Source organism: Nicotiana tomentosiformis, chromosome 4 (genome assembly GCF_000390325.3).
Source record: "Nicotiana tomentosiformis chromosome 4, ASM39032v3, whole genome shotgun sequence".
Lineage (NCBI taxonomy): Eukaryota > Viridiplantae > Streptophyta > Magnoliopsida > Solanales > Solanaceae > Nicotiana > Nicotiana tomentosiformis.
In genome coordinates, this window is record NC_090815.1 from 135,412,325 (window position 1) to 135,484,413 (window position 72,089).

Consider the following 72,089-nt stretch of genomic DNA (forward strand, 5'->3'; position numbering starts at 1 on the left):
GTGTGACATGATACGGAAGACTGTTGGAATCTTAAGAGAGCAGTGGAAAACCTCATCGAGGTCAATGCAATAATGCTTAGGGATGAAGATGCCCTTAATATGGTGGACAATCCTTTGCATGTTCACACCAATGAGCCAGTAGATGGAATGATCCGTGAAGATGAGGAATATGATCCGGCATTGAAAGCCATTGCATCCATTGCCGAGACAGAAGAAAAGCAAAAAAGGTCGCCAAACCTGAAAGTCCCCCATTAGACGGGAGACTCGGTAGCCAGTCTTGTTATCCTTTCTACGTCCAGATTATTTCAGGGTATAATCCGGATGTTTTACATTATTGTCTTACTTTCAGATGAAAACCCTTCTATCTTTTAAATTCAAAATAAAAAAAAAAATCAAAAAAAAATCAATTAAATGAAATTAATATTTCATTGTCTAGGAATGTTCTCTTTTCTTAATCTTGTCACCTTTCTTATTCTCTTTTTGAAGTTCTGTTAGTGCAGATTTTAATAACATGACATGCTTGCGGACTTCATGCCCAGATCCTAAAATGCCGTTAGATCTCGAAATAATGAATCAAGAAGCAGAATGTGTTAAAGATAAGGCTTGTGAGAAAATAGACAAAGAATTAGAACACTAGGCCTAAGCCAAGTCCAAATGAAATCGGAAGAAGTTGAAATTCCCTCTCTTCGGATCATTGTTGAAACTGAGATTAAGGATAAAGATTGGGTCAAGAACCGGCTTGGAACAATTGACTATGATTGATGAAAAACGTATGGCCGCAGTTTTCCACGAGCAGTTGTACCAACAAAGAATGGCCCGTGCCTACAACAAGAAAGTGCGGCCCGAAAAGTTCGAAGTGGGGCAACTCGTTCTAAGACGTATCCTCTAGCATATTGAAGAAGCCAAAGAAAAATTGGCTCCAGATTGGAATGGTTCATACATTGTAACAAGATTACTGCCAAAAGGGAGTGTTGTATTTGGGAGATATCGAAGGAAATGTCTCCGAGACAACTGTCTATACAGACACTACCAAAAGGTATTATGTTTGACCCTTTTTACGCATCTTTAATGTTCTCTGATTGGGATGACGAAGGCTTTTATTCTTGCTACCCAAACTCCATCAAACCTTTGCAAACCCTCTTGAGCCAGTTACTTTTCTTTGATTACCCTCTTTGGATCCTAGAAGTTTTTATGAAAAAAAGAGAGAAAAGAAAATGAAAAAAAAAGAAAAAACAACAACAACAAAAGAAAATCAAAACAAAGTGAATTGAACTACGTTCGACTTGATTCCGAAAGGATACGTAGGCAGCCTCTCTCTGGGGTTCAGTCACACCAAAATAAAAATCAACATTTCCAAAAAAAAAAAAGAATAAAAAAGAAAATAAAACTAGGGCAGTTGTTACAGATGGTCGAAGATGGTTTCGCTTTAAAGGTTCCAAAGTTGTAATTCAATCCAAATCTTTTTTACCCAAATCCTTTTCAAGTCCTTCCGATCAATCAACGAGAATGTTCAAGAATTGGAGGATACAATTACTTGGATCTGATACAACCAAATGAGAGAAATAAAATAAGAGAGTCTTATTGGTGAAAATCCTCACAGCCATCGTAGGGCGTTGCAGAGCAGAGAAAATGATAATGAGAGAGTCTTGTTAGTGAAAACCCGCAAAGGGCACTATAAGGCGATGGTGAGAAGAGAAATGAGAGAGATTAGCTGGTGAAAACCCGCAAAGGGCACTACTGATCGAAAAGAGGATCTTCACAGCCATTGGTATTGACAGTCCTGGGCATTGTTTCTCGGTTTCGAGGCAAAAGTTTTGATGAATTTCTGAGAGTCAGACAGTTTACACAGATCATGCATCCAGTCCAAAAAGTATGTCATGTTCATTGAAATATGCATGTACTCCAGATAAGTCCTTCTTTCCTTTCCCCGAAAGGGATACCTCTTGTCTAAATTCATTCTACATTCTACTGTTTGTTTTTCCTTGAATCCCTTTTGGTCTAACTCTGTTTTGAAACTAAGGCAAAGAAGGGATAGCAAGACTGATTTACCTGACTCCAGTTTGATACAAGCTAATATGCAAAAAAGGCACCCAGACTCGGCATGGGCATCAAATTGACCCCGACTGGCCATGGCGGCCGATGCTTCAAAATCAAAAACTCTTGTAAGGATGAAATCAAATTGAAAGTGCCTACAAGGGCAAAATGAAGTTGAAAAGGTTAAGTCTCAAGTGGCTAACCGTTTTGGCAAAGTTTGAAAAGCCAAAGGTTCCCCCAATGCTCTGAAATTGAAAGTGTTGAGGAAAGAAGTCGAAAGTGAAATGTCATAAAGTAAAAATAAAGTTGAGAAGGTTAAGTCCCACGCGGCCAACCGTGGTATTCAGGAAGTCATCATAAAAAAGATGGGCACAAAGCCAAGCTGCCAAAGACATCAAGGCCACAAATCGACCACCACTTTTTAAAACTCACATTTTTTCTTTGTTTGCAGCAGGAACAAAGCAGTGCAGAATGTCGATTCCTAAAGGACGAATGTCACCAAAGGTAAGTTTTCGCAAAATCTCCATTTTCTTTTATTTTCAGCATGCATCACTATTGTTCATACAGATCATTTTGGTAGCTTAACCCAGACAGAACCTTTTCGCCTAGGGGGATCCAGCTCATAGTTCCTGGTAGAAGTACTCTTTGCCCAGGCTTGCTTTTCGTTGCTTAACCAGGTAGAACTTTTTCGCCTAGGGGGATCCAGCACATAGTTCCGGGTAGAAGTACTCTTCGCTCAGGATGTTTTATATAGCTTAACCCAGGTAGAACCTTTTCACCTAGGGGGATCCAGCTCATAGTTCCGGGTAGAAGTACTCTTCGCTCAGGCTGTTTTACGTAGCTTAACCCAGGTAGAACATTTTCACCTAGGGGGATCCAGCTCATGGTTCCGGGTAGAAGTACTTTTCGCTCAGGTTGTTTTACATAGATTAACGCAGGTAGACATGGTTCCGGATAGAAGTACTTTTCGCTCACGTTGTTTTACATAGATTAACCCAGGTAGAACTTTTTCGCCTAGGGGGATCCAGCTCATAGTTTCGGGTAGAAGTACTTTTCGCTCAGGATGTTTTATGTAGCTTAACCCAGGTAGAGCCTTTTCGCTTAGGGGGATCCAGCTCATATTTTCGGGTAGAAGTAATTTTTGCCTAAGCTTGCTTTACGTAGCTTAACCCAGACAGAACCTTTTCGCCTAGGGGGATCCAGCTCATAGTTCCTGCTAGAAGTACTCTTTTCCCAGGCTTGCTTTTCGTTGCTTAACCCAGGTAGAACTTTTTCACCCAGGGGGATCCAGCACATAGTTCCGGGTAGAAGTACTATTTGCTCAGGTTGTTTTTTTATAGCTTAACCCAGGTAGAACCTTTTCACCTAGAGGGATCCAGCTCATAGTTCCGGGTAGAAGTACTCTTCGCTCAGGCTGTTTTACGTAGCTTAACCCAGGTAGAACCTTTTCACCTAGGGGGATCCAGCTCATAGTTCCGGGTAGAAGTACTCTTCACTCAGGCTGTTTTACGTAGCTTAACCCAGGTAGACATGGTTCCGGGTAGAAGTACTTTTCGCTCAGGTTGTTTTACATAGATTAACCCAGGTAGAACTTTTTCGCCTATGGGGATCCAGCTCATAGTTCCGGGTAGAAGTATTTTTCGCTCAGGATGTTTTATGTAGCTTAACCCAGGTAGAGCCTTTTCGCTTAGGGGGATCCAGCTCATATTTTCGGGTAGAAGTACTTTTCGCCTAAGCTTGCTTTACGTAGCTTAACCCAGACAGAACCTTTTCGCCTAGGGGGATCCAACTCATAGTTCCTGGTAGAAGTACTCTTTACCCAGGCTTGCTTTTCGTTGCTTAACCCAGGTAGAACTTTTTCGCCTAGGGGGATACAACACATGGTTCCGGGTAGAAGTACTCTTCGCTCAGGTTGTTTTTTATAGCTTAACCCAGGTAAAACCTTTTCACCTAGAGGGATCCAGCTCATAGTTCCGGGTAGAAGTACTCTTCGCTCAGGCTGTTTTACGTAGCTTAACCCAGGTAGAACCTTTTCACCTAGGGGGATCCAGCTCATAGTTCCGGGTAGAAGTACTCTTCACTCAGGCTGTTTTACGTAGCTTAACCCAGGTAGACATGGTTCCGGGTAGAAGTACTTTTCGCTCAGGTTGTTTTAGGTAGAACCTTTTTGCCTAGGGGGATCCAGCACATAGTTCCGGGTAGAAGTACTATTCGCTCAGGTTGTTTTTTATAGCTTAACCCAGGTAGAACCTTTTCACCTAGGGGGATCCAGCTCATAGTTCCGGGTAGAAGTACTCTTCGCCGAGATTATTTTTCGTAGCTTGACCCAGGTAAAGCCTTTTCGCCTAGGGGGATCCAACTCATAGTTCCGGGTAAAAGTACTATTCGCTCAGAATGTTTTACGTAGCTTAACTCAGGTAGAATCGTTTCGCCTAGGGGGATCCAACTCATATTTTCGGGTGGAAGTACTCTTTGTCCAGTTTTATTTTTCATAGTTTAACCCAGGTAGAACTTTTTCACCAAGGGGATTCAACATTCTTTTTCCCAGTAGTACAGGGCACCAACCCCTGGTTACGTTTCCTTTTCAGTAATACATGACACCAACCCCTGGTTACATTTCCTTTTCAGTATAGGGTACACCAATCCCCGATCTCCTTACCAGTATAGGTTACACCAATCCCTAGTTGTGTTCTCCAATATAGGATACTCCATTCCCTAGTTGATTTGAGTTTAAATGCATGGTACACCACTCCCTGATATCATTACCAATATAGGGTATCCCATTCCCTTGCCACATTTTCCCGACATAAGGAACACCAATACTTAGTTGAGACATTCTTTTGGGATCATGACCTTTTTCAGGGTACACCATTCCTGTTCTTTTATTTCTTTCAATAAAGAAGTAGTTTAGAATTTTTATTACAATAACTCACGAAATTTTCCTAGTGAAAACTGGGGCAGAAAAATTTCGTTCGTTTGTTTGTTGTGATGTCTGAGCAGGTTTTACCGCGAGGCACATTGTTCGAGATGAACAAAAGAAAAAGTCTCAATCCATAATAAAGAAAAGAAAAGGAAAAGAAGTGAATCCAAATGCAGAAGCAGATGGAAAGGATATGGACTACTCAAGACATGACTGAAGTTACGAGCTTCACATTTCTCGTTTTGCTCAGAAGAAGCCGTAGAAGAATGAACTAGCACTTACAGCTAGCAAGCATCAAGGTTCAGATCAGAGCTTGCATGAACAACCAGTCAAGATTCAAGATCAAGCTTCAAAAGACTTATAGATAGGAATCTTGTAACTCATAGTTGATAGGCTTGTTTAGTTTCTTTCAATTTTAATGTAATAGCAAGACCTCGGACCGGAGCCTCGACGGAACCTCACTCGACTCTCCAACTCATCATTCCATCACTTTCCTTGAACTACACGCGACCTGATTTGCTTATAACCCGGGATATGTAGGCTGTCCAAAATCAGGACTCGGTTGCACCTTTTTCTTTTATTTTCTTCCTCTTTTGAATAACGATATGGTCAAAACTTAGTCACACGGCTCACTTTATCTTTGCCTGAAAACTTTTAATGTTTTCAAGAAGGGCATGCTGTGAGCACCTAATTTTTGACCGTGCTTGAATATTAACCGCTTCCCAGGCGTGTCCCCACTCAACTTTTTTTTGTCCCCATGCTTGTCCGCCCATACTTGCCCTCCATGCTTTGTCCCCTATGCTTTGTCCCCCACTCATAAACCCTATACCCTATTTTCAGCCATTAAAACACATACATAACACAAAGAAAAAAAAAATAAAACGAACGGACCCCCTCCCCTTAACCTAAAAATAAACAGCCGCACCCCCAAAAGAAGACTCTTTCTTCTTCCTCAAACAAATAATCACAGCATCCATAGATAAAAACTCCTTCAAAAATGAAGGATGAAAACACAATACACAGCTGCCGATAATCCCCAAACAGTCATTAAAACTAGTCACGAAAATAGTCATCGTCCAGGTCGGTAGTGGTGGTATTCCGTTCCAATCGAGTAGAGTTCGTCGCCGTCGTTCGAGCTACGATCTTGGTTTGAGATCCCCGTATATTTAGCTCAAGTTTTCTGGCCAGTTGTTTTGATCGTTGATTCAAAAATCTGACCTTCAATGGAGTTTCTTCATGTTTAAAATAAAGAAAGTTGCTACTAAAAGGTCATACTATAACTTTACTTATCTTCTAATTTTCAGATCTTGTGTCGTGGGTGTTTGAATTGTTTTGTTTGATTTTGCTTGTTTCTGTTTTACTGCTTACGTGATACTAATATTTTGAGCCTTCCATTTGTGATATTTTCTTGTTTAACTGTAGAATCAATATGAAATTTTAAGTGGTTGTTTGCTCTCATTAATTGTCATATTATCTTGTTTCATGTTAGATATGGTTTATACAGATTCATTATTGATGTAAGTTGTCCGTTTGGTTAAGTTGAATTAACAGATGTTATAAATCGGTTTGGTTGATTTCTTTTCATTGGAGTTAAAACTGGGAATAAAGATAATATTGTTTGGTCATGAAAGCATTTGGGTTAAAGGGATTATTATTATGGCATAGAGTAGTAACAAATCATATTAGTTAGCCCATTCCTTATAAATTAATAAATCGTCCGAATCTTCCTAGCTTTAGTAAGATAATTGAACTTGTTAATGTATCAAGAGCTGATCATACGCGTCTTATCCACAGTCATTGCTCCATAATTCTCATGCCTCACAATAATCTCAAAATTAGTTTAGGAAAAATAATTCATAATAATCGCTAGTATTAATAAATCTATCATCGTGATTATGCATACGTTCGTATGACATAATTGAGATTTTCAAAATTAAAACAGAATTATGCGTTCGCGCAACTTTGGGCAAAAATAATCTTATATAATAAAATGTTATTAATTGTGTACATGTACGCGTAACATGATTTTGGCACAATAAACAAAACGGATTCACACACGTGATTTGTTTCAAAGATAATTTTATATTTTAATAATTAAAAGCGGATAGATAAAACATGAAAATAAATAAATCACAGTTTATTCAAAATTAACTTAAGCCACGTTGTAGTCAATAAAGCGACCGTGCTAGAACCACGAGACTCGGGGAATGCCTTACACCTTCTCCTCGGTCAACAGAATTCCTTATCCGGACTTTATTTTTGCAGACCAATAATAAAAGAGTCAAATCTTCCTTTGACTAGGGATTCAAACAAAAGGTGACTTGGAACACCCAAAAATCAATTCCACGTGGCGACTCTGTAAATAAAATAATCTCTATTCAAGTTTGTCACTTTAATTGGAGAAACTTTTTAACCCACCATCCATAATACACATTATCATTTTGGGGGCATAAAAGGGGTGTGACAATCTATGTGAAGATAACACAAATATAGAAATAGATGAGATAAAAGAATATCAATCTGCTAGATGGGTATCACCGCCCGACGCTATGTGGTGCCTATTTGCCTTTCCTATCACTGAAATGACTCCAAGTATTTATCACCTCCAATTACATCTTGATTGACTGCAATTTGTTTCTTTTAAAAAAACTGACACAATAGACAGTACTGTGAAAAATCCTATGATTAAGAAGACGATGTTGACGGAATTCTTCTTGATGAATGAAACAAATAAAGATGCTAAACAGTTTATTAGAAGTTAGATCTTTCACTACTGTGTTTAATTTGTTGATTCAATTCTACTCTTTGTGAATTTATTCTTCTCTGCTAAAATAAAGTTGCTTAGTTGCTAAACAAATTTTCATGGCTAACTGCATTATTTTTTTTGTATCTTGCAGTTAGGTTATGCTATCTAGTGGCATTGAAGAGTATAACAGTGATAGCATATATGACACATTTAAAGGTTGCTTTTATTAGCAGAGTAGCCTGAGGAATTGGACTTGGAACAAGTTTGTTGCTGCTGTTGTTTTACACTCTCCGCCGTGGTCTTCTGTTCCATTTTTTTCCTGAAATCATGGGAAGAAGTAGGATTTTAATACTTCCACTAAATGCTTCACCTTCAGATTGCAGTTACATTAAGCTGTCTTTGTTTAATATGCCTACTCAGGTATTAGATGTTGCTGCACACTCTACGCGATATACTTTTAAGGGTCATGAGACAACTTAACTACCCAAAATCATAGTCCATTTTGAACAGCCATTGCATTGCTTGCTAGACGAGCTTGTGAGCTCTAAGGTTTTTTTATATTCGGTGGAAGGCAGGCTGAATCTCTGCCCCAACCAAATGAAAGTTGGATAACATAGGCTAAAGTGTCCATGTACTGATATTTGAAAAAAAGGAGCCAGTCGTAACTACCTGATTACCTGGTAGTCAAGGAGACAAAGTATCACTGTTCTTCTCTTAGGGCTCACAACATCTATGTCAATAGTCGCAAGATAAAGATCCATCACTCAGGTCCGACGCTTAACCTTCTTTGCCTGTCTAATAGAAACTTATATTCTTTCATTAATTTTACTCTATCTATATTTTGGTCTCTATCTATTAATTTTACGATAAGAGTGGGTTGCTCTAGTGGTAAGCACTCTCCACTTCCAACCAAGAGAGTCACCCCAAGAGCAAGGTGGGGAGTTCTTGGAGGGAGGCAGCCGAAGGTCTATCGGAAACAGCCTCTCTACCCCAGGGTAGGGGTAAGATCTGCGTACGCACTACGTACCCTCCCTAAACCCCACTAATGGGATTATACTGGGTTGTTGTTGTTGTATTTTTTGGTCTCTTTAAGGATTATTCTTGATTTTTAGCTTTGGTGTCCGATGTTGTCATCTTAAGTTGCTATGACTTTCATCGAACTGCTGCAACTAAGTTACTTTTACTGCGATGGTTTTCCTGATTTAATAGGTAAACCAATAACTCATAGCCAACTTCTAATAGGAGTTAGAAAAATGTACAGTGCACGTCTTTGATATTTATTTTAACTCTGCATGGTCATATGTCAAAGAAGAAACTTAAACTTACAATTGCATTTCTCTAATTAGTTATGGAGGTGTATGTAAAATGGTGATTCCGCGTAGTTTTTCAACGGCCACGTGTACGCATCTGATTTTTCTTTCTCTTACGCTGTTCGATGTGTTTGTTACTTAGCTTATTAACAAAAAATTCATATGATTTCAGTTCGTTTTGATCGTGTTTGCCTCTTCCACCGATCTTCAACAATAAAAAAATCCCAATGACAGAACTTCTTTTGGTTGAAATCTTTCGGCATGTGCTTAAATTTGTTCAGGTATTTTCTTTAGCTCATTTTGTCACTGTTTTGCGAGAATTTAGGTTTAAAAAGAATAGATGTAGCAATTATTGAATTTACTTTTCCCATGTCTGTTTAATATGATAGTCGTTATCTTTCTTTTACGTTGCTATGAATGCGTACATCTGCTAGAAGAAACAAAAGATTTCTTGAATGCCTTTACATAACAATTAGTATTTTTATGGTATATCTTTAATACCCATTCAAAGATTGATGTCCTTAAAGTTTTCAAACTATGTATTCCAACTTGGCATTTTTATAAAGAAGCATTTTATGCACTTCCATCACTTGCTGCATTTGAGCTGCCTTTCCATTTATTATTTTAAGTCGAAGTTGTTCAAACTGCTCATTTCAAGTTTGTTGCTATATGAACTGATAATTGGCTGGATGGAAAGTAATAAATCATCTGTTTTGATTCTTTTGCTGATCCCCGTTTCCTCATCATTCACTTCCTGTTGTTGTTGCTCAATATGTTGTCTACAGGTCTCTTTTGATATAATTGGTCCGTTTTGAGTCTTATCACACCATGTACAATATTTATACAGATCTACTAGTTTTTAATGTTGGCTTAGATGATTAGTTCACCTAGAAAATGATGGTGTGACCAACATCTTTCAGTTGCTACGGACAAACTTATTCCCTGGCATACTAACTCTCCCCTTTGCTACAATAACATTGTTGTTCTATGAATTAGGATTAGAGGGAATGCTATTTCAATTCTTTGAATTTTAATTGCCTTTCTGTAAAAAAGAATTCGTAGTCTTCCAATTTTTGATCCAAAAGGTGTAAGCTTTTTTAATGTCTAACTGCTGCTCTTGTATATTTTTTCCGGGTCTGTATTGTGAAACCAATGTGCAATGCTTGGATTTATATCTACAAACAAAATGGTGGCGGTCTTGAGAAAGGCTTTTGAAACGCAAATTTCAATTGGTTTTCCGGTAGAAACTATAGCAATGGTACGTACTCTTGTCTTAAATACACACATCAACTTTATATGTAACAACTTTTTCTTTCTAACTGAATCATTGTTGCGAATTAATGTGCATTATTTGTATGAATTGACTTGCACCCTTATTCTTCTCTAATATGTTTCTTATTCAGATGAATACTGTTACCATATTATAGGAGGTGCAAATCTTAGTCTGAAACAAGCTGACGATGAACCTGAACTCGTCACAAAATCCCTGGTATGGAATCAACTGTATTACATGTGTGCTCTTGTACTAATAAGACTCAAAGTGAAACAGCTGACTCTAAGCTAGAGGTCAGCAATGAAGTGGTGGGACTTTCCACTTTGATTGCATAGCCACCCAATTAAATTTTATATTCTTTGTTAAGGAACTCTGTGCTACTGTTAATGTCCCTGTTCTTGCTGATGAAGCAACAAAGTTTTGTTATATATTTGATTTGACTCCTCCTGTAGAAACTTTTCACGGCACTTTGAATGCAGCTTTCCTTTTGTGGGAGGTTGAAGGTAGCTACATTAATTGCAGTTGTATGAGAGCTTCAGTCAACTTTGTCAACTATTGAACTTTGTATTGCTGCTTCTGAATTTAAGTTTTCTTACACATATTTTTGTTTTAGCTTAATTTTTAACTATCTCTCGAAATGAAATATACTATAATCCAAAATGTTGGAGCACGGGCCAATCCCATCTAGTTATATATAGATAGATCCGCCCATCTTCACATTCACAAGATAATGACCTGTTATGACAAAACCAAAGCAAGAAATTACTAAATGCCATGTGAAAAGCGGGGTGGTAGATAATGAAAAATTCCATGTGAAAAGGAAAGTACGTAAGAAGCAGATCTACTTATTTAAACTATTCAATAGAAGAAAATCCGTTCTACAGCAACATTCAAGCAGCAATATTTTCCATTTATCAACTAATAGTACAAATGAGGTCCTAAGCAGTTGAAAGGCTTAAATATAAAAGAAATAATCAATAGCTTTTTTTAACCCTCAAATTTCTACCATACCTTCCTGTACATATCATAAAAAGCTTAGCTTTTTAAAACTTTAGCTTCATGGTTTAGAGATAGGAATTATTTTTTCTTCTTTTTGATAAGGTTGGTTTCAGAGGTTGGAATGCTATTGATTGCCTGAATTTGCCTCTAATAAAAAGGCCAGTACATCCAAAATCATATAGAGTCGCGGAGAAGGAATCAAGGGAGTTTTCTTACTGAATTTACCTGATTTGACTTGGAATATATCTTTGAGAGGCTTTGTTGGAGTGATGTGTATATACAACTAGTTAGTATAGGGGCCAATTTGTACATGTTAGAAGTTAGTGGTAGTTATTTGTTATTTAGCATGGTGTTAACTAATCAGTGGATAGTTACTTGATAAATATATGTAAAGAGGATCTTTTCAATTAATGAAGTACGGACATTTTCCTCTTCTCACAATTAGAGCTTCAATGGCAGAAATCTAACATGGTATCAGAGCGGAGAAGATCGATCTTCTATGTTCTCGTTCAAGCTCGTTAGGAAAAGCTGAATCTAACGCAGAGATTTCAATTTTCCCTATTATTAGCTGTTAGCTTGATTATTACATCGAATTGGTCGTCAATGGCGACGGAGAAGATAGACCACACACATCCACTGTTTCTTCAGCCTTCGGACACACCAGGCTTGGTACTAATTCCAATTCAGCTCATAGGTTCCGAAAATTATGGGCTATGGAGTAGATCGATGAAGCTAGCTCTAAAAGGCCAAGCGAAAATTAGGGTTCATCATAGGGGATTGCAAAAATGAGTCGTTTGAGGATGCTCTCCATGAGGAATGGGAGACCTGCAACGCAATAGTGCATTCCTGGATTATGAACTCAGTTTCGAAGGACCTTGTTAGCGGAATCATTTATGCGTCTGATGCACATCCTGTATGGGAGGACCATAAGGAACGATTTGATAAAGTGAATCGAGTAAGGATCTTTCAGATACACAGAGCAATTTCAAGGCTGTCATAGGGAACTGATACTGTTGCCATCTATTTTACTAAGCTGAAAGAGCTTTGGGCAGAGTAAGATGTGTTGGTACCTTCACAAAATTGTGGTTGTGCAAGGGCAAAGGAACACTGTGTTCAAATGCATCAACAACGCTTAATGCAGTTCTTAAATGGGCTAAATGACACATATGATCAAGCACGCTTGCAAAATTTGATGAAAACCAATAAACCAACTCTTAACCAGGCATATGCATTGATTTCTTAGGATGAGAGTCAGCAAGCTATGGAAAATCTATCAGTGACAGAAAAATTGGATCCTTTCGCTATGCATGCAGGTCGAGGGCAAGGGTATTGTGGAAGAAAGCAGTTCTTACAATGTGAGCATTGCAAGATGAAAGGACACACTACGGAAAATTGCTTCAAAATCATTAGGTATCCAGATGATTTCAAGGCAAAGAGAGGATATCGACCGAGAGGAGGACCTATGACAGTCAATAATGTGGAAGGACCACCAGCAGCTGGGAATTTGCAAAGTAAGGGTGGTGACTACTTCTTCACTGAAGCCCAATACCAGCAGATTCTAAACCTACTTAACAAGGAAGGACCTAGTGATACCACAATGCAGACACAAGCTAACATGGCAGGTACAATTTGCTCACTTGCTTCGGGTATGCATCCTGCTGAATGGATTGTTGATTCAGGAGCTACACATCACATAGCTTCTACTTTGAATCTCTTACATAACATTCAAAGCATTGACAAACATAAAAGGGAATCAGTAAAGCTGCCTAATGGAACTAGTACAGATATAACTCATATTGGTAATTCACAGTCATCAGAAGACAGCATCCTGAAAAATGTTCTATATGTGCCAAATTTTAAGTTTAACTTGTTGTCAGTGTCAAAGTTGACAAGAGATCTGTTATGTGCTGTCATTTTCTTGCCTGAATTGTTTGTGTTCCAGGACCTCTACAATGGCAAGATGAGGGGGATTGGTAAGGAAAGTGAAGGGTTGTACTTGCTGAAAGGAGGAGTTGAAAGATTAGTAGCAGCTGTTAGAAGTGAAGGGAAAGCAGGAGATTCAAGCTGGATATGGCACATGAGGCTAGGACATGCTTCAACACCAGTATTGCAGCATATTCCATTTCTGAAGAATAAAGTAGATAGTAGTTTACATAATAAGTGTTCTGTATGCCCTATGGCCAAACAATCTAGGCTTGCTTTTCCTGATAGTGAACATAGAAGCACTAAGGCATTTGAGCTAGTACATATGGATGTTTGGGGGCATATAGAGTGCTTACTCATAATAGGAAACACTATTTTCTTACTGTTGTAGATGACTACTCAAGGGCTACTTGGATATTTCTAATGCAATTGAAAAGTGAGACCATTGTATTCTTGAAGCAGTTTCTATGCATGGTTAAGAATCAATTTGATACCTCTGTTAAGGTAATTAGAACATATAATGGAACTGAGTTCTTTAACAGTCAATGGAACACCATTCTACAAGATCAGGGGGCGATTCATCAGAGTAGTTGTGCTTACACTCCACAACAAAATGAAGTTGTGGAGAGAAAGCACAAACACATATTAGATACTGCAAGGGCTTTAAAATTTCAAGCAAATTTACCAAAAAGATTTTGGGGTGAGTGTGTGCAGACTGCTGTTTACATCATAAACAGACTGCCTTCTAAAGTGTTGGGTGGCAGGAGTCCATATGAATTACTGCACAAAAGAAAATCATCACTTGCTCATTTAAGAGTTTTTGGTTGCTTATGCTATGCTACAAACTTAGTGAAGGAGGACAAGTTTGCACCTAGGGCAAAAAAGGCAGTCTTGTTGGGATACTCTTCTACACAAAAAGGATATAGGCTGCTGGATTTAGAAACTAACTGTTTTTTTGTTAGCAGAGATGTCACATTCAGAGAATCAATGTTCCCATTCAGAGAATCACAGTTGCAGATTGATCCACACATAGTGCAACAGAACCAAGATGATTTCCTGTGTCTACAACAGAGTAACAGACCTGTTGTAGTAGCATCTAATCCTGAAGAGCATGATCAAGTAACTGAAGTGCATGACCTGATTGCTTCCTTGGATCAAACAACAGAGCCCACAAGTGAGAATTCAGCAGACCAACATGTTTCTGATGAAGGAGGACACCTGAAAGCTGACATTATTTCCGCACCTGAAAACCTAGCTGAGGGACCAACCAATGTTACTGAAGAAAGCCTGATTGCTCCCATTCCACAAGGACTGCCAATATCTGAGGAACCTTCTGCTGCAGATATTAGACAATCCACTAGAGTCAAACAGCCGCCTATATGGATGCAGGATTATGTTACAATGATGCCAAAGTCCTCACAATGTGCCTATTCTCTATCTCACTACTTATCCTATGACAATGTTACTCGAAAGTATAAGGACTATCTATATGCATTCTCAGTGATGAAGGAGCCTAATTCTTTCAAAGAAGCAGTAAAAGATAAGAGGTGGATAGAAGCAATGCAACAAGAAGTGAAGGCTTTGGAGGAAAACAAGACTTGGGAGATAGTTGCTTTACCCGCTGGGAAATCCACAATTGGTTCCAAATGGGTGTACAAAATCAAGTATAAGTCAAATGGTGAAGTAGAAAGATTCAAAGCAAGGCTTGTGGCAAAGGGATACAATCAGCATGAAGGATTAGATTACCATGAGACATTCTCACCAGTTGCCAAAATGGTAACTGTGAGATCTGTCATAGCTATTGCAGCTTCTGGAGATTGGAAGCTTCATCAAACAAATGTGTTTAATGCATTCCTTCAAGGATATTTACATGAAGTATACATGGACTTGCCACAGGGATTTCAAAAGCAGGGGGAGACAAAGGTGTGCAGATTATTAAAATCCTTATATGGACTTAAATAAGCTTCAAGGCAGTGGAACCTGAAGCTTACAGAAGCTCTATTAAATGCAGCTTTTGATTACTCCCTGTTCACCAAGAGATCTGGAAATGACATTGTCATAATTCTCATATATGTTGATGATCTACTTATTACTGGGAGCAGCAGTATCATGATTGATGAAGCCAAAAAGGTTCTGCATCAACAATTTAAGGTTAAGGATCTAGGGGAATTAAGATACTTCTTAGGAATAAAAGTTTTAAGGTCATAACAGGGCATTCTATTGAATCAAAGAAAATACACCTTGGAGTTGATCTCAGAGTTAGGATTAAGTGGAGCAAAGCCTGCAGTTACACCATTGGAAATCAATCAAAAACTGACTTCAGTGGAGTATGATAAAGGAGTTAGAATGCAGGTTGAAGATCCTATGGTAGATATCACAGGATATCAAAAACTCATAGGCAAACTTCTGTGTCTGACAGTTACTAGACCAGACATAAGCTATGATGTGCAGACCCTTAGTCAGTTTATGCAAGCCCCAAAGAAGTCCCACATGGATGCAACATTTAGAGTGGTCAGATATCTAAAGTCAGCACCTGGCATGGGAGTCCTAATGCACAGGGAACCTAAAGACACATTGCTGGGATTCTGTGATTCAGACTGGGCAGCCTGCCATCTCAATAGAAGATCAGTCAGTGGGTATGTAGTGGAATTTGGTAACTCCTTGATTTCCTGGAAATTAAAGAAGCAGCATACAATGTCCAGAAGCAGTGCATAAGCAGAATACAGAAGCATGGCATCTGCAGTTGCAGAGATTGTGTGGCTAACTGGACTCTTTCATGACTTAGGAATCACATTAAAAACACCAGTTCCTCTCTATTCTGAGAGCAAAGCTGCAATGCAAATAGCAGCAAACCCCATCTTTCATGAGAGAACCAAGCATATTGAAATTGATTGCCATTTCATCCGGGAGAAGATCAAGCAAGGATTACTGGAGACTAAGTATGTGCACACTAAGGACCAACAAGCAGATTTGCTGACTAAAGGATTGAGCTCAGGGCAACATCACTATCTACTTGGCAAGCTGGGAGTGTTGAACATTGTACACCCTCCAGCTTGAGGGGGAGTGTTGGAGTGATGTGTATATACAACTAGTTAGTATAGGGGTCAATTTGTACATGTTAGAAGTTAGTGGTAGTTATTTGTTATTTAGCATGGTGTTAACTAATCAGTGGATTGCTAGTTGATAAATATTTGTAAAGAGGTTCTTTTCAATTAATGAAGTATGAACATTTTCCTCTTCTCTCAATTAGAGCTTCAATGGCAGAAATCTAACAGACTTCTTCTACCAACTGGTCTTTGCAGTTCGGCTGCAGCTTGCAGTTCTTTGAGAGAAATGGTGCTTCCCTGTTGGACAAATTCTAGAAAAAAGAGAGATTTATTTGGGAAGTTTTCAGAAATTAGGTGGCTCTTATGGAAAAGTTAAAAAGGAAATAAAGGTACATAATCTTGAACTATTTTTTGGAGGAAGTTTCTTTATAGTTATATTCAAGTCTTCTTCAGCCCTTTTTCCTGAATGTTATTGGACTAATTTGCGAAAACACATAATAGAATAGGCCAAGATCACCAATTGTTGATACTCCTTATGTTCTTCATGCATCAACTCGCTTAAATAACCTGACTAATGATCACACTGAGATTTAGTGAAGAATTTAATTAGCACTCTCTTGATTCAATGACTTATTTTCGTCGGATAGGACAGAAATATACTCTAAAAGTTTTGCTCATTGCAGATTATTCAAAAATATTAAAAAAGAAATCAATAAATATGGGTGAAAACATAAGGCACTCGCTTTTCCCTCCCCCATATGTTTCTGTCCTCGAGAACTTTTGTTGAATGTATTCCCAAAATATAACTCATACCAAGACTTGTTTTACCATATCTATATAGCTTGACCACAAATTGAGAATATTTTAATTTCCTCCTTTCAATGGAAGGTTCAAGAATGCATCACATGCATATGTTCCTTCACTAACATCGCTTCTCAGGCCTTTAACAGGTAATTAAGCCTTTTTTCCTTTTTTAGTTCTCTGTTGTAATTTTTAAACTTAGTAGTATATTAAGTCAATGGTCTAGAAAAGCATTAGGTGACTTTAATTACTTAAACGTTGATGCAAAGATATTGGATAGAAAATATAGCAACTTGAGGAGACATATTAAGGAATAATGGTTCAGAAAATAGAAACCAGTTAAACAAATCTATTGTGGAATATATTCAGCCATAAAGGCAGAAGTTTCTATTTTAAATCAGAAGGCAATGGGAATTTGTTAACAACTCTAACACAACTTTCTTTCAGAATGTCAGAAAGAATAGGAGCAGGAAACTAAACATCCATAAGATTAAGAGCGAGCAAGATGCTTGGTTAGAAGTAAAGGGAAAATTGAAGAACCATTTGTGACTCTCTACCAACTGCTATTTTCTCAAGAACATGAAGCTGGTGATTTGACTACCTTAAAGGTTATTACTAACTTTATAACTCGGGAATTGAAATAGTGATCAAGATGAAACTTCGATTGTTTGTATGGAATTAACCGGTGTTTGAAAAAAGCTTATTCTCATATCGTTCTTGAATCAGACTTATTAATATCTGAAAAGTGCTTTGGAAATTGTATGCTACTTTACAACTAATTAGAAGGAAGCTGGATTCGTCTCATTACTAAAGGTTATGCAAGACAAAGTCAAAAGCGCCAAAGTCAGATAGCATATATAATTGTTTTAAAGAAAAAAGGGTCACCAAAGCATCATTATATTTTCATGAATCATAAACTTCCAATAAAAACAAGACCTCCAGTCTTTGATGTACTCATAATACTGATTGCAAAAAAAACTGCACTATTGGACTAAAAGAAAGTCTATTTAAGTTGGTTTAAACAAAGTTTAATTGTATGCATAGAAGATAAATAAATTTACCTCTTCATCATGTAACATAAGATTCTGAAATTTTATCTTTTCTCTCACAACTTTCTCGTTCTCAACTTCTGTTTAGAACTTAAATTTTGCATGTCCAATCAGGTGTAGCTGGTCTTATTTGATTAATGTTGCTAGCTTGTGCCATGATGTTTTGATACCTGTAAATTTTTATTCAACAAAATATGCATATGCATTTTATACATCTTAAATTCATAAAGATATATAAGGCTAACAAAGCAGAAATTATTTATTATGAAAGGAAAAAAAATCCTAACCCAATATGTAGAAGTTCCTTCATACTGAATAATCATATATATTGGTAAAAATGTCCAACTAAGTTAATGCAGTATTTTCTGAATTGCAAATGTTCCAAAAAAAGGGATAGAATTCATATTTTGTAGAAAAGAAAGGAAGAAGAAAGAGAGACTCTAAATTAACTCGAAAGATGCTACCTTTATAATAACAAATAACATCATTCACAACATTGACTCGCAAAAACGCTTAGATTACATCTGAATGATAAGAAACTAATGAAATAATAGTGAAATTGAATGAAAACAGAATGTAAAGGAAGCTTCATCGAAGCAGCTATTAATCAATTCATGAGTTAGCAAATGTAATGTGTGTACAAGCATCTTTTTCCTTTTATTTTAATTCAAATCATTAAGCAACGTTTCCAATATAACACACAAAAAAAAGGAGCGGTCACGTGACGAACTAATTAGATAATTCCAGGATATATTCAGGTAATAACACCATGTTTTCTTTCCATCCCCAACTTCGGTCTAACCCAAAAAAAAAAAGTTATTCACCTTTATTTGATCCGGGAAATTAATTATATACACCGATAGAAAACTTATCAGAAAACAATGAACCAACAACAATAGCAGCATCTATTCATGACTTGGAAAAAAAAAATCACACGCATGTTAAAAGAGGAAGAATAGTAGACCTTAAATAGGTACAAAAGGAGAGGAATATCACCGCAAACTATAGAACGCCAACGGAATTAAGCCAAGCCAACTCTGAGAGACATCCTGCAAAAAAGAGTAGAAATCCATCATTAGATCATCTAACATTTCTATATTCACTTTGATTTACAGCTTGTTTGGATAGTTGTTACCCATTGTATTGTATCGTATTGTTACTTTAAATACGATATTTGTTTTGATTGTTACTTAAATTTTATTGTATCATATCGTTAAATCCGCCGTTACATAACGACGAAATGTGCCATGTAACGACCGATTTAGTGTGGTAGCGTCGTTACCTTGTCTTTTTATCTCAATCTCACACTTCATTATTATTAAATAATTTTATTTTATCATTTACCCTACTTTTTTATATAGTAATTTTAATTTGTATTATAATTTTTCTTTATAATATTGCAAGTTTATTCTTTATATTGCTGATGTATGATATATGAAACATGGCAAACGACACAATCTATCCAAACATTGTATTTATCAAATAATACAGTACAATATAATACATACATTATGAAACTATACGTAACAACCATCCAAACAAGCTGTTAAAATATAGAGAGAAAAAAAGAGAAAGGGGGGAAAAACAAAATCAATATTGTGCATAAAGTTATAATCAGTGATTCAGTACCTCCAAAGTTAATACAATAAACACTCTCCTTTTTCAAGGGAGGACACTTCTGAATGATGTAGGACATCCTTTGCCACTTTGAGTAGTGCTGCTTCATCAGAATTTTGAATAAAATACATAACTTAGAGAATAATCTAGGGTTTAGAATTCAGATTGGCCTGTTTTTGGTTTGTAATTTTCTCGACAGATTGGTGTTCCCTTTATGTAGATACAGAGGAGAAGGCAGAGAGAGGGATAGAAGGAAAGAGGGGAAACAGAGAACTGAGAAGTGAGACCGAATTAGTGTTGTTTTGAACAATATTGTACCTTATCATTTTTAGTTTCGTTTTGACCAATATTGTTCCTTGTCGGTTTATTTTGGTCCCTCAAATATAACACTGAGCATATTTAGTCCCTTAAGTATGTTAAAGTGGAGCACCTTTAGTCTCACTGACACAATATATTCAAAAACTAGCGGTGTTACCCAACTCTGATTCATAAAGCAAATCTTCTGCTCTAAAGCAAAATGTTTCCTCTTATTTTATTGGATAACGCAAATTATCACTTTAATTCCTCATTTTTAGATAATGCCTTCTAAAATTTTGATCTTGAATATATCCCATTCTGTGCCAGTTTTCAATGAAAAAATGACATTGTATAACCGTTGTTAAAATAATAGCCGAAATAAGGTACGAAATTTTAACAACGGTTATACAGTGTCATTTTCTTATTGAAAACTGGCACAGAATGGGATATATTCAAGATCAAAATTTTAGAAGGCATTATCTAAAAATGAGGAATTAAAGTGATAATTTGTATTATCAAATAAAATGAGAGGAAACATTTCGCTTTAGCGCAGAAGATTTGCTTTATGAATCAGAGTTGGGTAACACCGTTAGTTTTTGAATATATTGTGTCAGTGAGACTAAAGGTGCTCCACTTTAGCATACTTAAGGGACTAAATATGCTCAAGGTTATATTTGAGGGACCAAAATAGACCTACCCTCAAAGATAAGAGACAATATTGGTCAAAACCTTTGTCAGTGAGACTAAAGATGCTCCACTTTAACATACTTAAGGGATTAAATATGCTCAGGGTTATATTTGAGGGACCAAAATAGACCTACCCTCAAAGATAAGGGACAATATTGGTCAAAACCTCCGCATCATTTCCTCAAGACAAAGCAGTACACATGTTGAGAGAAGAAAGATAAAAATTCAATAACCAATGAAATGGGTCCAAGTTCATAGTACAATTAACAAAACTTCTTGTACAACTGATTATAGCTTTGTTCGTACACCCCTTCCCACTTATATATTATACTAGTCTTATGCTACACGCGTTACGCGTGTACCCAACTCAATTAGTATTAATATTTTTAAAATTATATAAAATATTATATAAAATAATTTATACTCCATATTTAAGTTATAAAATAAAAGCTAAGAAAAAATATCAGTTAAGTGAAGAATGTTAATTTAGTTAAATGAATAGCAATTTATCAATCTAACTCTTAATATTATATTAAAAATGATATTCCTCTTATTTTTTGTTTCTTTTGCTGCCGATTCTCTTCTTAATGGCATAATAATTTACGTACCCTATTATGTTAATTTAAAAAAATGATTTTACTTGTATGCTAAATTGTAGAAGAATTTAATTGGATTATTTTGCTAATTAGTTAATTCTCAATTATTTGTTCTCAAATAAGAAAATACTTTGTTTTCTTGTTGATTCGAATTGTTAATCCTAGCTCATACCAAATTTCAAATATTTAGTAATTAATATTTTATCCAATTATATTCTATTTTTAATGGTAAAAAATAATTAATATATTATTTTTAGATTTTTGTGTTTGCAAAACCGATAGTGTTGTTGACTTTTATCAACTACCAATCTCTCTCTCTCTCTCTAATTTATTTTTAGTTTTTTGTTCTAATTATTGAGCGTGATTTTCAAATATAATACAAGAAGTCAATAATAAAATATTAATTGAGTTGGAAAGGAGTTCAATTATAGTACAAAATTAATTATAGTTTATATATATAATGAGATTAATTAATATAATTTTTTCTTGGTTCGAAAATTGGCTCGTGAATGATGAAATAAGCAAACTAATAATAATTAGATTAAAACTCAAATACAAAATTTAAACAGTTACATTTGCACATTACAATTTTTAACAAAGTTTTTGTGTCTCTTCCTAAGAGTTAGCATATTTTCTCATGTTATTTCTCTTATTATTCCCTTTTTATTGATTATCAAGTTGTAGCAAATCTTAATTATATTTATTTTCAATAGCTAATTGTTTTTCTTTAAAAGATAATTATGTGTTGGAGAAATTATATTTTACTATAATCCGTGTTAAATGAAATTACAATCACGTTAGTATATGATACTTTAGATGAACTAAACATTTAAGATTTTAAAGTCTATTATAAATTTTTCACTTTGACTTTCATAAAATTTACATTTTCAACCAAAAAGGTAAGAACTCTTGTTCCAACTCTTGTTCCTTCTTAAAAAAAAAGTATCGTTGGAGTAAACTATTGCCCAAGCAATCTAGTTCTTCGGAAGGTAAAAGTCCTTTTTTTTAATGTTAAAAATTAATTCAAGAGAATAATTTGTGATTGAAAATTTGATTTTAGTGATAAAGAAATGTTAATTGAGTAGGAAATGAGTTTCTATAAGGTAAAAATTTAATTGAAAACTTCTCACCTAATCAAATAAGAAAAAATTTAATAAGTAAAACCTTAGTTATTTTAAAGTCCTATATATATTAGGAATTTACTTTAAATGATAATTTTATCTAATATAAAATCTGTTTTAAAGGGTAAAAAAGACGAATAATATTTTGCTAAGGGCTTTCGTGCTTTTAATATAACATTGAAATAGAGATATATAAACAAATATTATTTCTTTTTGGTAATTATCAAATTTTATTACCAGTGAAAAATATTTACAAGTATTTCAAAGTCCCCTGACATAGATCCCAACTCTAGCTCTATCACTATCTCAACTTCATCTAATTAACATGAGCTTACTCCCTATATCCTTACATACTCGGATAAAAATTTATCTTCTGTAAGTGGTTTCCCAACTTAGTCTTAATTCTACCTCTACAATGTACTTCTTGCACAATTGTTCTTACTATTTCTTCTATATTCCTCTTCTTTTGTTGAAAGATTCTGCAATTCCTCTCTTGCCAAATTTGATACGTTGTACAAGCCAAGCTCAGGCTGTATATTTCTGCATTTGAGTTCTTGCTATTAGCTTGCATACTAGCCCAATCTATCTCTTCCCTCCATTCCATATGATCCCTGTTGATGCCCAGCCATTTCGGAATACATAGCCATACATTTGCAGCTGTTCTACATTTAAAGAATAGATGTTGATGGCTCTCCTGCTCTTCTTCACATAACACACACTTTGGATCAGTCATCAAGCCACATTTTATCATCCGATCCTTAGTGTATAATCTTTCTTGAACCGCCAAATATAGTATGAACACCCATTTTGGACTTGCTTGATTATTGCACATCAGTTTCTTCCACCTCATTTTTGGGAATTCTCCTCTTAGCATATTATACATTTTCCCTATTGAGAATTTCCCCTCCAGCACAGCTTCCTCTATCTTCACTTCTGCCTTTTCCAAATGTTTCCTCTCATTGATGATCTTTCGGATAACCCACGAGGCATTCTTAGCATCTACCTCCCTCATATCCCTGTGTTTTATATAGTAAGTGTGCACCCACTTAATCCACAATTTATCCTTCTTTTGAGCCATATTCCAGTAGTGTTTCAGAATTGCAGCTATGTTCCATATGTGAATATCAGTAATATTCATCCCCCCAGTCGTCTTAGGTAAACACAGTTTATTCCACGAGACCAAAGCCTTCTTTTTAATTTCTGTATTACCCGTCCAGAGAAAAGTCCTACAAACAGCTTCAATCTTATTGATTATTTCCTTAGGCAACTGAAATATCTGTGACCAATAAGACTGTATAGCTATGAGCACGCTTTTAATTAATTGCAATCTCTCAGTATATGATAGAAATCTGACAGTCCAGTTTGTTATTCTTCCAAGCATCCGATCAATCAAAGGTCGGCATTGTGCTACAACCAACCTTTTGGAACTTAGAGGCACTCCAAGGTATTTGAAAGGTAGAGTACCAACAGAGAAACCAAGCAGCTGGACTATTTCATTCTTTACATGATCAGGCACTCCCCCAAAGTATATGCTACTCTTATTAATGTTGGCAATCAATCCAGATGCTCTTGAGAACTGCTGGAAGTATTCAAATAGCAATGAAGCTGATACCACTTCTCCTCTGCAAAACATGAGTAGGTCATCTGTAAATCCAAGCTGTATTATTCCCAATTTCTCGCATCTAGGGTGATAATTGAACTCTGGGTTCCCCTTTAATGTTTTGAGTAATCTGATGAGATACTCCATGGCAAGCACAAACAGATAAAGAGATAATGGATCACCCCGCCTAAGTCCTTTTTTAGCCTCAAAATGTGGTGTTGGATTTCCATTTATAACAATAGAGTAAGAGACTGTTCTGATGCATCTGTTAATCCATGTTATAAACTTTCCTGGGAAGTTCATACTTGACAATATGTGCTCCAAAAAATCCCATTCTAGTGAATCATAAGCCTTTTGCATATCCACTTTGATCATTATCCTTGGTGATACTCTCTTTCTGCCATACCCTTTGATGAGCTCATGACTTAATACCACATTATCATGGATGACCCTTCCAGGAACAAAAGCATTCTGACTGCAGTCAACTAAATGATCCATGACATGTTGCAATCTGTTGGTTATCATTTTGGAAATGATTTAGTACAAAGTTGTGCAACATATAGGCCGATATTCTTTGATAGTGGCAGGATGCTTCACCTTTGGTATCAATGTGACAGAAGTGCAATTTATAGGACCATACATATCAGCTGCCTCAAAAAAACTAAGTACTTCATTAATTACCTCATCTCCCAGTATGTGCCGGGTTTTCAGAAAGAAAAACGAGTTGAATCCATCACACCCTGGAGCTTTCAAAGTGTCTATCCCTTCTAATGCTTGAAATACTTCCTCATTTGTGAATGCCCTGATTAATTGAATCTGTTGATCTCTATTCAGCTTTGGTCTTTCTTTCATGATGTTAGGGTTAATGGCTGGTAGGTTATTCTGACTGGAGCCCAGTAAGTTCTTGTAAAACCAGTTATCTATTCTTGTATCTCTTCAGGTTTCAGCAGTAATCTCCATGTTGTGGATGTTAGTTGCTTTATATAATTTTGTGCTCTTCTCCCTTTCATGCTAGCATAGAAGTATGCTGAATTAGAGTCGCCCAGCTTGAGCCATTGTATCCTTGACTTCTGTCTGTATATGCTTTCTTCTATTAAGCTCCACTTTTCCAGGTGCTGTTTTAATTCCTTCTCTTCCTCAAACTGTGTTGTGGTGTGGTTTATATCCCTCATTTGTGTTTGTAACTCCTTCAGCCTATCCCTTATACTTTTGATTTTATTCTCCATTCCTATAAACTCTCTGCTGTTTAGCTTCTTCAGAGCTCCTTTAACCTTCTTCAGTTTGAACCAAATAGTCATCGTTCCTTTTGCCTGTGTGTGAATTGACCAGCTGCTCTTTACAATCTCTTCAAATTCAGCATGATTTGCCAAGCAATTTAGGAATCTGAATGGCTTCTTTCTGCTAATGCTTTCTTGTTCCACCTCAATGCATAAAGGGGAATGATCTGAGAAGTAAGGATCATTTATGTGCACCAGTGAAGGAGGCATTGTACTCATCCATTGTGCATTTACTAGTGCTCTATCTATTCTGCTATATACATGGTTATTAGTCCATGTAAATAGTCTCCCACTTGTTTGAAGTTCAGTGATGCCACATTCCTCTATGAACCTCCTGAAGTCCCTAGTCTCATATTCCTGTATCTCACTTCCCTGTACTCTATCCTCCACATCTAGGACTGAGTTAAAGTCGCCCATTATTAACCAAGGGTGAATCATTAGCTCATCTATTTCCTTTAATTTCCTCCATAGATCCTTTCTTGTTGGAACAGTATGAAGCCCATATATTGCTGAAAAATGAATAACAGTACTGTTATCCCTTGCCTGAATGATCCCATGTATGAAATGTTCATGTGTCTCTAGCATCGTAAAACTGATTGCAGTTGGGTCCCACATTAGCCATATACGAGCTCTAGTTGCAGTATTGCCATTAGTACAGCATTCCCAACCATAAGCAATTTTATTGACTATCTATGGAATCTTATTACTACTAACTCTGTGTTCTAAAATAGCTAGTACGCTTATTTTATTTTCCCTCAAGAACTCCCTCAACTCCTTTTGCTTGTATACTTTGTTTATCCCCCTAACATTCCATGTAACAACCTTCATTTGTAATATTGAGACGATTGAACTCTTCCTTCACCCCTGCCTTTACTACTCTGCCCTTCAATTATTACTCTTCCTTTGTCTGCTAATATATTGCATTCTGACAGTGGACCAAATCCGTTGTTAGTAGGCACCTGATTTGGTTCAATACTAGCATTCTTAGTACCCTTACTGGCAGATTTCCTTCTAGCTTCTTGCCATCCTTCATCCTCCTTAGTATCATTTTGCTGAGATGATCCACTATCCTTTCCTGTCCCCTGTTTCTGCACTACCACTTGTTCTTGTGGTTGTTTAGTTTGCCATATCCATTGCCTATTATGATTCCTCCCTCGTATATTTTGAGTCTTCTCCTTTACTTCCTTCCTTACTTGAGCTTTGTTCTTTGCACAGTCATGTCCAACTTGCAAGCAGGGGCAGATGTAGTGTAGTATCACCGGGTTCAACTGAACCCATAATTTTTGACGCGGAGTAAAAATTTATGTCTAAAAATTCATTAAAATTACAAAAAATAGATATGAACCCATAACTTTAAAAATACAATGGGTTTAATGCTAAAAACTTTAAAAGTTGAACTCATAAGATTTAAATCTTGGATCCGCCTCTACTTGCGAGCATGAGCCACAAAAGTCCGGCACCCAGTCATAGTGTACTTCTTGTGTAAACAGCTTCCCCTGTGGATCCTTCACTGCAAGTTTCTGTGGCAATTCTTTAGTGACATCCATTTCAATCAGCAAACGAGCATAGGATATTCTATCAACTTTTGTAGTACAATCATCTGCATATAATGGATTCCCCATAGCACTTCCAATGCGACTCACAGTTTCCATCTCCCAACAGTTCAATGGAAGATTTGGTAATTTGACCCATAGTGGAATTGTCTTCAGGATCTCACTGTTGAAATCAAAATATGCTGCCCATGCCTTGATAATCACTGGCTAACTCACTGGCTTGTTATTTACTACTAATAAATAAATATTAGTAGTAAAGTAAATTATTGTTCTTGCTAATAAGTACGAGTTCAATACTGATTCCTCTAATGTAAGTCCATAGTTATAATTTTTTTTTGCATATATGTTATTACTAGGGTGTTCATGGTTCGATTTGGATCAGTTTTTCCCTAAAAAGAAACCAAACTAAGTAAGTCGGTTCTTAAAATGTTGTAACCAAACCAAATCAATTAAGTTGGTTTTTAGTGATTCGGTTTTTGTCGGTTTTCATCGGTTTTTCAATTTTTTCGGTTATTTATAGTTTTTTTTAATAATGAGACATACACTACCAAACACATATTCTGGCGACTACATTTTCAATGTAACACTATCAAATCAATCGCTATTTGAGAAATCTATCATTTACTATGATATATTGATGATAATTGAATCAAACAATGATGAATAGTTTAAGTACTCATTTAAAAATTAATTATTTTTAACATGAAATTATTCTTGTACTTAGCAAAAGTAAACTACCAATCAAACTAAAATGTAAAGGCAAAGAATTAGATTATTGTAATAACAAAGAACTAGACTTAAAATACAAACGACTAATATGTACCATAACATTTAAGAAACTTTATATAAAAATATATATATATATATATAGGTGTAATAATAAATTTAAATAGCTACTTCTATAGTCGGTTTGGTTCGGTTTTTTCGGTTATTTTTTTTATTAAAACCAAAACCAAATAAAATTTGATCGGTTTTTAAAATTCAAGACCAAAATCAAATCAAACCTAAAAAGTATCGATTTTTTTTGATCGATTTGGTTCGATTTTCGATTTGGTTCGATTTTTCGGATCTTTATGAACACCCACGAATAAGCACGAGCTCAATATCCATGATGATATAAGTCCACAGTTATAAATTTTTTGTTTTTATATGATATTTATATACTTTTATTTTATGTCATTTCGAAAAAGCATAAATCATACACACATATTTGCAAAGATTAGTAATATCTCCAAAACAGTTTTAGGGATAAAAGTGAAAATAGGGAATTAACAATGAGTCAATAACCCAAGGAAGGTGAGATACTGGTGTCGGATTCTATCTTCTTAGTAATTCAAATTCCTTCCGTCGGCGGCCGTAATCCCGTCGCCGGAAAGGAACGGCAATTCGAAATCTCCGCCACAAACTAGAGAATTACGCATTTGCATTTGTTAGATTGAGAAGGAGAAGCTAGAAAAGGCAGGAGGAAGGGGGGCGGAATCATGATAACGCGATCGAATTTGGCGGAGCAGCTGAGAGAATATCAGATTCGATCGAAGCACGATTGGGCCTCCGTCTCTGTCTTCTCCTCCACCTCTAATCTCACATCTACAAGGTATTCTATTACTAGTACCATTTTTTCTTCTTCTCTTCATTTCCTATTATAGCTTTTCTTTTTCAATTCATTTCCCGCTTTTCTAATTTACGTGTATACACATTTTGCTAAATTTGGATTTGATTTAGGAAAACTTATGAATTTTGGAGTTGTTCTTGTTATTAGACCAACCGGACTACCGGAGTTTCCAAAAGTTTTATGGCTGTGTGATTAAAGTCGAGAACTTTGGATGAGAGGCATAATGTGTTTTTTTGTTAAATATAATGGAAGAACTTTTTTGCGGGAAAAGTTTCATCTGGCTATATATTGAATTAGAAATGCTTATGTTGACAAGTTTCAGCTAAATTAACCATTTAGTTTCCAAATTTGCTGTGAATAGATTATGTGATTGAATTTTACATGTAGACTTTATGGGTTAGCTTGAAATGAGATGTAGGAATTAGTAATTCTTGCTAACTGATGAATCGATTGAATATTACATATGGACTTTATATGTTAGCTCGAAATGAGACTTGGAATCATCAATTCTTACTCTGCCTTTTCTCCTCACTTCTCTGAATCTAGTAGAGGTTTAGACCGGGTCAATTATTGCATGGTCAGTAAAACGAGGAAGGTGAAATCCCCAACTGCAAGACACGGTATAAGTATGTCTGATGTATCTCCCCTTCTTCAGTATCCATTTTATCCAAAGCTTTTGTTATGTTCCCTCCACATCAGCTACATTGGAACCCATAGAGTTCCGGTGTTGAATCTTGCAAGTTCGAGCTTGTTGTATGCAAGCAAGCTAAATAATTGAAACCAAGGCACTTGAAGTAACCAGCCTAAGAAGGCTAACGAGAAGTTCGTAAAGCTAATTGAGTACCTTATTATGCAGTCATAATTGATGTTTTCCCCGATTCCTTACTCATGGTGCACTTGCTTGATTAATTTTTGTCATTGTTTAATGTTCTCAGTTGTGAAAATGCAATCCCGTACACTCTCTTTGCGCTCTGGAAGCTGATAGTCTTATCTGTGAAAGCTCTTGTTCTTGCATTTTAAATAATAGGAGGATTTGGAAACCAAATCTATCATTTGCTTGATTCTCTAATCTCTAGTAACCTAAATCATCCTATTTGTTATTCCATCATATGTCTCATGAGATCCTTCTCACTAACATGCTCAGTGCTTTAGATGTTTCCTGAATCTAAAATTCCAGAAGTAAACTCCATTTTTGTGTTTAGAGGCTGCTTCACCCTGAGAATCTTCCAAACTGAGTCCCAACTTTTCTTGAACATACTGAGTGAAATTTGCCTTTTAGAACACATTGAGATGTCATTGTTGACTAATAAATCATGCAGAACTCGGTCGTAATTTGATGTTGAGTGGAAAGAGAAATCAAAAGCATCTAACATTGTTGGACTTGAGCGTGCTCCAAAGCTGCAACTTGAAACTTCTAGAGAATACTAAAACATAATATTAGGATGTGTGAAAATTTTCTTGAAAGAATCAGAACCATTAACCCATGGGGAGATTGCAAATGCTAGAATGGAGAAATGATCATTTTAAACCTCGTTGAGAGTGGACTGTGATGAAGAATGAATGAATTGCATTTGGGCTTGGGAGCTGTTTAATTTTTTCCGGGCAATTGCTTTTGCAACTTGCTTTTGTGAAATAACTAGTAGCATGCTACTTGATTTTGCCCTTTTCTCAGTAGTTTACTGCTTAAATTCATAGCAACTCGAATATTTTGTCAGTGGTTTCCGAGCCTTCTTGTTCTTATTTCCTTTTTCTTTTGCTTTGATGCAGGGCAGATGTCGTCATCTTTGTAATATTTGAACTGGTTATTTTGGCACTCCTGGTTTTCTCTGCAGTTTCACTGTATTCCAAGCATCTGAAGCTTGCATTTATCTTAGTATGTGTTAGCTTGCTATTGCTTTTATGCGTGACAATTGCAAAGCAAGTTACAGCAGCCCGGAAGAAGAAGCGAAGGATGCTTCTTCCCTTATCAATGTAGAGGTGTGTGAATGGAGAACAACTTTTTGCTACGCGCAACCAATGTTTTGATATGAAATATGAAAAATCTTAAATAATTATAGGTGTTTGGGCAGGTTGATGAAGCATAATGTAAGATTAGCCTCAGCCCTACAATTAATTTTCCTGTAACTTCACTCTTATATTTATCTCTTGTTCAGTCAAAGGTTATCTCATGAAATGCATATGTCCTGTCAACATTGAGTGCTAACCACAAGAACCAAATGTCCCCAAATCAGAAGGATCTTGATCTTTGGAGTCTGAACTTTTTTTCTTTCCTTTTCCTATTACAAGCAATAGGATTTGTACATATGAAATTGACAAACAAGATATAGGTGCTTGCATGCTTTTATATTTACAGAATACATGAAGAGTTTGCAACTTTCCCCTTTGTTGGCTGCTGTAAGGTTCATTTTGCCCTTTCCCCTTTTCTTAACCAATAAAGTTAATCTCCTGTCCAGTGCTGGTTAGATTTTGATCAATTTTCTGAACCATTTTGGTCATCATTGTGGCTTGAAGAAGTGAACATCCATACCCTGAGTTGCTATAGACCAGATAGCACCAAATACCAAAAGAACACTTAGAACCAAGCCTAAAATTCCAAGAGACCAATTAACATACCAACTTGAAGTGTATGTCTTAGGTTTGTTGATCATTATCCACATCAGACAAGGATATGCCAAGGTAACTGGCAGAGCAATTCCCCCAATTAGACCAGCCAAACTAGGCAAAAAGGGGAGTGCCACTGATATGAAAAATGCTAGACATCCAAAAAATACCCTAAACCCTGTTCTAATCCACCATGGACAGGGTTTCTTCTTGTTGCTTGTGTACCTAAACTCCAAATTATCAAAAACTGGCATTGCATAAATTTGGAATGATGTAAGGCTATGGACTACCACCAGTAAACTTGTTATTCCTAGAATTACTTTTGATGTGTCTTCTCTGTGATACTTGTCCAATGCACTCAATATCCCTCCATTTGGCATCTGTCATGACAAAACAAAAACATTGTTCATGTTCAACTTATGCTCCTTTCCTTAGGTTTATGAAATGTGTATAACAATGAAAAAGAAAACTCATCTACTTCCATGAAATATCTTAATTTTACTTATACTTTGACATTATTCATACCCTTGGTAATAGCAAATTGTCTCGTATTTGACCTTTACCTTGACAGAGCTCTACCCTAAACTATAGTGGCAGCCAATTTTAAACCATTGTCAAAAATAGAGGAATAAATGTAGACCTTTCATGAAGTATTTTGGCACGTGAAATCCACTCAATTGATACCGGAGCTCTCTTAAAATCAAGGACAAATACGAGACAAATTGCTCTAACGGTAAGGGTATGAACACCTCAAAGTATAATGGACAGTAAAATTGAGATATTTTATACAATAGAGGGATAAATTTGAACATTTTCCTATAAAACAATAATAAAAAACTTTTAAAGACCTTACCAGGTTTCCATAAGCCCAGTAGCCTCCAATTGCCAGTGGAAACAAACACAAAGCAATAATAGAATATGAGAACTTGACTCCTTTCCACATGGGCAAATGAGATGGGTTCTTTAAGCTAGAAGGCATTGTACCCTGTGACAAACCAACCCATGTTAAGAAAACAAGAACTTTGACAGTAAATATTTAGCACACAACTTTAATTTGTAATATTGACTAGTTAACAACCTGAATCTCAAGGACAAGATTATGTCCCCTGAAAGCAAAAGCTATCATTCCAATAGCATTCAAAATGCTACAAACTCTTCCCAAATCAGATATATTTTCAACAGGTTCAAAAGAAACCCCTTCTGGCTTTTCTTTGACAACAGAAACTACCCATGTCAAGGTACAATAAGTCACTGCTGAGATTGAACCGATTAGAGAAATTCCAGCAATGGAATTTAAATTAGGAAGCTGAGCAAGAACTATGGCTGAAACAGTGAATACAATGTACCACTCTATTGTACTTAGAGAGATTAAATGGCAATGATTAGAACCACAAATAGTTTGGAAGAAAATCTTCATAGTTCCACCTCCGATCATAATAAGTGTAACGCAAGTACCACCTGATAGGTACATGGTTGGAAATAGTGCTAAAATTTTCCCCAGCTTTTCACCTACAATTTTTCAGAGATGAGAAAAGGAGGATAAAGAAAAAAGAGAAAAGGAAAAAGGAAAAAGGAAAAAGCAGATCACTATTAGAAGGCGTCTGAAGATAAAAATTATAATTTTTTTTTTAAAAAAGTAATATTTGGAGTGAAGTTGAAAAATTGTATTTGAAATTTAAAATTATATTTGGACATGCATTTTACTTGAAAATATGTTGCAGTTTTGTGAGTGGAAAAAAAAAAAGTTGTCTTTGAAAAACTTATTTTTGAAAATTTTCAAAAAAATTGTAAAATTTTATGGACAAACGCATTTTTGAAATTTTTTTAGAACGTGTGAGCCTAGATCGGCCAACTAAAATATTCTGCATTTGTAATGGATATGAATATCTAAGGTGAATTTTGGACAACTATAGATATCTTAAGCCATTTATATATATATATGAAAGGATTTATCTTAGAGTTTAACTTTTATACGCGGACCGATTTACGCTAATTTTTTTACACTATTTGTGCAATTAACATGTTGTACCAAGTTTTTGGCCTTATTTTTTAGGTTATTATTTTCACTGATATAGATAATTATCTTTAATGACATTTAAGTGCTCTAATATTGTAAAAAAATTTACACTGTTAGTTTAGAAGTTACCCCTTAATAATCGAAGTAGATGCAAAGATTGAGATATTATTAATATATAGTATAGTAAACACATAGAGATTAATTAATTATAGACGTGATAAAAGGTTACGATTGATACTTACCGAAGACAGCCATTGAGAGGCGAAGATATCGACTATAACGCATGCCAGGGACAGATTCATGAAGTTGGATGAGTAACCAGAGTGTGTATAATTGCCACATAAATATTATTGAGAGGCTTATTATTCCCCATATCCTACATTTTTATCAAAGCGCAAGCTGATCAGTTTATAGCATAGAAATCCAACATTCCTTTTGAGTGCGTTTGGTTTGATGGAAAATGTTTTTTTTTTTTTTTCAAAAAATGCTTCTAAAAGACTTAATTATATGATGTTTCGTTGTCAAAGAATTTTTCGGAAAAATATTTTTCATCAAAAGGGAAAAAACGACTTTCCTTGCTTTGGGGTAGAATTTTTCTTCACAATTATATATACAATTCTTAACTTCATTTAGTAATTTAACCAATACTCTAATATTAAACAATTTCATCAAAAACACTATCCAATTTACTAATATTTTCAAATTTTAACAAATATTTTTCTATAAAAAAAAAAAATACTCAGCATGCACTCTCCAAATAAGCATTATTATTTCTTTTGAAAAAAAATATTTATCGAAGAATGACTTCTGTAGTACCACCCGTTATTTCTTTTCTCTTTTGCAAAAAGAAGCATACGAGCTAATTAATTAACGGGAAAAGAAAAGAAGTATTGATGATTGCTACACATACCATCCAAGTGTAATAAAAGCAAGAGGAAGGACAAGAGCTTGGACTCCAATTCCAGAACTAAGTGTATGAAATGCAGCATAATATGCATTCCCATTTCTTGACTCAGTAATAGGAAGCCAAGCATCTTGAGGATCAAGCTTAGTGAAATGACCAATTTCTTCCATATATGTTAAGGTTTTTTTCATGGGGCTAGCTAATGGTGTCATTATTCTTGTACCAAATGGACTTTTGGGTGTTTTTGGTATAGAATCAAGATTTGGAGATGGTGTCAAAGAAACTGTATTTTGCACTTCTTCACTACCAATTTTTAGTGTTGATTGGCTCATCTTTATTTCCACCAATTCAGTTCCCATAATCTTCTATTCTTGTTGTAGTTGGACGATTTTCTTCTGCAGTGTGATGATACCTATTATATAGAAATTACCTACTAACTTCTCATTCCCAAACATAAATGAAAAGAGAATTAATAAAGTTGCATACTTTTAAGTTTGACCAGACCTCGCATTTTGGCTGTTGTTACCTACTAATTTCTATGCCTAAACAATCTTGGAGAATACTTTTTTTTTAATTATTTTATATTTATTTACAATATTCGGAACTAGAGATGTTCAATACCGAACCGAAAACCGAACCGCAAAAGTGATTTAATGCCTTATTGGTATAGTGTTATCAGATTAACGGGTGGTGAACATATTAAAATTTTATTATTAATGACTTATCGATTTAAGGGCGGATTATTCAATTTTCTTATCGGATAAATTGTTAACCCGTTAAAAACTTTTATATTTATATATTTTTATCCATATGTATATTAATTCCCAGAATAATCATCACCAAAATGTATGCATAAAGAGGAAGCTTTAGAAAGCCGAGAAGTGTGCAATACTTTATCTTGGATAAAGTAAGGGCGGGCTCCATTGTTCTTTTAGGACGTCGAGACAAATACTACCATTACTATTGATGTTTGGGGGGAATACTTTGGTTTTGAAGGTAGCCTATAAAATGCACAAGCCAAAATAAAGTAACGTAGAAAATCCAATCACTAGAACCAGGTGTCTTGAGACAACTAAAGAATAACGAAATGCGCAAGTAAATTGACTTTTTGCTATTATTTACTAGTAACACGAAAGACCAAAGTAGGCCTCTGTAATATTGATTCAAATAGATCGATAAATCGCCCGATAACCGCCCGATAATAGCTAAACTGATATCAATTCGTCTGATATCTTATCAGGTGTCAAGCGGATTAATACATTTAAAAGTCGATAACCGATAAACTGAACCATTAAGGGTAAATAATCACCCGATCCGCCCGATAAACAGCCCTATCTGGAACCTACCAGACTGACTGATCTGAATTGGTATCATAAAAAGTCAATTATAAGGGGTTTTAACACTTCTATCAAAGAGGATTCTGTTACCTAGACTTGAACATCACCGAAACTTCTAGTTAAGGGAGAAGGAACATTTACCATTCAATCACGTACACTATTAAGTGATAGTGTTATGTATGTTCACGGACAGGGGCGGAGCCACAGTACGCGTTACGGGTTCGGCCAAACCCAGTAACTTTGGTCCAAACCTTATATTTGTCTTTAAAAAATCATTGAATATGCACAAATTCTTAATTTAGAATCCAGTACCTTAAACAAATTAGAATTTCGAACCAGTAACTCTAAGTTCTGGCTCCGCCTCTGTTCACAGATTGTTTGCTTCATACTTATTGTTGATATAATAGGATTTAAGTAATTAATATATACTGATAGGGTAGAGATATTACTATATCAATATAGTTAGTTTTTGTTTAATCTATTACTATTTTTGTCGAGTCATTATTGTTTATCATATAGATTTATTTTCTGGACCTTATAAATGATCTGACTATCTAAATATTTTTTTCACAATGTTAATATATAGAGTTTAAATTTCGATCATACTTTTTAGAGATTTTATTAATCTCCTCTAAAACTTTTAGTCTCTTATCTTTATCAGATAAATGCTCTAAATTTAGAGGGTTAACTCTAAATTCTCCAAATTTCTTTTCTAATAATTGTTCAAGGTCTTCAAGATAATTAATCTTGAAATCTTTGATCTCAGGAGGGGGTTGGATACTAGCTGTAGCGATTTGATCTTTACCTTTAGTATCTTTTTCAATCAATTTGTGGACTTCAGTTATCAACTTGTCCAATCTTTCATGTATAAAAGCAATCTGTTCACCCAGAATACTAATATAAATATTAGTATCATTATTCTGTGTGAGCATAATATTCAAATTCTTAGCAGTTATAACAGCAGTATCATTTTCAAATAATTTTGAAAAAGCTGTGAAATATACTACTTTATCTTTTTTTCCTATTTGAAAAGATTGTTGTCGTGGAAAAACTGATTTACTAACTTCTCCACTACTGAGCTTATAATCTCTTTCTAATAATTATGAACATATTTGGATATTAACCAAGGAACAAAAGCTATTATTTTGTTATGACTGCTGATGTCATTATAAAAATTATTTTGAAAGAAAGTTCTTAGTATTTCATCGAAGTTATCAAAAAATCAATTTCTAAAAAGTTTCCATTTGGGTTTTTAAAATTCTTCACAAATCATTTTTCTTGTCGGTGAACCCGGACTAAAGTCTATTTGATTTTTATCCATTAAAACCATTTAAAAAATCTATTTCGGATGGGGTTGGGTCAGGGTCTGAGTTAACCTTAACAATATTATTCTAACTAATTTTAATATGATCAATTCTATTATTTTCTCTAATTTGTGATGTAGGTGCTCTAGATGAAAAATTTACCACGTAATCAATTGGAGAAATATATGACTGAGTTGGATCTAGTTAGTCTAGATCATAAACTCATATTATCAGTTTGAACGGGTTCATTGAACCTGATCTTAATAGTTCCATCTGAGGTTTGCTCAATTTTTGTAACCTCAGTGTTACCGGTGTTTTGAGGAGCTATTGCTTCCTCTATGACCCATTCTTTGGGAAAGTTAGTTTCGTCCAATTTAATAGGCCTTCTGGTAGTAACTTTAGATCTACCAAAATTAGTTTCTATTAAAATAGTTTCATTTTTGAAATCCATTATTTTACACATAGGATTTAAAGTATATAAAGGCTTATAATAAATCCTATAACAGATACATATAACTTCTGTACAAGGTAAATAATCATAATCATGCAATTTGATACTTAAAATTAAAGCATCTAACGATTTTTCATCATTTAAAGAGATTTGTAAATTCGGATAAGCATTAAAGTAAACAGGGCTATAGGCCAAACTAGTATGTACATTTCCTATAAGAATTTTTGTCGAGTCATTATTGTTTATTATATAGATTTATTTTCTGGACCTTATAAATGATATGACTATCTAAATATTTTTTTTCACAATGTTAATACATAGAGTTTAAATTTTTATAAATTTTTTGAATTACTCCATTGGTCCTTTGTTTAATATTAAATTCTCATATTTTTCATAGTTATTCAAATCAAAAGTATGTATAATCACTCCATGCATGCTGATTTAGAGCCGCCTCCTTTAAAATATAATCTTCTTTTGTTGGAAACTACATACTCTAATTAAATTTAATTGGAGAATCATTGAAATATACCCTACGCAGTACGCACTGGCAACAAGATCGAAATTAGAGCAGCCTTTCTTAGGAATATTTCAAAAGTAGAATTGAAGATTCAATGAAACCTCAGTTTTACTTTAAGAGGAAGTGATTTCATTTTCATGTTCCTTCTTTTTCCACCTGTTGAAGTACAGGGAAATTTCACGATTTAGAAAGCTTTTGACTCCTGGAAAATAAGTTGAGTGTATATTTTAAATTCATGTATGAGTTGGACTTGAGAAGCACCAAAAGTGAGTGTGATGCCAAAATTTTCTCTTTCGAGGAAAGTTCTTAAAAGTTAACAAAGCTAAACGATTTTTAATTTTAAGCACTTAATGATGGAAAATAAACTCAAAATAAAAGGTGCCTTTCTCCTCTAGCAACTGCATGCAATCTTGAGTCAATTTCAGGTTCATAGAACCCTATCCTAAGGATTTAAACTTAATCAATTCAACTTAACACGGAGCACAATATTGTACTTCTGAAATTATAATTTTAAAATTATTTCTTAAAATTTTAGTAATGTTTAGTTCTAAATATGACAAGGTGGATTGTTCTAATGGTAAACACTCTCCACTTCCAACTAAGAGGTTGTGAATTCGAGTCATCCCAAGAGCAAGGTGGGGAGTTCTTGAAGGGAAGAATGCCGAGGGTCTATTGGAAACGGCCTCTATACCCCAGGGTAGGGGTAAGGTCTGCGTACATACTACCCTCCCCAGACCCCACTAGTGGGATTATACTAGGTTATTGTTGTTGTTGTTGTTTAGTTCTAAATATATATTTAGATTCTGTGTTAAAAATAATATCAAATTCAATTGAATTCTACTGATTGTAAAATTCTGCATGTTAATACCTTCACCTTCTTTTTTCTTATTTTCCCTAACACTACTAGAAATTCGGTAAAAACCGACCACGATCGATCGATCAATTTTGATCGGTCAAAAAACCGGCCAAAAAACCGACCAAAGTTGGTCGATTTTTCAAAATATTTTATTTTTTAATTTTTTTTTACGAAACTGACCAACTTTAGTCGGTTTTCTTTGGCGCAAAAATACGGAAAACTATTTTTGAGTACAGTGAAATTTATATTTCAAGAAACCGACCAACTTTGGTTGGTTTTTTATTTAAAATAAATTAAAATTAATATTAAAAAAAAAGACCGAAATCGATTGGTTAATTCGGCCAGTCATTTTTAAAAACCGACCGAATTCGGTCGGTAATTTTATTTTTTAATAAAACCGACCAACTTTGGTCGGTTATTTTCGTGCGAAAATACAATTAAAGAGTATAAATGAAATAAAAGACAGTCTTAAAACAAAATACACCAATGGTCTAGTGGTAGAATAGTATCCTGTCACAGTACATACCCCGATTCGATTCCCAGATGGTGCATTTTTTAATTGCATAATTAAAATACCGATCAACTTTGGTTGATTTTTTTGGCAATTTTATTTTTGAATTTAATTGACCGACCAAAGTTGGTCGGTAATTTTCGACCAACTTTGATCGGTAATTTCCGACCAACTTTGATCGGTATGCCCTTCTGACCTTCAAAATATCGACCACACGTTAATGGTCGCGTTTTGGATAGTTATTGGCCATTACCGACCAACTTTGGTCGGTTTTTTTGGATAATTTTCAGTGCAAATTTTTTCTATATATTTCGTAGAGGGAGGAAAAGGAGAGGGGTAATGGAACAATAAAGAATCGAATCACCCTTATTGTGCGAAAGACTCTCAATGCTAGCTACCACCAAACTCTAAGCGTAAGTAGCAATATACTTGTACCTTTGATTATTTAGTGAATTGACAAGTCATAGAATACTCAAAGTTAGGCAAAAATATTTTTAGCCAAAATAATACTAATCTTTAAAGTATAGTGCCCTATTAGGATGTGGCTCAAATCATCTTTCAACAACCTTAATTTATGTTCTAAGGTTGTTGAAAGATGAGAGTTTCAACTTTTTTTTTCGCTGCTGAAAGAAGTACTAAAATCAAAAGTAAAGAGTTTAGTCATTACAACTTTGACTATGATAATAACTTTTCTTGTCATCTTTCCCCAGCCACTAAAGTGTATATACCTGTATTTCGTACGTAGAGTACTTTTGCTGTCTGCTTTCACTTGAAAAAAACAAAGGAAAAAGTATTTGACTATAAGCTACTTGACGACGATACCATGATGTGATTAGGCTGACGCAAGAGAACCGACATCTTTCTATATACGCCTAATTTGTTTACATATCAATTTTCTATCACATGCTCTAATAACCATCTGATAATTTGAAATGTACTTTTCTGCATGCCAATGATATTTGTTTTTATCAATCTTTCTACGTTGAAAAAGTTTTCGTTACAATTTAGATGACGAAGTTTGACTCGATACAGAGTTTAAAAAGAAATTTTTTAAAAAAAATTTATGGTCTTAAAAGCTTAAGGGGTAAAGCTTTGTGAGGTCATGACATTTGTATGGTTATAAAAGCTTCTCCTTAAGGGTAAAATAGATAAAATAAAGAGTTTAAAGTTGAATTATTTTCAATTGTAAAAATGTATTATTTTTTTAGAACAGACTAATAAAAAAATGTGTCATCTAAATTGAAATATATGGAGTATATGCATACCAGTTGTACTTTATTTTTAATCAGATGTTTCGAGTTCAAGTTTCGATGTAAAATTATTTTTATTAGAAAACACTTTACTCCTCATATGTAAATTCAGATTCAATATATCGAATACAAAATGAGAAACCAAAAAATTCTTTGTGCTAATGCATGTACGACGAAAGGCCCTCGAAATAAAGGAGGTGACCAACTTTGAATTTGTGCGACTTTATGTTGTGTCTGTTTTTAAGTACTTCTATGACTAAGATCCTTTTGGCTGTAGATGTCTCGAACTTTTGCTTTGGCAAAGGCTGCTCTTTGGGTTCTTTGTATTATAACTCGTTTGTTCTTAGTTTGGACATTTAATGATCTTTGTTCTAAAAAAAAAGACGTTATTTAATATTTAATTTTCACCTGTTGTATTCACCTTCTAAGGGGGGAAACCTGCTAAAACTTAATTTTGGAACCAATTTTGAGCTTTGTGAGAATTAGAATACCAATTGACAATATTATAAGTTAGTTAAAAATTTCACGCGATCTTCTTTTTCCTTTAAAAGTCTAAAACCCCTAGTTCTCTTTGGCCGGCCGAAATTTGAGCTTTATGAGTTCGTATTCAGAATTTTGTCACATTCCATTGGAATTTGTTGTGTTTTAAATTTATTGTTAATATTTTTCAGTGAATTTTTAATATATATATATATATATATATATATATAAAATTTAAGCCAAAGTACTTAATAACACATAGTTTACTCACTGGATTTGCCCTGAACATAACTCTTAAAAAGAGGGTTTTGGATGAGTAAATAATTTATCGTTTATGTTGAATTCACGTTTGATGGATGTTGATGCTTGCTTTAGGTCTAAATTATCCTTGTAAATTTTAATGATATTTACAAAATTGACAATACTAGTTATTAGAAAATGAGATAATTATGCACTCCATCATCATTCACAAAGAAATTTATTGGACTAAATCTTAATGTTTTAACATATGGATAACAAAAAATGAAGTGTAGGGAAGGTACGTGGAACATTTTCTTGATTTACGTATCTTTTATCTTTTCCCCTGAGGGAAACCAAACCACATGAAATTATTGAATTTACACCACAATAGGGAATAGACATAACGAAAGATGACAAAGAGAAAAAGACCATTACTTTTAACAAAAGACATCTTAATTAGCCACCAGCCCACTATTGGAAATTACTTTTACAAACACATCCACTCTTATATTATAAATTATATTAATCTTGCTTAGTGCTTAATTTTGTCATATATAACTAGCCTATCAGATATCTTCAACCCATGAAGTGGATATTAAAACAAGAAATGAACGGAAAAGTTTTGGTTGGGGTATATGATTCTTTTAATATATGCTAATTTTTTTTATACCTCGAATAGATAATATTTTAGCATAATCTAACATAGTGAATGGGTGGATGCTGATATGGGAATATAAATTTAAGGATGATGCATCTCATCTAGCTTCCTCTCAAGCTCCGCCTTTGACCACAACATGTTTGTCTATATTTAAAGCAGTCCTAATAAAGTCTTACTCAAAATTATGCTGAGAAGATTCTTCTATGCTATGGACGTACCTGAATTTTGCTCAAGTACTGTCAACTTGTTACTGCTATATATAATTCAGCTTACATATACTCCTACGTCTTAATTTTAGTTTGCAGCTATGGGATTTTAAGGCTTTAATTCTTCATGTAAATTGATATTTAACTTTGTATTTGTTTACCCAAAAATGAGTAACAATTAAATTTTTATGCGGTCAAAGAATACACGGTTTAATTAAATACGAATAATTAAGAATAACATATAGATGAATTAAAGATAAAATAAACAATCAAACCAATTGCAATGTGATGACCAAGCCTGATCTTAGATTGAACAGTGGAACTCGTCCTCGATTGGACTCTCGGTACGAGCTCGGTCGTGAGTGAAGAAAAGAACAAACAAGTAACAATAGCTAGGAGTCAATTGCTTTGAATTACGTGTTACAATGTGTCAAGTTAAAGAAAGGCTTCCCCTTTATATAGTAGGAGAATTTCGGTCCTAGTACAAGTCAAAAAGGGTAAAAAATCTTCGTTTTTCGGTAATTGTTGATCCATAATTGATACTAAACGGGATTCGCGGTGTAATATCCGGTTGAGGACGAATATTACGGCCCTCTATCCATCATGCATAACCGTTCACCACGTCTCCCGAGATCAAGAAGTTATACTCGGCCTGGGGTGCACCGTGTCCAGTCTTAGATACACCGTTCATTCCTCTTGGGTCTCGATATGGGGGTTTCTAGCCTCGATTATAATCACGTCGATCTGTGCTTCTCCTTCGTTCTTTTATTCGGGAACCGGGGAAAACTTTGCCCCAGATTTTACTCGTACGCAGTCCACTCATTTTCCGTAGAGTAGATTTATCGAAGCGACGGGAAGCGATAAATTAACCCTGGTTCCTTCCTTCGTAAGTTACAACCGAGTTGATGAGTCAGCGAAACGTCCCATCAGTAGCGTTGTTCTAACTTCGGACACGTGTCAGTCGCTAGTTGACTGTCCTCGAATACGAAAGGTCACACATTGATTAACTTTCCTCTATAAAAACTCCGATCCCTTTTTCATTTTTTCACTTTCTGATTCCAGAGTTCTTTGATTTACCCTCGAATTCTCCACTTAACTATATCCTCTTCAAATCTTCATATATTGCTTCTTAGATCTTCATATCTTCATCTTCAAATCTTTTTTGAATCTTCAACCCTAACCTTTATGCCTTCATCCCCATCTTCAAGTCTTCATTCTCGTCTTCAAACCTTCATATTTTTCTCCAAACCTTCATTATTTCCATATTCCGATGGCAAAAACTTCCAAATCCGTGCCTCAGAAAACCGCCCCTTCAACTTCCAACCCGACCACGGATGCCGAGGTGGCCATTCCCGAGGTAATCCAAGAGTTTCCCTTGAAGAGTTTCATTCCCGGGGGTTGCTTTATCAAAAACGACTTCAGAGTCGAGATGGCCTCCAGTCAGTAGGACCGAGGCGAGGGAGTATGGAGGTACATATGCTCCGTTACCGAGGATACACTTTCCACAGTTCGGGTGGACTACAACTGAGAGGGCAAGGATGTGGTCGTTCTCGAGCCCAACAAAGACATCACCACTTACGTGGAGGGGTACCTAACTGTTTACTCGCCACGATGGACCCTATAATCCTCGGCTTCTGCAAAAGGTACGAGGTCTGCCTTGGACAGATACACCCGTCCTTTTAGAGGATCGTAATCCTCCTCCGCCACTTCGTAAACAACACTGAAGCACCTCGGTTCGCCCTCGACCATCTACTTTGTCTCTACAGTCCCCGAATCTTCCGAGGGGGGTTGATTAAGCTCGTTCGCCGAGCAAGTAAAGATCCATTCTCGATCATCGATAAAGATTGAGCTCGAGGTTGGCAGGAAAGGTATGTTCGAGTGAAAACCGAAGACCTCATTCCCCCCGAATTTCTATCGTTCCCTGAAAAGTGGAACTCATCCCGTAAGTCTTTTCCTTCTTGAGTACTTGGCACTTTCTTTTGTTCTTTCTCTAATTGTTCGTGTTTACTGTTGTGCAGAGGTCGCCCAAGTTCCTAATGCAATCCCCTACTTCAAGGAGTGGATCGAGAAGATCTGCAAACAAATATCTTACTTCAAGCGCGAATGGCGCAAGCTCTCGAAGGGCAAGTGAGAGGCCCGTTCCCATGGTGAGACTTCCTCCCAAATAATTATACTCACATACTTGACTTGTATTTTTCTAAGTCTATTCCCTTCTCACATGTTTGCCCAATACCACCGAGCTTAGGTCGTTGGATGAGGACGAGGTCACGTCCTCGCTCGTTGAACCCTCCGCTTTGGGACAACCCGAAGCTGCCACAAAGGAGGAGAAAAGGAAGAAAAAGAGGAAATCCTATGGCTCCTCGGATGCCTAGGTGAAGAAGAATAAGAGGGTAGTTGTCCGGGTCGGAAAAACAGTAATAAGAACACCAAAGCCAGGGTACCGGACCCTGATTCCCTCTTCCGGCTCAGGATTTGCCCTGAGAATGACGACCTTGAGTTCATTGCCCACGGGTCGACCATCGACGAGGGGGAGCAGCTGGCAATAAGCAAAGGTGGCCAAGAGGTCAATCCTCACTATCTCGGGAACCAGAAGAGGAGTCAGAGGCCACGACCTCCCGAGAAGCCGCTCCTGCACGGAAGGAGGTAACCGGTGTCATCGACATCGCGAAAACGTCATCCCACATAGAGTCCATGTTCGAAGAGGCTCAAGCCGATAAAGAGAAATCAAACGAGACGGCACCGGACCCAGATGATGCCCTCAACATAATCTTCAATGGCATGGACATGAGCGCGTTGGAGGACTACTCCGGGCTTGGTCATATGGAGGTCCCTAAAAAGAACGTGCCATTGGTAGCGGGCGAGCTGAGCTCGAGCCCGAAGCTAGTGAGGCAGTTCCCTCCCCCGAGTGTGGATCCCGACCGTAAGAGAATGGTCGTTCTTACTATCCCAGCGGATGCCCGAGCGCTGTTCGCTCTGGTGGGTGTGTCCAGCTACCTTCGTTGCCTGGTGACCGAGGAGGACCATGCGAAGATGAATGAAGTCGGCACATCGAGTTTCTTCAATGAGGCTCAACATGCACTGAACCGGGTAAGACGTCTACTCTTTGTATTCTTTTTGAATTTTGCTTAGATTTAGCATGTTCTAATGACCTCATTGTTTTTCAAGCTTCAATGCTCCATCATGAAAACTTCCTTAGGTCCCGTTTGGAAATCAACCAGCTCGAGTTCGAGCTCAAAGAGCATGTCCGGAAGAAGGACATGTACATGGATCTCAGTGAACAATAAGATGAGGCTCTTAAGGATCTCCCAACTCTCCGAAATGCTAGAAAAGGCGCAGAAGGAGGCCTCGTACGTGAAACGAGAGCATGCCGATCTGGTCGAGAAGGTAAGGTTCTTTGAGGCTAAAAATGAGAAGCTACTTGTGATGACTAATGACGTAACTTCACAGGTCCAAGAGAAGGTAGATTTGATTGGCCAGCATCGGGCCGAGATGGATGAGGTCAAGTCCATGGCCGAGGCATTGAGGGGAAGGATAGACCTGTTGGCTTCGAAAAAAGAGGCAACAAAAGAGGAGCTGACATCGGTCAAAGACTAGCTTTGGGTGGCAAAAGACAAGGCCAGTAAGTGGTCACGGCTAAATGATGGATGTTGGGCACAACTGAACTCAACCATCACGGAACGGGATGCCCTCGGCCAGGAATACACTGCGCTGAAGTCCAAATTGGAGGCAACTTCGATTGATTCCTATGACATCGAGGAAATGCTGGCCTAGTATAAGGCTGATGTGGAGATAGCCGAGGTCCGCTTAAAGACAAAGACTGAATATGTAAAGCGACTATCCCGGAGGGAGACCCTCGAAGAGATTCACGCCCGACAATTTGACATGTCGGTCGAGATCGAAGAAGCCAAGAGGCTCGAGGCCGAGGCAAAAGAACTTTATGAGCCCGAAGGTCTCGAAGGCTCCAAAGATTCCGACGATTCCGGTGCTGAGTCGAGTCCTGGTGAAGACCAGGCATAGATGCCTTAGTTCTTTTTTGGTTTTCCCTGTATATTTTCTTTTATATTTATTTTAAGGTCGTTTTATCATGCCTTTGTAAATATTTTTTGAAATATATAAAATTTTCCCATTGGCAATACTATGCCTTTACTTTTCATCATATATTTGTAATTTTTTATTTGTGTATCGTTCTTAATGCCTTAGCATAGAATCAAACGTAATTTAGAGCATCCATTCTCCGGCATCCTGAATGAGGCCTAATTTCGATAGTAATTCCAGATTACTCGTGGCTTCGAGATTTCGATAAAATCGAAAGCCTTTAAGATGCTTAAGTGTTTAAGTCATTCACAACGATGTTTTGCCGGGGTAACCTTTTAATAGGTTTTGATTGTTAGGGCCTTACTTTCTGAGTACAGACTTTGGACGTCTTCGGGCCATTTTAGGGTGGACGTAGCCTTTCATATTCGAGCACTGCCTATTAGGCTCGGTGCCTTCGAGATTAGGTAGGTCGGGCCATATGATTTATTTTTTATCGGACGCTAGTCCTCGAGTTGGGGTAGCCCGTGGGCTTTAGGATCTAGGATCCGTTGTGAAACATCGAAGAATCAAAATGCGTAGTAATAAAGTATGAGGGAAGCAAAGATTTCTTTCATTGTTTTATATGTAGGGTACATAATCGGAGGCGCATAAGCCTTGTACAGTGGCTAGAGTGGGTTACATGGGCACGGTTCGTATGACCGTTTGACCCTTACAATGAATCCTAATCACCAAGCCTTGGCTTTTGACATATAAATATTTTCCTTTCTAAGTATCTTAACCTAGGGATAATGGCCCCCGGTATTTGGGGCCGAACTTGTGAGGGCTCCGATACTGTTGGCTCGGTGCAAGTGATCAACGATTCCGGTTCAAGGCCGTTCTTCAAAACTAAGGTAGCACGTTTTCAGTTGCCTCGTTAAAAACCTTACCGAAAAACCCACTCCTGGACAAAATCAGTTCCAGAAAAAAAAGTATAAAATCAGACCTAATAGTCACATTCACCCTTGGTCGAGTACCTGCAAACGTTAGTCCGTAATGTAACAAAATTAAAAAAGGAATTAAGTTCGTACCTTAGCAATAATACCAATTTAAGTGTGCCACGTTCCAGTTATTTAGTAGATGTACACTGCTTCCCGATTCGAGGTTATACGAGCCTTTGCCGGTTATTACGGTGACTCTATATGGTCCCGATTCGAGCCCAGTTTTCCTTTGTTTGGGTTCCTGGTATGTAGTGTTACCTTTCTCAATACCAAGTCCCCGACTTGAAAATGTCGGAGGTTGGCTCTTCAGTTGTAGTACCTCCCTACTCGTTGCTTCTGGTGGCCAACCGGACCAGGGCGGCTTTTCGCCTTTCGTCCAATAATTCTAGGCTCATAGTCATGGCCTCGTCGTTTGACTCTTTGATAGCATACTAGAACCTAAGGCTCGGTTCCCCTACCTCGACTAGTATTAAGGCTTTCGCTATGTAGACTAGAGAGAACAGGGTCGCCCCGGTACTCAACTTCGAAGTTGTACGGTATGCCCATAGGACTTCGGGCAAAATTTCCCTCTACTTTCCCTTCGAACCGGTCAATCTCTTTTTCAGATTTTGGAGTATAGTTTTGTTCGTCGATTCCGCTTGATCGTTCTCACTTGTTTAACTCAAAAATAGATTTCTCTATCAAAGTCAATATCTAGAAGAAATTGGATTATTGATAATCAAGATTTACTTTACTTTCCCAATAACTTGAAGAATAAATCACGTAATGGAAATAATTGACAAAGAAAATATGAAATGGATTGGTAGTCACTCCTAAAATTAATGTTTAGAACTTTGAGAATAAAGTAAAGAATGATTGCATAAATTTCAATAATTATTTGATGCCATTACAAATGAGATTTTAGTTCTTATATAAGAGCATACAATTATAACGGTTCCCTTACTTAATTTGGGCTCACTAATGGTATTAGTTGCCTTGATTACCCGTTACGATATACAACTGTAACGAAAATATTTACGGCTAAAGATTTTTTGTAACCGTACTGATTTCCCTTTCTTATTTATGACAGGTTCGTGTATCTTCCCATCTTTATAGCCTTTATTTATTTCGTTCATGTTTCCCCTTTTACAGCTGTCAGGTTCGGCTTTTTTCTCAGTGTAACCCCGTGGGTGTTTCTCCCGTGCCTTTTCCGCATTCTTTAACTCAAATAATTAAGAACGCCGTTTGTCACTATATCGATAGTCCATGTATCATGCCCTGTCATGTCGTTGATAGTCCACATGTCATGCCTTTTTTTCATTAATACAAATAGTCCCCCAACTTTCTGAATATTCTCAACTGAATATTCGGGAAATAGTAAGTATTTATGGCGGCAATTCTTTGGTGCCATTTTTCGAGTATCATTATGCCTTCTTCATAATCGATGCGACGTATATCACATTCATTTAATGCCCATACCACTTGGCTTCACTTGATTGGTTCTGTAGTTTCTCAGCACTTTTAGGGTTTTTCTGCGGCTGCATCAGTCATAAAGTGACGGTTCTATTATGACACTTCATAATGACCAACTTTGATGATGGTCACATCTCCTTATAAATACTCCATCCCCTTTGATTTCCTGAAACCTTCTTCCTTTTTCTCTATTTATTAACCTTCTTTCACAACCCTATACCTTTCCTCTATATTTTCTTCGTTAAACATGACTTTTTTAACACGAGACCCTCGCAAAGTTGTGATCGTCGATGAGCTTGCTCCTTCTACTGTCCCTACTAGGAGTAGGAGAGGCGGTAGACTATGCAGTCTTGGTTCATTATCTACTCACAGTTCTATTTCTAAAAGTAGTTCCGCCAAACCATCTTCTGCTAGACCTAGAACTTCTTTAACCCCTCGATTTTCTTCTAAAAATAGGGATCAGAATGAACATGTGTGTGATCCTACGATTTCTGAGATTGTTCCTCAAGAGTTTTCTTTCGTATCAGATCGTGAAGCCATGAAAAATCAAGCTTCTTCTATAGATTCCCTTAACCCTGCTGAACACTACCCAAGTTTGATAACTCCTGGTCTTCTTTCTTTAGTTCGATGAGAAGGTCATTGGAAACCATATTTCCCAGTTTTAATTCCTGGTGCCAACTAGAGAATCACTTCTTACCATGCTGGCTTCTCTTTCATTTATACCTACCCTTTTACGTTAGGGTTTAAACCTTCTATTGACTCAGTGATCATCAAGTTCTGTTGTTATTTTAATATTTGCCTTGGCCAAATTGGTTTGATTGTGTGAAGGGAAGTAACATACCTTCGCTATTTGTCGGATTTAGTCTCAGCTCCTTTTACTTTCCATCGCTTACTTCATCTTTACTCTCCTAAGCTATTTCGTGAAGGTGTCTTTTCTTTCGTGGCTAGAAGTAAAAGGGTTTTAGTTAGCCCGGAGGATGACCGCTACCATGGCTGGTACGCCCGTTTTGTTGCTGCCCCCACTAGTGGATTAGTGGGTGAAGAAAACATGCCTTTTCCATAATAGAAGTTTGAACGTAAGTTTTCTCTTCATTCTTTATTTGATGCCTTGAGCTCCTTTATATGATCACATATTCATTTTTCAGCAACCATGGAAGTCTTCGAAGAAATTCCTAACTTTCGTGCTTGGGTAGAAAAAATATTGACTGCTGCTCCCATGGATAAAAGATCTTGGAAATTTCTTTTACATAAATTTGGTTGGAAAGTGAAAACTCACGGTACTCTTTATTCTCGCAGTTTCTTTCCCTCTTTACTCGTTCATATATCACTTTTTCATCACCCTTTTTTTTTTATTAGGGCTTGCTATTCGTGGCATCAGTCCTGTGTCTGTTACTTTAACTAGGCTTTCTGTAAGTCTTGCTCAAGAACAGATTTTGAGTGCTTCTTCCTCCAAGAGAAAAATTGTTGAAGCCCGTGGGTCTGATGATGAAGTGGATGCCGAAGAAAGTTCCTTGGTGAGAAACTGCGTATCAAAAGATGCGTGGTTTCAGATAATGAAACCCATGTCTCTCTTGATCCCCCATCAAGTTCGATTCCCTTCAGATTCATTGATGAGCCAGAAAATGCTCCTTTAGAAATTTTTGATAAAGGTGCTGGTAACTCAGCCAATCCCTCCCCCCCCCCTCCCAAGTCCTATTGAAAGGTTATTCGCTTATGGTTTTGAGAGTGAGGAAGGCCTCAAGCCTATTTATGAAGAACTACCTCTCGCTTCCCTTTTAGTTTTACCTACTGTTAAACCCTCCCCATCCCCCCTCCGTGTCTTTACCTGGTGTTACCCCAATGGTTGCTCCCGCTACTGCTCCTCATGTAGAAGCTGAGCCTTCTAGCAGCATGCGAGATAAAAAAGTTATTATTGAAGTCCCAGAGGGTGGTAATTTATTGAGAAAATCTAGATAAGTTGAAGTATGATTGAAACCGCTGTTAGGACCCGTGGAAAAGAAGAAGTTGGAGGGTCAGAGGTCCTTGACTTTAATGAATGACATTGTTCGGGTCAGAGGTCCTTGACTTTAATGAATGACATTGTTCATTCTTCTCTTAAGGTATAACTTTACTTATATCTCCTTCCTTCTTTTTCCTCATTTGTAACTCTTTTTTTGTTGCCTTACTTCGTAGATTAATTTAATAGGCACTGAGCTTATGAAAAGGATCTCTTGGACTGACCAGCAACTAATTGAGTTGCGCACCGAGGCTGATAACTAGAGAGAACAATTTGAAGGTCTTCAGTTGGAGAAGGACGTTCTTGTAGAGGAAAAAAGAGCTTAGGAACAACAACTGAGAATGGTATCCGCTGAGTTAGCGGTTCTAAAAGTTTCTTCTAGTAAAGTTGAGAAAGATAAGGATAGATTGGAATCCGCTTTTGCTGAACAACTTTCTAAGGCTACTGAAGAGATAAGGAGTTTGAAAGAGCTCCTTAATCAAAAAGAGGTTTACGGGGTGAACTGGTTCAGACGCTTACCCAAGCTTAAAAAGATCTCCGCGCCTCTACAGGTAAAATTTAGTTCCTGGAAATTTTTCTTGCTCCTTTGAAGACAACTTATGAAGCTTCAGAGGCAGAAAAAGAAGAATTGAAAGCTGAAATTGAGCAGTGGGAGAAGGATTATGGATAAGTCATCACTGGATGTTAGTTGGGATTTTTTGAACACATGCCTCGAGACTTTAACTGAAGCCAGCCAGGAAGGTTTTTACCTTAACGCTGAGATTGCTAAGGCCAGAGAAACAATTGAACAGACTCAACAACGTCAAAGCTTTTCCACACCTGAAGACGAAGGTTCTAAGGGTGATGAAAATGGGCTTGCTTCTAGTGAAGCTGGTATTCAACCCTCTTCTCCCCAAGTCGATCCCTCTTCTCCCGTTGATGATGCTCCTTAGTTTTTTCCATTTCTAAACTTTTTCTGTTGAAAGTGTTTGTTTGGAACTCCCTTGTATTTTTTGGACAACTTTTGGAAGGTTTTTCTGTCCCTTTTTTTGTGTGGAGAGGGGGGGAGGGTTATGAAATAAATAGCACCCATATTCGTTGGGTTTATAAATATCTTTATTGCCTGTGTTGCATATTATTCTTTCTGCCCTTTTAATATTTGAGTTTACTTTTGCACTTAAAATACTTTAATAGACCGTGACTTCGATATACACAGGTTTTTATAAAAGAGGTCCCTTTAATAGTAATGACACTGATGGAGATGACGTCTCATCTTCATATTGGTGCAAATATATGAAACGTGAAGTAGATATAAAAAGAGAAATAATTTGAGGAAGTTTTATTTTTTGAACTCTCAAATGAATAAATTATGTACATCATTTTCATAATTGTTCATACAACACTTTCATATGTGCTTTCATTGTAGCGGGTTTATAAATTCGGGTTTATTTTTTCGCGACTAAATTTATGGCCTTAACCTAGAAGATCCTGGGAATATCTTGCATCTTTTTTGTGAGTTTGAACTCCTTTGAAAACTTTTCAAGGGTTTCTTCAATGTTTTGATTTAGGCTGAATTATGCACTTGGTATACATTTTTCTTCCTTGTGTAACCTTCTATATGCATAGTCCCCCAGTATTGGAGCATTGAAGTATGAAATCTCGAACAATGAATCAACTCATTTATTTTGGTCCTTTGCCTGAAAAGGAAAATACAAACGGGACTCTGAGATAATTTTTTAGATGATGACTGCATAACCCTTTTTCTATCAGAAAAGTTGTAACCTAGATCGAGAATAATTCAGTATTTCGTGTGTCTTTTGGGTCCAATATCATCATTTGGTGCGGATCATCTTTTTGCCCATTATCTAAAATAGTTAGTAAAATTCAAAAGAACAAAATAAAATCGAACTTGTGTGATACCTGACCGTGAGTATTATCCTGATTTAGAAGTAGTACTTCTTCAAATGGGTTGCATTCCAGTTCAACGGTAATACCTTGCCATCCATGATTTTCAACTTGTATGCTCCTTTTCCAGCGATGCCTCTAACCCTATATGGGCCTTCCCAATTTGGACTCAATTTTCTTGCATTTGCTGCTTTTGTTGACCGGAACACCTTTTGATGATGAAGTCCCCAATATTTAAATACCTCAAATTGGCTTTTCTATTATAATATCGTTCAATCATCTACTCTTGAGCAGCCATTCGAATTAATGCTGCTTCTCTTCTTTCTTCTAACAAATCCAAATTCACCCGCAACTCTTACTCATTTGCCGCTTCAGTGGCATGCGTGTACCTCGTACTTGGTTCACCTATCTCCACCGAAATCAAAGCTTTTGCTCCGTATACAAGTGAAAATGGAGTGTCACCCATACTAGTTTTTGCTGTTGTTCGGTAAGCCCATATCACCCTTGGTAATACCTCTGGCCATTTGCCTTTTGATTCTTCCAATCTCTTCTTTAAGTTATTGATGATAACCTTATTTGTCGATTCAGCTTGTCCATTGGCTGCATAGTGATAAGGTTTGGAAGTAATTCATTTAATCTGCCAACTTTGAAAGAATTCTGTGACTTTCACGCCTATGAATTGTAGCCTATTGTCACATACAATCTCCTTTGGAACTCCAAATCGGCATATAATATTTTGCCAAATGAAATCCATAACTTCTTTTTCTCGCACCCGTTTAAAAGCACATGCTTCTACCCATTTTGAGAAATAATCTGTAAAAACCAACAGAAACTGTACCTTTCCTTTAGCTTGAGACAACAACCCTACGATGTCCATGTCCCATTTCATGAAAGGCCATGATGAAATAACTGAATACAACAACTCCGCCGGTCGGTGCATGATATTAGCATACCGTCGATATTTATCTCACCTGGCTGCAAAGTTTTCTGCTTCTTCTTCCATTTTTGGCCAATAATATCCTGCACTTATTAATATTTTCACCAACGATCTTCCCCATGCGTGATTGCCGCAATGCCCCTCATGTACTTCTCTCATTACATACTCTGTTTGTGATGGTCCGAGGCACCGTGCCAAAGGCCTACCAAACATTTTACGATATAAATTTTCACGAATTAAGTAGTACCAGGCAGCTTTCAGCCGTAGCAATTGTGATTTCTTCTTATCTTCAGGAAAGATACCATACAACAAAAAGTTCACAAATTTGTTTCTTCAATCCCAAGTTAAATTATTGAAATTTACCTCACTCTTGGTTTGATCAAGTGCTGAATGAAATAAATGTATCACAATGGCATTTTCTGCATTTGTTGCATCTGCGACAGACGCGAGGTTTGCCAACGTGTCTGCTTCTACATTTTTCTCCAATGGGTATTTGTACGGCTTTTTATGTCTGAAATTGTCTAAGAAATTCTTGTACCTTTTCGAGGTATTGCTGCATTCGCGTCTCTCTTGCCACGTAAGTCTCCTGCATTTGATTAACCACCAGCTACGAGTCACTTTTGATCATAATTTATTTGATACCAAGTTCTCGTGCCAGTTCCATGCCTGCAATCACAACTTCATACTCTGCCTCATTGTTAGTGATTGGATAACATTTTATTGTTTGTCTTATGATTTCACCTGAGGGTGGAATTAGAACAATTCCTAAACCTTCTCCTTTAACATTTGAGAAATCGTCAGTAAATAGGGTCCAAGTCCCCGGATTTGCTACGGCTGAAAGCTACGGTGGGCGCCAAACTGTTTACCCCAAAAATGAGTAATAATTAAATTTGTACGTGGTTAAAGGATATGTGGTTTAATTTAATACGAATAATTAAGAATAACAGATAAATGAATTAAAGATAAAATAAACAATCAAACCAATTGCAATGTGATGACCAAGCCTGATCTTAGATTGAACAGTGGAGCTCGTCCTCGATTGGACCCTCGGTACGAGCTCGATCGTGAGTAAAGAAAAGAACAAACAAGTAATGCCTTGAACAGTAGCTAGGAGTCAAAAGTAAACTTTTATTGATTTGAATTGTGTGTTACAATGTGTGAGACTAAAGAAAAACTTCCTCTTTATATAGTAGAAGAATTTCAGTCCTAGTACAAGTCTAAAAAAGGTAAAAATATTCTTTTTTCGGTAATTGTTGATCCATAATTGATACTGAACGGGATTCGCACCCTAATATCCGGTTGAGGGAGAATATTACGACCCCTATCCATCATGCATAACCTTTCACCGCGTCTCCCGAGGTCCAGAAGTTATACTCGGTGCGGGGTGCGTCGTTTTACCGTGTCCGGTCTTAAATACATCGTTCACTCCTCCTAGATCTCGATATGAGGGGTTTCTGGCCTCGATTATAATCACGTCGATCCGTATTTCCCCTTCGTTCTCTCTTCGGGGAACCAGGAAAAATTTTGCACCCGATTTTATTCGTACAAAATATTTGTTTTTAGTAGTATCAATCATATTATTGTACATCTATCTATACACACACCTCGTTGGAGTTAAAAGGGAGAACTACCAACAATCTCTCAACATATATAAATAAAAGTTTGGCAAAGCATGACGAATGGCAAATCACTTGGTTAAGTAAAACATAGACATATGGAAATAAAACACTAATGCCTTTTGTCTTTGCAACGAAGTCACTTGTTAATTTTTACTTTAGAGTACGTGAACTAATTATACTATGTTAATTTCCTTGTTTATTGGAAATGACTTACCTGGAGTCCTGGACGAGGTTGTTTATTAATTGGCTGTTAAAAAGACCGATGGGAACTTAAATTCTTTGGTAATTCTACCTTTGAATATTGTAGAAGTATTATATTTGTTCAACTATTTTGACTTGACTGGATAATGGGCAAGAAAACATATTCTTATTCAAGATTTGCCCCCATAGTCAAATTTGTTTTCAGTCTAATATGTCTAACTAGATTTCTACGGAGGAAGCAATTTAACAACAAATCCATTTGGATATACTTTCTTAACTTTTTTTTCTTCTAAAAAATGCATGCATTGAAAAAATATATGCTACTTCTACTTTGCATGCATAGTTAATAATGATATATATATTTGCGAAGATATATATTTTAACGGTCGATGTACCATTTTCAATGGTTCTATCTTTATTTGGCGTTTGGGTTTGATTATTATATATATATATATATATATATATATATATATATATATATATATATATATATATATATATATAAAAGTAGTGATTCCAATCTTTCATGTAGTGAGCTAGTCAACTTTGCTTGTAGGAAGTTTTAAGTTTTAAATTACATCTCTTTCCTTAGAGGACATATTGGTGAGCAAATGGGGGGGAAAAAAAATTAGAACGAAAAATGGAAAACTTATTTTAACAAAAGTAACTAAAGTTATTCAACAATTCCATTTCGTTATATACATATGAAATTGTTCGTGACTCATGAGATAAAAATAAAAATCAGTACGTAAGAAATTTCTATATCCACATGCAACGCATGAGCAATCTAGTCACGTTATATTTCACGAAGGTGATTTTAATAGACAACCCATTACAAGAGGGTATTATGTGGAAATTGATCCCTAGTAAATAGCTTCGCATTCAACCAATTGCACCATTTAACTTCTTTGGAATATGGGTGTCAGCTAATAATATTAGACTAATTCTAAAAAATATGTTCATAAAATACCTAATTTATCGGAGAGACCATAGATTCACGTGCCTCATGTATTTAGATGTATCTAGTTGTAGCCAAAAATAACCTCCACTTCAAGACAAATCTAGACCATTGCTCTCTTGCAGTTGCATTTATACCTTGATCAATTTGGCTTTCACCCTTGGGATAACGCAAACCTATGTAGATAGATAGATCACTTTCACAATCAATCCATCCCTTTTTCTACCTCCAACCACAAACAACTCATCCACCTTATTCTCTTACTATAATTTTTGCTTCTTCCACTTATAATTAGGACCAACTTATACTTACTTCTCCATCGATAGTTCCACGATCTCGACCAACAATTCCTCGAGAAAAGTGATCGATAAAGTCATAATTTTCTTCTCTTTTACTTCCATAAAAAAACTCGCGAATTCGAATTGTTTCAACTTTTATTCAAACTTTGTTAAGGATTTTGAGGAATTGAGCTAAGGCATTCTCATGAAGAGTCCTTCAAAGAGGTTAAGTAACATCATAGCCAAGTGGAGAAAAAGAAAGGTCAATTTGTTGTGTATACAAAGGAAGGCAAGAGATTTGATGTGCCATTGTATTATTTAAATCATCCAATTTTCAAAGTTCTACTTGAGATGGCTGAAGAGGAATATGGTTCAAGTGTGAATGGTCCTTTGAAAGTTCCTTGTGAGAATGAATTAATGGAATATATTCTCTGTTTGTTGAGAACAAAACCTGATGCTGAAATAGAAGAAGCAATTTCCTCTATTTCTACATGTAGAGGAACACATGTTTCTTCTAATTTCTCACCTTTTCAGTGCGGTGGTCTAGTTGAAATTGTATCGTGACATCCTAATTAGGTTAGAAAATAGAGTAGAAAATGAAGAAGATTAATGCAATTAATATTCTTGTACATTAATGACAAGTTTAATGTTTTGATACTTTAATATACTTTACTAATTGTAATCAGCATAAGTTTCTTCTGTTCCCCTTATATTCTCCAGCATTTGATTAACATACTTACTAATGTAATAGTAGTTGAAGACTCAATAGGAGTATATTACTCTAGAAGCCATTTATGAATATTAATGGAATCTTTACACAATTAGCCGGCCGGATTTACTGTTTACTTTTTCTCAGGGCGGATGTAGTGCGTTAACAACGGGTTTAATTGAACCCATAATTTTCGACGCGGAGTAAAAATTTATATCTAAAAACTCATTAAAACTGCAAAAATAGTAGATATGAACCCATAACTTCAAAAATGTAATGGGTTCAATACCTAAACCCTTAAAAGTTGAACCCATAGAATTTAAATCATGGACCTGCGCCTTTACTTTTCCTAGTCGGTATACATATAGATTATATACATATTATATATAAATTATACATACGCAACTTAGTTTAAACGGTTGTGTAGACGGCTATTTAAGTTAAATCTTCTATTAATAAACGATTTTTCAAACTTGAAGATTTCATTTTACAATTTTAGTGAACCATGGGTGATATGAGTGAACTTTCAATGGCCATAGTTACTTCTCAATGGCCGCTGAAATTGATAATTTGAGGGCAAAGTCCTAGACATTTTTCCAGGAAGAATAATTCTTCAAGGCTAAAGTAATTAAGAGGAGGAAATCGAGAAGGTTATATATATTGAATTGTGTGGAATTGCATTACTTGAACGTTTAAACTATTTGAATTTTGACATTTTTATTTTTTTGTATTATTTAAGCAACACACCCTCTTTACTTTTGAGATTAATGTATTTATGTTGCGCCAAGTATGTGAAAATATTGTATTGATATATGGCATGATATACTAATAATCCAAATACTTTTATGCTTTAAAATACTATGTATCTCTCATTTAATAGTTTAATTAAGTACTTGAAAGGAGTGGTCTGGCGATCAATATATGTAAATATTATGCTCCAATATTTGAAATTTAAATATGATTTGAAAAGTTTATAAAGTGAAATAGTACCTAAGGGTGTGTCTAGTTGTCAATGAAGTTGGTTTAGAACCATGCGATCTAAGGTTCAAATCTCATTGGAGACAAAAACACTGATTGATCAAAATACAAGTTAATCCAGACACCACAATTATATGAAAAAATATTTCAAATAAAAATATATTTCAACTCACAAATCATTAATTTTGATACTTTTTCAAGTGAAGTTTATGTCCAAACATTCGTAAATTAATTAATTTTATTCAAATATTTATTTTTTAACATCAACCAAATATTATCCAAGTTAAGTGGGGTATCAAAAGTAATATAATAAAAAGTGATGGATTAAATTGACTTCTCAATGGCCGCTGAAAGTGACAATTTGAAGGCAAGGTCCTAGACATTTGAATTCTTCAGGCTAAAGTAATTAAGAGGAGGAAATCGACATTGAATTGTGTGGATTTGCATTACTTGAACGTTTAAACTATTAGAATTTTATTAGCAAAAAAAAAAACCTATTAGAATTTTGACATTTTTATTTATTTTGTATTATTTATATAACACGCCCTCTTTACTTTTGAGCTCAATATTCCCTTGCACGGTTGCGCCAAGTATGTACAAACTAGCATGTTCTCTTAAAAAAGGATTCATCCATAAATGGTTTAATAAAATTTGCTAATTGATAAGTGAGTTGTGATTATTCATAAAAAAAAAAATTCTTATTGAAATGGAAGCTCAAGCAATGTTATGTCTCTATTAGGTTATTTAGTCCTTCATGTGTTAATAAATGAGCTTTAGTATTTTCATATTTGTTTTAAATTAAGTTGTCAATTGCCTAAAATATAGAGTTAAGTTATTAAACAAGTTTAACTAGAATTATGTCACTGGTGAATATCCAATGTTTGGACATAGACACATGGGTTGTTTAAGGAAGTGGAGTTGTGAGGTTACTATACGCTAACGAAGAAAGTTATTTTATTTTTGGACCAAAACTTGAAATCTGCTATGCCCATTAATCTCATACAATGGCCCCCTTTTGTAGTTCTTGAATAATTAATTTAATCTATTTCATACTTTTTTACAGTGACATACTCTCATGCCTTTACAAATCTTAAATTAGTTTAAGACAAATAATTCATAAACTTTGTAACTTGCTTTAGGCGCGATTAATAAATTATCGTGGCCATGGGTACGGTCTCCGTGGCATGGTCACGATACGTAAATCCCAATTTGAGTGCGCGTTTCACGCGACTTGACCATAACTTCAAATAATAATAATAATAAACATGTTGTAAATCGCGGGTGCATTTCACGTGGCGCGGTTTGCAATGTGTACCAAACGACAAGTGTACGACATCGTAACTTGTTCAAGAAATAACTCCATAAATACTAAAAACTGATTTAAATACATAATTAAAAGCGGTCAAAGGTAAAATGCACAATAGGTTTAAAATAGGTAATAAATCAGATAATTAAAAAGTAAAAAAAAAAATTAAAAAATCAGATAATTAGGACAAGTATTAATTGTTAAGCGACTGTGCTAAAACTACGGAACTCGAGAGTGTCTCACACCTTCTCCCGGGTTAACAGAATTTCTTACTCGGTCTTCTGTGCTCGCGGACCATAAATAGAGTCAATTTCCTTGATTTGAGATTTTAAAATAAATTGGTGACTTGGGACACCATAAATTATTCCAACTGGCGATTCTGAATAAATAAATAATCTCATTTTGAATAATGTTAGTTAAATTGGAAAAACTCCCTACCCCTACCCCTCGGGAAAAATGAGGTGTGACAATCACGAGCTTTAATAAGTTGGCGACAGATTTGCAGAATATGGACATGACTTTTAGTGATGGAGATATGGCCTTAATGTTATTAAGTTCACTTCCCGATGAGTACGAGCACCTCGAAATAACTCCACTTCGTGGGAATGATGATGTATCTCTCAAAGAAGTTTGTTCTGCCTTATACAGCTATGGAAAAAAAAAAGAAGAGAAAAGCAAAAGATTGGAGAAGGAGAAGCACTGGTTGTGAGAGGTCGTTCTCAAAATCATATGAGAAACGAAGAAAGGAAGATCCAAGTCAAGATCCATACCTAGCAAAGATGAATGCGCCTTTTGTCGAGAAAAAGGGCACTGGAAGAAAGACTGTCCAAAGTTGAAAAACAAGGCCAAACCTAACAATGGGAAGGCTGTCATGGATTCAAATATAGTTGATTGTGACGACTCTGATTTCTCACTAATTACAACTGAGCCGTTCAAACCATCTGATATATGGCTGATGGATTCAGCTTGTAGCTATCATATATGTCTCAACAGGGACTGGTTCATTGATTTTTAAGAAGGGAAATGTGGAGTTATTCACATCGCGAATAACAATCCTCTTACCGCATATGGTATTGGTTCAATCCGATTAAGGAACCATGATGGATTGATTAGAACATTAACAGATGTTCGATACGTACTGCAATTGAAGAAAAATCTCATTTCTGTAGGAGCCCTAGAGTCGAAGGGGCTCAAAGTCGTTACAGAAAATGGGATAATGAGAATATGCTCTGGTGCACTAGTGGTAATGAAGGGAATTCGGCAAAATAATAACATGTACCACTATCACGGTAATACAGTTACTGGGACATCAACAGTGACATCCAGTGATGATAAGGAGGCAGAAGCAACTAAGCTATGGCACATGCGCTTGGGACATGCTAGAGGAAAATCCTTGAAGATTTTATCAGATCAAGGATTGTTAAAAGGAGTAAAGACTTACAATTTAGAGTTTTGTGAGCATTGTGTCAAGGGAAAACAGACAAGGGTTAAATTTGGAACATCAATCCATAATACTAAAGGTATTTTGGATTATGTTCACTCTGATGTTTGGGGTGCTTCCAAAACACCTTCATTAGGTGGGAAACACTATTTTATAACCTTTATTGATGACTTTTTCCGGAGAGTGTGGGTGTATACTATGAAAACCAAAAATGAGGTGTTGAGAATTTTTCTCAAATGGAAGGCGATGATAGAGACTCAAACAGGCAGTAGGATAAAGTGTCTTCGCAAAGATAACGGTAAAGAATACAAAAATGATCTTTACAATAAAATTTGTGAAGATGATGGCATTTTGAGATATTTCACCATCAGAAATATACCACAACAGAATAGAGTGGTAGAACGCATGAACCGAACTTTGCTGGAGAAGGTTCGATGTATGTTGTCCAATGCTGGCTTGGGCAAAGAATTTTGGGCTGAAGCAATAACATATCCATGCCACCTCATTAATCGTCTACCATCTACCGCTATTGGAGGCAAGACACAATTTGAAAAATGGTATGGAAAACCTGCTGAAGATTATAATTTTTTGCATGTGTTTGGCTCAGTTGCATACTATCATGTGAAAGAGTCAAAATTAGATCCGAGGGCAAAGAAAGCTATATTTATGGGGATTACTTCTGGAGTCAAAGGATACCGATTATGGTGTCCAGAGACAAGAAAAGTTATATTCAGCAGAGATGTTACCTTTGATGAATCTGCCATAACAGATAAGGTGACAGTTGAAGATGTCAAACAAACTGATGGTGCTTCAAAGCAGGTGGAGTTTGAGGGAAAATTTAATTTTCCCAACACAAGGAGAAAATGAGAAAACGGTAGAAGATTTTTCCTTGGAAAAAGAGTCAGTGGAATGAGAGATTCTAACTCAGGAACCCTAACAACAACTTGAATCAATAGCAACCAGCAAGCCAAAAAAAATAATAAAGAAACATGTTTGTCTCATAGAGACGGTGGCTTGTGCAGCCTCAATTGTAGCTGATGGTGTTCCTATCACTTATAAAGATGCGGTCCAAAGTTCAGAAGAAGATAAGTGGAGAATTGCCATGAATAAAGAAATGCAGTCCCTTCATCAGAATTGCACATGAAAATTGGCCAATCTCCTGAAGGGCAAGAAAGCAATTGGGTGCAAATGGGTATTTGCAAAGAAAGAAGGATTTTCTAACCAAGAAGATGTCCGCTACAAAGCAAGATTAATGGCCAAAGGGTACGCTCAAAAGGAGAGAATGTATTACAATGAGGTATTTTCTCCAGTCGTGAAACACTCCTCCATTAGAGTTTTGTTGGCTTTGGTAGAATAGTTGATTTTGGAACTAGTTCAGTTAGATGTAAAAACTGTATTTTTACATGGAGACTTGGAAGAGGAAATCTATATGGCTCAGCCAGAAGGATTCAAAGTTGTTGAAAAGAAAAATATGGTGTGCAAACTTGAAAAATCATTGTACGGATTGAAACAATCTTCTAGATAATGGTACAAACGATTTGACAAGTTTATGTTGCGGCAGAAGTACAGAAGAAGCAAATACGATCATTATGTATATTTGCACAAGCTTGAAGACGAATCTTTCATATATCTTCTCCTATATGTTGATGATATGTTGATAGCTTCCAAAAATCAAGAGGAAATTGAGAAGTTGAAGATTCAACTAAGAAAAGAGTTTGAGATGAAGGATTTGGGTGAGGCGAAGAAAATTCTTGGCATGGAGATAAAAAGAGATAGACATTCAAAGAAACTCTATCTCCAAAAGAATACTTGAAGAGAGTAATAGATCGATTTGGCATGAATGAGAACACAAAGTTGGTTAGCACTCCTCTTGCTCCTCACTTTAAGCTTAGTGCTGCTATGTCGCCGAAGAATGAAGTTGAACGAGAGTATATGTCAAGAGTGCCATATGCGAATGTCGTTGGTATCTTGATGTATGCAATAGTTTGCACAAGACCTGATATTTCACATACTATCGGAGTTGTAAGCAGGTATATGCATGATCCAGGAAAGGAGCATTGGCAAGCTGTGAAATGGATTCTACGGTATATTCGTAATACTGTAGATGTTGGATTGATTTTTGAGCAGGAAGATAGTCAGTATCTGGTTGGATATTGTGACTCGGATTATGCAGGTGATTTGGACAAGCGTAGATCACCTACTGGTTATGTTTTCACTTTTGCAAATGCACCAGTTAGTTGAAAATCTACTTTGCAGTCAACAGTTGCTTTGTCTACTACTGAGGCAGAGTACATGGCAATTACGGAGGCTGTAAAGGAGACAATTTGGCTTCAAGGGTTGCTTAGAGAGCTTGATATTGGTCAAGAAAGCATCAAACTATTTTGTGATAGTCAGAGTGTTATCCAATTAGCAAAGAACCAAGTTTATCATACAAGGACGAACCACATTGATGTTCGATATCACTTTGTATGAGATATTATAGAAGAAGGTGGAGTCATGGTGCAGAAAATTAGGACTACGGACAACCCTGCCGATATGCTAACAAAAGTAGTGACTGCGATCAAGTTTCAACATTGTTTGAACTTGATCAACATTGTTGAACTTTTAATATTGAAGTTGAAAATACAATCAAAATTTATCAGTGAGAGAAAACTGAAAAAGTAGAATCTTGCCAAGGTGGAGATTTGTTGAATTTGACAAGATTAATGTGAACTAGTGTGAATATTTGAAGCCTCTTTTTTGGAAGAAATTGGTAGATGCATTTTTCATGCATTTACAATGCATGATGTCACGACCCTCAAATTCTCTCCGTAGGATATTGTGATGGCACCTAGTCTCTAAGACTAGGTAAGCCTATCAATGCGGAATAATAATAAATATCTTAAATAAATAAACTATAATTCAAATAATTTTAACTCCCAAAACCCGGTAGAAATAAGTCACAAGCTTCTAAGAATTTATTCTTTATGTCTCTATACATCAGAGTCTAAAGCAAATAAGGAAGACAACATAGTAAGATAGAAGGGGACTCCGGAGTCTGCGGACGCTGGTAGATATACCTCGAAGTCTCCTCGTATAGCTAGTTTACTTATGCGTGGTCTGATAAGATATACCTGGATCTGCACAAAAAGATGTGCAGAAACGTAGTATGAGTACACTACAGCGGTACCCGGTAAGTGCCAAGCCTAACCTCGGTAGAGTAGTGACGAGGTCAGGTCAGGCCCTGCTGGAGAATAAATAATGGCATGGTAAAATGTTTAAACAATATTATAAGATAAAATGACAATGAAAATGAATCAAGTAGTATGTCACATTTAATTACATCAAATAATGGCAAATAAATACCTCGTTGAAACAAAACAGAATTCTTTTCAACTAAGAGAATATCACAACAATAATCAAAGGCAACTACGGCCATAAATCAATATCAACAAGGGCACTCCCGAGGTACCGTCTCGTAGTCCCAAATCATAAATAAATTCACAATATCTCATTTCCTTATATCACCGCGGGAGCCTTCACAATTTATTTAAAGAAAATATTTTTTCCCGAAATAGCATCCCGCGTTTTAGCCACCCTTATCACACCGCATGACTTCTAGTAGTCACCCCTACTAGCCACGCGTATCAATCCACCCTTATCTCACCGCATGCGTTTTAACACCCAGACCTTATACCACCGCATGCGTATCAATATCACAATATATCACAATTTGCACCTCAAGTGCTCAAATAATTTAACTTGCCAAAATAATTCAACAACAATATTTTTTCACAATAAAGAGCTCACGGCTCATGCCAAAATAAGTCATCAATAATAGTTTTCCACAATAAAGAGTTCACGGCTCATGTCAAAATAATTCATCAATAATATTTTTCCATAATAAAGAGCTCATGGCTCATGTCAAAAATTATTCAACAATAATATTTTTCCACAATAAAGAGCTCACACTCATATCAAAATAATTCATCAATAATATTCTTCCACAATAAAGAGCTCACGGCTCCCTCACAATGAGTATAAAAATATTCAGGAGTAAATAATTTAGGAAAATAATATTTCAAAATCTTTACTACGTTGCTTCAATATCAAGTTTAAAAATGTCAAATACTTCATATTAATAATATTTAATTTAAAGAAAATCAACCTTCAAATAATGCACAGAATAAAAGAAACCAAGTTTCAACTAAACAGGTAAAACAATTAGTAAGAAAAGATCAAACAAATTTGAAGTATATATCTCAGATCAATGATGAAGAATATAACAAGATAAAATAATTTAATAAATGCGCAACAGTGATCTACACAATTTAAAAATATAATCTTTCGCAATTTAGCCCGTGTACACACTCGTCACCTCGTGCACACGACTTTCAACACATTTCAATAATCACATCAATACCAATCCTAAGGGAAATTTCCCCCACACAAGGTTAGACAAGTCACTTACCTCGACTTGCTCCAATTTAATCAAGTATTATGCTTTTTCCTCGATTTTTCGACTCCGATCGACTCGTATCTAGTCATAATTAATTCGATACAGTCAACAAAAATTATAGTAATCAATTTCATAAGAAAATATTATATTTTCATTAAAATCCGAAATTAGCTCAAAATTTGCCTGTGGGGCCCACATCTCGGAATCCGGCAAAACTTATAAAATTCGATAACCCATTCAATTACGAGTCCACCCATACCAATTTTACCAAAATCCGATAACAACTCGACCTCCAAATCTTAAATTTTTGTTTTTGGAAGATTTTGCAAAACTCTTGATTTTTCTTCCATATATTCACGGATTCATGATGTAAATGAGTATGGAATCATGAAATATAATCAATATAGGATAAGGAACACTTACCCCAATGTTTTTCCGTGAAAATCGCCCAAAAATCACCCAAGAACCGTGCTCCAAAAATCCAAAATGAAATGAATGAAATGACCATTTTTGGTCCTTAAGTTTCTGCCAATCCGTCACTAAAAGTCCATTTGCCGTCACTAAAAGTCCATTTTTCGACACTAAAAGTCCACCAGAAACTGCTCTACCAGCCTTTATTCAATTGATCATAACTTCATATACAAATGTCCAAATGATAAATGGTTTAACTTTCTGGAAACTATAATTCAACGACTACAACTTTCATGTTTTGAAAATATTCTGATTCCTTATGAATTATGAGATATAAGCTTCCAAAGTCGGCTCCACGCATCAGAAATTTCTGGCGAAACTGCTCTACCAGCCTTCATTCAATCCGTCATAACTTTCTGTACAAATGTCCAAATAATGAATGGTTTAACTTTCTGGAAACTATAATCAAACGACTACAACTTTCATGTTTTGAAACTGTTCTAATTCCTTAAGAATTGTGAGATATAAGCTTCCAAAGTTAGCTCCACACACGAAATTTCTGCAACAGAAATTTCCAGCACTCTTTGTCCGAAATCCATTCCGTTTACCTTCCGAAATCCACCCGAGACCCTCGGAACCTTAACTAATTATTCCAACATATCCTTAAATACCATATGAACTTAGTCGAGGTTTCAAACTACATCAAACAACATCAAAACAACGAATTGCACCTCAAATCAAAATCAATGAACTTTGAACTTTTAAATTCTATATCTTGTGTCGAAACACATCAAATCAATTCGAAATGACTTCAATTTTTGCACACAGGTAATAAATGATATAACTGAGTTATAAAAATTTTCAGAATCGGATTTCGACCCCAATATCAAAAAGTCAACCCCTCGGTCAAACTTCCCAAAAATTTAACTTTCGGCATTTCAAGCCTAACTTCCAAATAAAATTTCGATCACCCTCCTAAGTCCAAAATCACCATACGGAACTATTGGAATCATCAAAATTCTATTCCGGGGTCATTTGCACATAATTGACATCCGGTCACTAATTGAACTTAAACTTTAAATTTTTCATCAAAATTCCATATCTCGGGTTAGGGACCTCAGAATTTGATTCCGAGCATACGCCCAAGTCCCAATTTACGATACGGACCTACCGGATATGTCAAAACACTGATCTGAGTCTGTTTGCTTAAAATATTGACCAAAGTCAACTCAATTGAGTTTTAAACCTCTAATTCACATTTTAATTCATTTTTCACCTGATAACTTTCCGAAAAATTTTACGGACTGCACATGCAAGTCGAGTAATGATAAATAGTTCTTTTCGAGGTCTTAGAACACAGAATTAATTATTAAATTTAAAGATGACATTTTGGGTCATCACACATGATCACACTTAATATGATATCATGCATGACATTATTAAGGTTATTTTCCTTCTATAAATAGCAAGAGTTTTGTTCATTTGTAAAACATCTCTCTCTTGCCTTCTTATCTCATAAGACATTTGAATCTTCTTTCTTTCTTGTAGTATTTCACTTCTTTTTTTCTTGTAGTATTTCACTTGTATTTTCGGAGTGAAATAAAGTTTGAGTTGATTGTGTCCGAGGACTAGGCAAAAATCAAATTTTGCCGAACCTCATTAATTTTTGGTGTTTTTTTTATTAGTGTCTCATTTACTATTTATTAGCTACCTTTAGATATAGTAGTTGTGATTTAATCTCTCTATATATTCGGCTTCCACAACACCTCATATATTTAACACATCTACGCATTATGCAAGCCAACACCTAACACTTCTAGGTATTATGAAAAGAAAGTGCTTTTTGTTTTGGAAAAACTTGGCCACATAGGTTGTAAATGAAGTAAGTAGTGACAAAATCCCAAACTTAAACCCATAAAGTTCAAATCTTGTATCCGCTTATGTTCGTCTATGACCAAAAATTATGGTACATTGACTCACATAACCCAAAACTTCCTATCCAAAAGCATTGTAAACAGAGACTAAATACAAAAAAAAAAAAAAAAAAAAAAAACAAACACATATAAAACAAATCAAGGAATTGTTCATCTTTTACCTGGCTTTTCTAATTAGCTTCCGCATTCTTCTTTTCGCGACTCAGCATTGAATCATCCTATCAACAACAATAAACATTATAAGTATTAAGCACAAACGTAATATTAATCAAGTAACTTTAATACTAAAAGGCAGATCTACAACCTACTAACTCCTAAATTCTGGATTCAACCTCTATCTTTAATTTATAATTTTGAGAAAAGGAAAGAAAACCTGATCTTGGGAAGCGCAAGCGAAGCCAAGGGGATCAGGAATATCGCGGGAGGAAGGAGAAGTAGAATTATTGGTGAAGTCCACTGCCCAGGGTCGGCTCTAATAGTGCATGGGCTAAGGCTAAGTTCCTTAGGCCCCAATTTTGGGGCCCCGTTTTTTAGGAATAATATATATTTTATAAGTTTATAAGTTTTTTAAAAAAAATATATATATATATATATATATATATATATATATATAGTACTTTTGTACTTTTTATATAAAAGAAAAGAAAATATTTTAGATATATTAATAAAGTAAAGATTTGACTTACTTAAAAATAGTAGAAACGTTGGAAAAGTCATACTGAAAGTATTAAAGCAATAAGATTTCGAGCTCCACAAATAAGAGATGTTTTAATAAAATTAGTAGAAGTTAGTGAGGATCCAAAAACAAAAAGTGAAGCAAGTTGTTTAGCAACATATGAGCTTGAGAATTTTGAGTTTTTATTCGGCATAACTATTTGGTATGATGTATTATTTGTTGTTAATTTAGTTAGCAAAAGTTTACAATCAAAAGATATGCATATGGATGTTGTCATAGATCAACTAAAAGGTCTAATTTCTTTTTCTAAAATATATAGAGGAGAAAGATTTAGAAATGCTATGATTTCAGCTAAGGAAATTGCATTTGGGATGAACATAGAACCTGAATTTCATAATAAACGTGTAATACATAGAAAGAAACAATTTGATAAGATTGTTGATAATGAAATCACAAAGTTTCTCGAAGAATCTTTTAGAGTTGATTACTTCTTATACAGTAGATCAAGCCATTTTTTCACTTCAAAATAGATTTGAACAGTTTGAAGTATATGAAAATATCTTTGGTTTCCTATTTAGTGGTAAAAATTGAGATCATTAGATGACGAGAATTTGAAAAAATATTGTTTTAACCTCGAATGTTCTTTAAAACATAACGGTCATATTGATATTGATGGTTTAGGCTTATTTTCTGAACTAAAAGTGTTAAGAGAAAAGTACAGGTAGAAGATAATATTCTAATCGATATACTTAATCAAATAAAAAGACTTGATTCTTTTCCAAATACTTATATTGCTTATAGAATAATGTTAACAATTCATATAATAATAGCAAAAAGAAGTTTTTCAAAATCAAAATTGATAAAATCTTACATAAGATCAACACTGTTTCAAGAAAGATTAAATGTCTTGGCTATATTATGAATTGAAAAAAAATTATTAGAAAAAATCGATTATAAAAAATTATTAACAACTTTACATCTAAAAAAGCTAGAAGAATAGATTTTAAATAAAAATATATATATTATAACGTACTTATAAATACTTAAGCCCCGCATTAAACTTTGGCCTTACGCCCCATATGCGCTTGAGCCGCCCCTGCCCATCTATGCCCCAAAATCTTTTTACAACGAAAACATTTAAATTTCCAGGTACATTAAGATCTCCAGTAACTGAAAACTCAAAAAGTCAATATTCAAATGTTTAGAAGATACAGAAACATATGCGCCGAGATAGAGAAGCAAAAACTGAAAACCTACTACAATCAGTCGAGATTCAAATTCGTAGTATGCAACTGTTAGAATATCATCACATATAACTCAAAATAAAAAGAGAAATACTCCGCTTTATTTCATTTATAAGCCAAGATTCTCTACATTTAGTCATTTACAGCCAAGAAATAGAAAATACCCATTTTCCATCAAGAATTTCAATATCTTTTACCACCTTCGATAGATCACAGAACAAAAACCCACAAGCATCTCACAACTCTCTTAGCTTTTTCTGGTAATAGAAATTCATATAAAATCTACAGAAAGAGGAAACTGTTTTGTAAGAGAGAGCAGTTCACCCAAAAAGAGAAGAAAGAAAACTCACTTTATGTTTTCTTTTTCTTTATGGTCACACACATTAGCCAAAGCAGGTAGTTGCATCTTTAATCTGCGACAAAAATATAAGAGCAGGGAGTTTAAGAGAGGAATCTAACTCAATTGACCCTCATTGTGTATATGAATCCTTCATTTTATCCATATGTTGCTACAGAAAAACAGATCTATCTTTGTTTGGGATAAAGTTGAGAAACAACTAAACTCGACCTGTCAAGGTAGGAGACATATATGCATGTGTTTTAGCTGCTTAGTGGGGAAGCGGACTCACAAAGCAAGACTTCTTTGCTATGTTTCTTTCGGCTAAGAGAGAGAGAGAGAGAGAGAGAGAACTGTTAAGAGCCACTTATTACATTAGATTTCTGGTGACTTCGAGAAAAGGTTTTTACCTGGAAAGTTAGTGTCAACAATGTTTAGCAACTTTGGTTAATTTATATAGTTGGATGCTACATTTAGAAGCTGAAATCTCAGTTTTTCCCAATAAATCTCAAGTTTATCTAAGAATCAAGCTTCAATGTTCTTGCAGGTTGTACACCTTAGTGAAAAAATTTCATAGAAGCCTTTTAACAGATAACCACATGCATATACAAAATCCGCCAAAAGAAAACATTAAGACGGAAAAGAATATTCAAAATCTTACAGACTGAATTGAAAAGGAAAATAAAGCAGCACAAATTAGAATTTCATAGGCAAATGAAGATTCTATATAATAGAATAAAGGTTTACATGCTTACCAAGAAAGAATAGACGAAAACTAAGAACTCAGAAATTTCCTCTTCTTCCCTTTACATGATTTCTGGTTGTATCTCGCCGATCAGGATGCATGTGTGTTTTGAGAGTGAATCCATAAATGTTCTGCATGTACACAGCAACACAAACATGGAATAGCAGATCAAGAAAATCCAAAAAAGAAAGGTATAATAACCCAGAGGATTAATTTATTAAACACGACAACAAAATGAGATACTTGCTGGATCATCATAAACGCAACGGAGAACACCAATGAATAGAGAAACTGATCTAGCTAGAAGAGAATAAAACTGATGAAAAAAAGAAAGATAATATGAGAATAAAGGTAAGTAAAGAAATGCAGAAACATGAAGAAAGCAATTGATATTGATACAGATTATTACCTTAACCCAGTTAGTAGAGTTTACCTTATGAAAGAGCGAGTGTGAATTCGTAATAAGGATCCAAAAAGATGGACGAGACGAACTTTATTTGAAATCTCAAATATCACAGACCTAATAGTGTACCACACATGATTCACGAATAGCAATCGGTTGCTCATGTAGTTACTTGTAAGCGCAATTCCCCGAGTGTATCAGTAGCCATGTTTATATAGGTTGGAAGGAGAAGTAATGAATCATCATTGACAGAAATATAATTAATTTAAGGGAATGCTTTTCGAATGACTTCCTCGTAAACTATATTGTAGGTAGAATGATCATCTTTATCCTGTGCCGTTGGTGGGCGTATCAGTATCTTTACATTTTTTTAAGTCTTTGCTCTAGATAAAGCAACTTAGAGTTGCCTGAGAGAATACTTATTCACGTAAATAAATTCCAACAAAATCTAATGTCTGACCTTGAGTTTTGTTAATTATTATAGCAAAACATAATCGAAGTAGAAATTGTGTTCTTTTGAAAGCAACGGGTAACTTTTTCATCTTGTGATGTTAAGAGTGGTATTTTCGGAATGAATACATGTGTATTTTTGAAATCACCACTTGCAATAGTAGCACTTATTACATGTGACTTAAAGTCGTGACATATTAACCTTGTACCATTACATAATCCTTCGCAAGGATTTAAATTTCGCAATAATATAACGGGACAATTTTTTTCTCGGGTAATTTGTAAGGTGGCAAATTAGGAGGATTTAATGTGTGCAGTAAATCTTCAAATTGGCATTGGTCGCTTGGTTATGTAGTTTCATCAATTGCAGTATATATTTTAGCATCGTTGGGAAGTTGATGTATAAGCATGTCATTTATTTCATCAACAAAATCATTTTTTTGTAGTTAAGATAACACGGGAAATCATAGAAGATGGATTAGAAAAGAATGTATGTAGATCCGGATAAGTAACATTGAATAATTGATTTAAAGATTGTGTTTCAGTGGTAAAAGAAATGATAAAATTACGTGGAATTTCAATTTTGTTCGAGTTATTAGTTTCTTCTTTTCCATTTCCAATTCCCATTAAATACTCGCAAAAAACAGGATAGCACGCATATTTTCTGATAAACACAACTTTTCAAGACCATTCCAAATATCAGAATATAGTAAACTTTCACAAATAAAGTCTTTTTTTTGACATTACCAACAACGGGAAGTGTTTGCCAAAAGTCTCCTCCAAAAACTACAACTTTACACCAAAGAGTATATTCGTATTCATGAGATCTTTTAAAAGAGTATCGAAAGCTTCAATCATTTTCTTTTTTGCCATTGAAGCTTCATCC

General features: G+C 35.7%; 4 protein-coding genes and 4 long non-coding RNA genes across 11 annotated transcripts in view; 3 read left to right on the plus strand and 5 right to left on the minus strand.

The window, feature by feature from the left end:
• Window positions 1–10,822: 10,822 nt before the first annotated feature.
• Window positions 10,823–20,024, minus strand: LOC117279302 (uncharacterized). 4 transcript variants are annotated; one of them, XR_011415678.1, is made up of 7 exons: window positions 19,732–20,024; window positions 19,067–19,151; window positions 18,115–18,272; window positions 15,446–15,486; window positions 15,197–15,338; window positions 14,287–14,541; window positions 10,823–11,018 (listed from the first exon to the last, which is right to left on the minus strand). It is a non-coding gene; the product is annotated as an uncharacterized lncRNA (long non-coding RNA). The 4 variants fall into 4 exon arrangements; XR_011415679.1 differs by lacking the exons at window positions 15,197–15,338; window positions 15,446–15,486 and having other exon boundaries at window positions 19,732–20,023; XR_011415680.1 differs by lacking the exons at window positions 14,287–14,541; window positions 15,197–15,338; window positions 15,446–15,486 and having other exon boundaries at window positions 19,732–20,022.
• On the plus strand, window positions 16,733–17,775 carry LOC138909135 (uncharacterized). Its single transcript, XR_011415681.1, has 2 exons — window positions 16,733–17,202; window positions 17,501–17,775. It is a non-coding gene; the product is annotated as an uncharacterized lncRNA (long non-coding RNA).
• Window positions 20,025–24,940: 4,916 nt separating the features above from the next.
• Window positions 24,941–25,912, minus strand: LOC104106620 (uncharacterized). The gene has a single exon (XM_009615202.1). It carries the CDS (start codon window positions 25,910–25,912, stop codon window positions 24,941–24,943), a length of 972 nt encoding a protein of 323 aa, XP_009613497.1.
• A 2,144-nt stretch (window positions 25,913–28,056) lies between these two features.
• LOC104106587 (uncharacterized) lies at window positions 28,057–30,635 on the plus strand. The gene is made up of 2 exons (XM_009615164.4): window positions 28,057–28,444; window positions 30,230–30,635. The coding sequence occupies exons 1-2, from the start codon at window positions 28,332–28,334 to the stop codon at window positions 30,435–30,437; spliced, it is 321 nt and encodes a 106-aa protein (XP_009613459.1). The 5' UTR covers window positions 28,057–28,331; the 3' UTR covers window positions 30,438–30,635.
• Window positions 30,636–30,722: 87 nt separating this feature from the next.
• Window positions 30,723–34,385, minus strand: LOC104106579 (lysine histidine transporter-like 8). The gene is made up of 5 exons (XM_009615154.4): window positions 33,991–34,385; window positions 33,323–33,456; window positions 32,142–32,572; window positions 31,917–32,048; window positions 30,723–31,443 (listed from the first exon to the last, which is right to left on the minus strand). The coding sequence occupies exons 1-5, from the start codon at window positions 34,341–34,343 to the stop codon at window positions 30,958–30,960; spliced, it is 1,536 nt and encodes a 511-aa protein (XP_009613449.1). The 5' UTR covers window positions 34,344–34,385; the 3' UTR covers window positions 30,723–30,957.
• A 21,670-nt stretch (window positions 34,386–56,055) lies between these two features.
• On the plus strand, window positions 56,056–56,732 carry LOC104106595 (auxin-responsive protein SAUR36). Its single transcript, XM_070201874.1, is given in 2 exon segments — window positions 56,056–56,382; window positions 56,385–56,732. Coding segments are annotated over 2 exon segments (357 nt in total). The 5' UTR covers window positions 56,056–56,336; the 3' UTR covers window positions 56,696–56,732.
• Window positions 56,733–63,495: 6,763 nt separating this feature from the next.
• Window positions 63,496–67,824, minus strand: LOC117278764 (uncharacterized). Its single transcript, XR_011415851.1, has 3 exons — window positions 67,722–67,824; window positions 67,510–67,566; window positions 63,496–63,684 (listed from the first exon to the last, which is right to left on the minus strand). It is a non-coding gene; the product is annotated as an uncharacterized lncRNA (long non-coding RNA).
• A 2,489-nt stretch (window positions 67,825–70,313) lies between these two features.
• The window catches only part of LOC117274492 (uncharacterized), a 16,892-nt gene continuing 15,116 nt past the window's right edge, over window positions 70,314–72,089 (minus strand). The window contains exon 3 of the long non-coding RNA XR_011415685.1: window positions 70,314–70,481. This is a non-coding gene — a long non-coding RNA (uncharacterized lncRNA). The remainder of the gene's footprint in view (window positions 70,482–72,089) is intronic.

Coding starts and splice junctions, on each gene's coding strand:
- LOC104106620 (XM_009615202.1), bottom strand. CDS start 25,912: ATGTGGGACCCAACTGCAATCAGTTTTACGATGCTAGAGACACATGAA.
- LOC104106587 (XM_009615164.4), top strand. CDS start 28,332: ATGATAACGCGATCGAATTTGGCGGAGCAGCTGAGAGAATATCAGATT. Junction 28,445..30,229: donor TCTAATCTCACATCTACAAG/GTATTCTATTAC, acceptor GCTTTGATGCAG/GGCAGATGTCGTCATCTTTG.
- LOC104106579 (XM_009615154.4), bottom strand. CDS start 34,343: ATGGGAACTGAATTGGTGGAAATAAAGATGAGCCAATCAACACTAAAA. Junction 32,049..32,141: donor ATCTTGTCCTTGAGATTCAG/GTTGTTAACTAG, acceptor GGTTTGTCACAG/GGTACAATGCCTTCTAGCTT. Junction 31,444..31,916: donor ACTGGGCTTATGGAAACCTG/GTAAGGTCTTTA, acceptor TTGTCATGACAG/ATGCCAAATGGAGGGATATT.